Here is a 72089-nt window from a genome sequence, read left to right as displayed (position 1 = left end):
AATCTGTCAAGACATTTATCAACGTCCCTAAGTTTAGAGCCAGTATACATTTTCAAAAAAGTGCAACAACCTGCCATATATATCTTGCGTACAGTGATATCATCCCCAGTTCAAGTCTAATCCACGCGACCGGCATGGACAGGGGCAGGCTCAATGCTTGCTTCCAAAACCTGCCTTCCAGCCGGGTCCATATATTTCTACAGATAACCGGGTTGGTTTTGGAACCATAAAGTAGGACAGGTGTAACTTTTTGAGAGAAATATATTAACGCTGGTTTAATGGAGAACTTCCCAAATTTGGCTTGAATTATCATAACTTGAGACATCATTGCATTTAGTTTATTGTTCAAGGCCATTATGTGATTAGAATTATTGGCCCCTGCTATCACCACACCAAGGTAAGTATATAGGGGAACAACTTCCAACACCACTGAATGCATATGCCATTTCCATGAGTGTTTGGTCTGTCCATTCTTGTTTCGTTTTAGTGGGTTACACACCATCACCTTTGTTTTATTCAAATTAATTGTTAAGAGATTTCTTTCAACATATGAGGAGAGGGCATCTATAAGGTTCTGTAACCCTCTCAGTGTTTTTGAAATCAGCACAAGGTGGTCTGCATATAGCAGAGCTGGGACAACCTTCCCTGCTAGTTTCGGGGCATCTGTAACAACACCCGTCAACTCTTCACCAGTATCTGAAATGAAAAAAATAAACAGTGAGGCTGCTAGTATGCACCCTTGCCTCAATCCGCGAAAGGTTTTAATGACTGAGGACAGTGTTCCTTTGGTATCAAGTCACACTTGCAAATTATTATTCGTGTGCAAGATCTCAATGAGGTTGATTAAGTAAGGGGGACAACCTTCTTTCAGAGGTTTTGAAATCAACAAGGCTTGTGAAACTAAATAAAGAGCTGCCTTGAAGTCAATAAAAGCAAAAAATAAAATCTGCTTCAAGACCCGATGATGATGTATTAAAGATGTTAATGTGAATAAATTGACAGCAGTCCCCATCCCAGGGATAAACCCGGTTTCATATGGATCTTGCTTCTGGGCAACTTCAGTCCATCTACTAAAATCCCTCAAGATGAACCTGGCAAATAACTTTGCCGGAATATCCAAGAGGGCGAACGGTCTGTAGTTAGACGGACAGGCACAATTACCCTTCTTGAATATTGGGACAATTATTGATGATTGCCATGATAGAGGGACATTATTAGATTTCACGACCTGCAAAAAAATGTTATACAATATCCAAGCCCAGGATTCAGGGTATTGCTTCATCATTACATTTGTAAGGCCATCCGGTCCAGGAGCCCTCAATTTTGATGACTTCATTATATAATGCAGTACATTTTTTAGTAAAGTAGTTAGACTCAATAGGACTCTCCAACATTTCCATTAGCATTTTGTCTTTGCTAATGGAAATAATGGATAATTGTATACTAGAGATATAAAAAATGAACAGAAACACTATTCTGTCCCAAATACTTTTCTTTAGAATACAATAAGAGGACTATAATTTCCTAAAACCTTTTTTGTCATGGACAGTATAAAAGTTTGCAGACCTCTGGAAAATTCCAGAGGGCTGGGGGTGGTTTAAAATCAGTTAACTTGTTTTGTTTTTGCTTAGAATATGGAGGCTCTTAAAACAACCTTTTTTAAAAAAAAATGTTTGGTGTTTTTATGTACTGAACAAAAATATGTTCTTTCACAAAAATGCTTCTAATTTAGTTCTGTTTTTTTATTTTTATTTACTACACCTACTAACAAATACTTCAATATAAAAATGATGTGGTCACATAAACTGTTTCAATGCAATGAGCTCTTTCCTGTGAAAAAACATGTACAGCTTTATTTACATCCCATCTGGCTTTTTCAATTTGTGGACAAAACAAGATAGAAAGTTTCCACATTTCCCTTGAGCTAATTGAGAAAAAATAATCTTCAAATCTAGAAGAACTATAATGATGTCTGGATGCTTCAAAGTAAAAATATTCTCGCAAAAGAGTAGCAATTCCTCCCATTTCAATTTTTAAAGTCCATACCAAGAAACTTCATGTCCTTCTAATCCAAGATTCACAGATAATCCACACGGCTCAGAATATGGGCCTCATTACAACTCAGGCGGTAAGGGGTTTACGGCAGCGTTAACAGCGCCGACCCTTACCGCCTGAGCGAGGTCCCCTAGCGCCATGGTGCTTTTAACACCTGCTTTTAGCAGGTGTTAAAATCCATGGCGCTAAGGGACCATGGAGTTAATTACGCCACCGTAATTTACGGTGGCGTAATTAACGCCTTCCCCACTCCCATTATGCCCTATGGGGCAAAAATGGGAATGGGGAAGGGTAAATGGGGATTGGGGACTTACCGCCCCGCCTAGGTCGGAATGGGGCGGTAAATCCGCCAACCACCATGGCGTAAACGTAGTTTACGCCATGGTGGTAAAGTCACGGCCCAGGCGGTAACTTACCGCCTGGATCGTAATGAGGCCCTATATCTTTAACCAATGGATCTAAGAATCTCCCACTATCCAGACACTCTGCTTCTTCATAGCCGTAGCCATAGCCATAGCCATCTTCACTGCACTCAGCAAAGAAAACACTTGCTACCATGCCTTCCTGTACACCACAACCAGGGAATCTGATCGGTTAATCCCCCAATGCCTGCGATGTTTGTATTCCTATTTCCATGGCAGACATCCTGAAAAGATCCGGATGGCGTGTGCGGGTCCGCAGACACCACATCACACGGCAGCCCTTCTACCCTTTTAATGTTATGTTTCTAGCACTCCCTTGTTGGCTGCTTTCAAACACTCACACATACATCCACCAATAACATCCAAGAACACTACATGTAATTCTGTCATCATCACTTCAACACTTCAGATGTACATTTCAACTCTGAGAGTACATGTCTTCTGTTAGCCACAGCCTCCTGCATCAGAAACTACTGTGAAACTCTCCAAGATGTCTATTGGCAGATACAACAATATCTGCATCTAACAAAACATAGCACAGGTATGCTTATATTTTCTCAATATCTCAATAAACATATTCTCTTTTTAACCACTGCTATCAAATACTATGTATTGCATCATGTGACATTTACTGACATGTACTGCCAGCATATGAAATGTCTACACACCATCTGACACTTACAGTGTTCTACAAATCGTTTGCAACTGCATTATCCTTACTTGTAGAAAAAATGTTTTAAACAGTGCTGCTGTATATGCACATATGCATGTTTTTTATCTGTCAACCAAATTCTCCTACAAAGAAACAATTTTAAACAAACAAACTTTTGCATTTTTCCTTACATATAAATGTCATACTTTCCAAACCTTCTCATCACATCCCTTATAGTGTGACCATTCTCCACTTGCTCACAAATATGTATACACTGCTAGAGTATATATATGCAACAGTTCTGCTTAAATACAATGTACTGACCTTTTCCAACCACTACTATTAGACAAAATACATTGCTCCAACTACAAACTGCCACTGCATTACCACTATGCCAAATTGTCCCTATTATTTCAAAACACTGTAACATATTACAAATACATTGCACCACAAACACAACACTTATATTATTGCAAGCACCACCAGACAAATTGCCCCACTGCAGAAATATACATTTGAACTTTGCAGTACAGCAAACGTTCCTGTGCTGTAAAACATGCACTAAGTATGCATCCTTTTTACACTATGACAATGTTTACCCTGTTGCTTACAATGTGTCAAACTGCATTTGTCATAAGGAAATCATTGAACTGACTCATTTAACATACTTTAGCACTCCACACATAACATAACTTTATTCACTCGTTCTTAAATCACCTCCTCCTACAATAATAAATAACACTCTTTTGTATTGAAACTACTTCACCACTACCACATATACCAAATAACTTTCTTTAATAAGTTTGAAATGATATGATATTTTATTTGCATCAGGTTCATACATAAGTGTTTAAGAGTGCGCCGAGGCAAGGGAGGGGAAAAATGGAGGACAAAACAACGATCTTACTAGGCCCAGTGACATTGAGAACGTGCAAGTGCAGGGGAGACGGAAGGGGGAAGTGCATGGGAGAGGGCAGGAGTGGAAAGTGCTGAGCAAGGGATAAAACAATAACAACTGGTAGTGCAGCCAGCAAGGTGGCAAGTGCAAGGTTAACGCACAGACAAAGGGTGTCTGATAAGTGCAGGTATGGTGACTGTAGGGTTACAGATACAGACCCAAGTGCAAGGGTTTCCAGGAGGCAGAGCGGGTGTGTGGCTGGGTGGACAGGGACCCGGGCCTGGAAATCAGAGGGTAACAAGGTGCCCGGTGCCGAAGCAGACAGATAAGCAGGGGAGAGGGGGAGTGAAGGCAGAAGCAAAGAGGAAGGTCTTGATGTGCTTCCAGAAACAGAGATGGTTCTCCTCAAGTTTCAGAGAGGCAGGGAGGCTGTTCCAGATGGAATCCCTAGCCGGTGAAAGAGACCTACCCCCAACTCGTTGCTTGGAGAATCGACTGACACTGAGGGAGTTGGAGTTGGAGGAGCGAGGAGCTCGATTAGCAAGGTATTTAAAGAGGCAGAGTTGAAGGTATTTTAGACCCAGGCAACAGAAAGCCTTGTGGACAATGCAAAGGGTCTTGAATTAAATCCTTGCAGCCACTGCGAGCCAATGAAGAGATTACAGGGCTGGAGAGATATGATTCCAGGGCTTGATGCCAAGGGCAAGTCTCGCTGTCCTGTTCTGGATGAGTTGCAGAGGTCGGAGAGTAGAAGAAGGCAGATTTAGAAAGAAGCTGTTGCAGTAATAATAATGATAATAATAATTTTGCATTTATATAGCGCAACAAACCCTCGGGTATCTGAGCACTGCTTATTATTACCCACAGTGTGTGGTGCTCATTTATTGACCTAGGAAGGATGAAAGGCTGAGTTTGGCCCTGCCAGGATTTGAACCTGCGTCATCAGGCTCTGCACCGATACCAAAGCGAGCGTTCCTACTCGCTATGCTATTTTACGTGCATGTGTGTAGTGCAGCCTAGAGAGAACTAGCCAGGGAGTGACAGGAGAGGAGGGTGCAGGTGTGCTGATGAGGAGAATCTCAGTCTTACTGGCATTAAGGCAGAGATCATTGTGGCAACACACTCATGGATAGCAGAGAGACAGTCAGTAATGAGAGAAGGAGAAGAGGTGGCAGATGGAAGCCTGAAAACAAGCTGAGTGTCATCCGCATAGCACTGAAAGTTGGAGCAGAGAGCGGCAATGCGGTGGTAAAGGGGTGCTAGGTATTGGTTGAAAAGCCAGTGAGAGAGGTTAGACCCCTGGGGAACACCACAGGTAGAGAGTGAGAGAGAGGAAAAGAAGGACCCAAGTTGGACCTGAGAGGGTCAATCAGAGAGGAAAGAGGACAGCCAGGCCAGGGCCTGATGGGTGATACCCTGGTTATCACACAGACGGTTAAGCAGGATGGCATGGTTGACCGTGTCAAAAGCAGAATAGATATTGAGTAGGATGAGGACAGCAGGGATTTTAGAGTCAAGTTTGGAGAGCAGGTCTTCACAGATGTTCAGAAGAGCATTTTCCGTGCTTCTACAGCTCTGAATCCAGACTGATGGTCATGGAAACAACCAACATAATCAGTGTGAAGATTATGCTGGGAGATAGCCAGCTTTTCAAGGAGTTTTCACAGGAAAGGAGTGATGGAGATTGTGCGATAGTTAGCTGGGAAGGAGGGGCCGGCTGTGGGTTTCTTGAGAAGAGGGCGCACAAGAGAGTGCTTCAGAGGGGAGGTAAATGGTCCAGAGGCAAAGGAGAGGTTGCAGAAGTCAGCCAGAGCAGGCTCAAGCGTGTCAATGTGCTCCTTGATGGTTTTGGATGAACAGGGAAGAATCTGTTTTGACGAGACTTTCATAGATCAGACTTGTCTGGAAATCTCATCAGGGGAGAACAGAGGAAAGGAAGAAAAAGAGGGAGGGGGCAGCTGCAGGAGGGCCAGAAGTAGAGGAGGGAGAAGGAAGAAGAGGAGGAGAGGACGAGAGGGTGGACAGGATGTCCTCGATTTTTTAGATGAAATGAGAGGCAAGGGCTCTGCAAAGGGCCTGGGAGGCCACAGGTGAGATAGAGACTGCACCAGGGCTGGCCATCTCCTTGCAGAAAAAAAGTACAGGAAAAAAGAAGATTGACAAAGACAGCTACTCAAGAAAAAACACTCTTCAGATTCTAAAAAGTAGGTGGATTAGTATAGAATGTATGTCAATCTTGTTGTAACAATGTACTTCCACTATATATTAGACAACCATATTCTTTTCTACTCACAAAAATTATATTTCACTCTTAGTCATTCTAATACAGCACTCACACGCTTTCTAAATTATTCAATACACCACCAATCCATTACTGCCTAACAACACATCCATCTCCCATCAACTTCTATACCACAATGCATTCCTTACTCTTCCATAGTTCTATCCAGATGAGGTCCTCACTTCCAACCCAACAACACTCATTGGATTCCAAATCACTAACAAACGTTAGCACACATACAGACGCTTGCTCATCCCTTTTCAATTACACCCACACAATCCTCATACCTTTGCATTAAATCAGACCATTACAGCAACCACTGTTTCCCCAACAAATCATACAATTGCTAGTTATTCAATCTCACCACTACTTCCTTACTCACTAACACCAGTAGTGCTCAACACATTTAGTTATTACTCATTCCCCATTACATGCATGCACATATTGTATACAACACCACCCAATTTCAATCTCAAATTTATCCAAGCCCATCACACCTATACCGCCTCTTACTCTTACAACCTTCCCAACCACACCTATCTTCCTGCTACCAAATGGAACACCACTCTAGTCATCATTACAATAACACCCACACACCCATGCATAAAACATGCATACACATTCCACACATTTCAAACACAAACTTTCTTTTTTCCCAGAAGAAAGTACAGAATGCCTTCTAAAAAACCATAATGTAGACAACAAAGAAAATAAAGAGCAGATATAAATAAAAACAAGCCATATAGACATCCGCCTCCAAAACAATATATAGAAAACATTAAAACAGAACAGCTAGTAAGCCCACTCAACAAGACTAAACCAGTCAAAAAAAAGAAAACAAAGTATGGCCCCTCTTGCAAACATTAAAAGTAAAAAAGAATATACATACAAAATCACACCTACAAAGTCAGTAACTTTAGAAAACACTAGTGAAAACCTCACAAACACCAACATCCTTAAAAACGCATACAAAACCGAAATAGCAACATTTCCAAACACATCTGCTGAAATACGAGACAAGACTTTTTATAAAAAGAGCGCAAAAATAGTAGATATGGCATACAAAATAGAGGACAATGAGGAATCACAATGGTTCCAATTAGCGTTATATCTAACAGCAGAACATAAGTACAAAATAACTGACCCCTCCATCCTTTGCAGGTACAGCAATACAAAGCTTGACAATAACCGAATGGCATCATTTGCTACCACTAACTTCCCACTTCCAAAGCACTCCAACAACTTAACTTGCATGAGAACATTATAATCCAAACAGTACACCCATATCAAGCTATGGTATGGCTTCAACCCAAAACAAAACAAAAAACAAAAAAAATGGCCTCCATCCGAATTAATGAAAGGCATTCATGGCAAAGTAGTATATTTGGCATTAGATGTTAAAGAAAATGTTGATTCTCTTGGAGTATGACAGCCAACAGATCAATCTTTTATTGTACTTGTTAATGGTACCAACAAAAGACAAAGGAATTTGGCAACAACTGGTCGACTTAAAGTTAGACAAGCCCTACAATATCTCAAAGAAAATAATGAATACTACAAAGATACAACATAGAGGAAAACTTAAGTAAAACCAACCAACAAATTCAAGATTCACCACAATCTGGACAATTTCAACATGTAGATCCAGTTACTGCAGTCAACGTTTGAATAAATGTTCCGCCTCCTCTTCGAAAGCAAAGTGTGAAACTCCCTGTTATGGAGTTGCGCACACATTTAAATCAGGCTCTAATTTCCAAAACATGTCTGCTACAAAACTGTTTCAAAAGATAAAAACACAAAGATGAAGATTTCAGTCAAGTATAACAAATCTCTTGGCAAACATAGGAGGTACAAAAGAATACTGGTTATGACATCACACTGATGTACGTTGTATGCTAAGTACCTTAGGCCCACCCACATGGTTTGTTACATTAAATTGTGCAGATTTTGCATGGGATGACTTGCATGACTTCTTACGTACTGCTAACCAAAATAAAGAAGGAATAGATATTAAAACAACAGGAGAACTCTGTTCTATGGACCTTGTTAATGTATCAAGGAACTTTCACCATTGCTTCATTGCCATGCTGCACCTAATCTGCAATAAAATGACTCCTTCCCTCGGAGAGGTGGAACACTTATTTTGGAGAAAAGAATATCAATCCAGAGGAGCACCTCACATCCACAAGGTTTTGTGGATAATATATGATGCCAAATTTGGCAAATGGCAGTGATGCCACTGTTTCATAATGTATTGAAAAATACATTACCTGTGACATCCCTTCAGTCACCACACATAGCAGCCTACGTACACAAATGTTACGTTTCCAAAACAAATACTGCAGGCATTGGTATGAAAAAAGTTAAATACTATGCCAAATCTTGCTTTAGCTTCCCTACACCAGTTTGCATAAAAGAACAAGTAAATAGCTTGATGTTTTCTGTTAGACACAGTGTAAAAGGGAAATCCCCTAAAAAAAAATACAACATTAAAAAGGACAAAGCATCCAAGTATATCAATGATTATAATAAAATCATTGCCCTCTTGTAGAATGCAGATGTAGATATACAATGCATTGCTGACAAGTCCACTGCAGTTGTAAGATATGTCACAGCAGATCTCACCAATGCTAAGAAGACAGAGCTAAAAGACCTCTGGGATGACATTATCTGACAAAACACTGTCACAAAAATTGAAGAGCTTTAGAATAAAATGCTCTCCCATAGAGAATGCAGGTGCTAGGAAGCTGCAGACTGTTCACCGGCTACACCCTTATATGGGAAACATAAAAACATTGTCTGGCTAAGCCTTGGTCCAGCTTCATCATGAAAAACGGTATTAAAATCCTACCAAGAGATAGAAACAATAGCCACACATGATCCCAACAGTCAATTAAGAACTATGTAATTGACCCATACTATCCAAAAAGATGCATTGCTTTGGTAAACATGTGCCTGGATGGCATAGCCCAAAACTACTCCTACAAATACAATGTCACACCAGATGAGACAACCGTCAAATATTCAGTCTGCTCCCTCCTTTGTCCCCTCACTCTGGTCTTCCTGCCTGGGCTCCCCCCTGCTCCATCTTCTGAAGCCAGAAACCTTAGCGTCACCTTTGACTCCTCTCTCTCCTTCCTCCCTCACTCTTGGGATATTGCCAAGAAGTCCCCTTTCAGCTCTTCCTTCTCATAGGAATTCTCCCTTTTCTCACTTTCCTACATAGACACAATGTTATCCAAGCCCTATTTCTCTCTAGGCTGGACTATTGTAATAGCCTCCTCCTGAATCTATCTTTTTGCATTCTGCATCCCCTCCAGCTAAACCAGACTGGGACAGCAAGACTTATCCTTGGCATTAAGCCAAGGGACCAAATCTCTCCTGCCCTAAAAAGTCTTCACTGGCTCCTGGTTGCTGCACGTATTAAATTTGAATCCCTCTGCCACAAGGCTGTCTGGGCCCAGGGACCACACTATCTTCCACTTTACCTTACTAAATACTCTCCCTCTAGACTATTTATTTCCCATGGCACCAACTATTTGTGTGTATAGCATTTCGCTAAACAGAGGGTGGATGGTTGACTGCTTTTCTCAGCTAGCTCTCTCCTATGGAACAGCCTCCCCATTCCTATGCATCTTGAGCAGGAATTTCTTAAATACCAGAAGCTCCTGAAAACCTTCCTCTTCACCTCCTCCTTACCATCTTCTCTCTTCTGCTAACACCTTAGTTGGTGTGATTGGTATCCGGGGCCCTTATGCATCCTCAGGGCATCTGTACTCCCACACCCAATTAGCCTAGCTCCTGTTGTCCCTCAGCATTTGCCTTGGCAGACTCTCTACCCTGGAGGTTTACACTTACACTTAAAGTGGCTCCAGGCTGTGTGGCACTCATCAACCCAAGCACTTCATCTGGAGCTCACTCTAAAACTCAGACTACCCAGCACTTATCCCCTCTGCCCTCTTCCTTGCTGCACATGCACACTCTGAATATTCACAAGGCATAGTAGGTTTGTCCTTTCTTCCCATTCCCTCCACTCTTCTTATTACATTTTGTGTTTCTAATGTATTTCACTCCCTTGTTCTCTCCCCTTGCCCTTTGGGCACTTTGAAACAGTATTTTACAGTATAAGTGACTAATAAGCAAACAATAAATACATAAATAAACTTGTGAAGGAAGCCTAGTAAAACCCTCAAAGCCCAGCCAAATTAATCATATAAAGTTATCATTCAAATCTCCACAATATAGAGAACTTTACTACATGCCCCTACTACAACTTTTCAAAAATTGGAGAAAAGAAAAATTATTAGGTGACCATGTCTCATTTGAAGCTGCACTTAATGCAAATGAAAGCAGTATACCAAACATAATTTTCAAACAATACAAACAAATGTTGCACAATGAACACCAACAAGAGTACGGAATTGAACTTCTACTAGATAAAGACTCTCCTATAGGCAGTCAACCTTCTTACAGCAAGCCAAGAACCACTGGGAGAACCACTCATTGTAAATAAAGCAGAAATAGTAATGTCTGAGGTAGATAATACCATGTATCAATCTAAACAATCTGAAGAAGACTTGTCAGTGCTGAAATCACAACTAAATGATGAACAACTCACCACTTATATAGAGGTCACTGAAGAAATTGAACATGGTTTTAAAAATGAAACTAAAATGTGAAGCTGAAAACATTATAAATCTCTACTCCTGTATGTAAGTGGTGAAGCTGGTTCTGGCAAAACATTTCTAAAAGACTTAACAAACAACAACCTTTCAGTTGTTGTTACAGACCCCACAGGTCTAACTGCCTAAAACATAGGAGGTGTAACTTTACACTGTATACTTATCCACCCAGTAGAACGCCAAAGCAAATTAGAATACCACAAATTATCCTCAGAAGCTGCTACTGGCATGCACAGAATTCTAAAACAATGAAAGTCTTCCTGATTGAGGAAGTAAGCATGGTTTCCAACCTCATGCTGTCTTGAATTCATCTCAGAATGCAATAAGTCCTAAACACCGACTATTAAGAACTGCTTGGAGGAAAACACGTTATTGTTTTCAAATCCTCCTACAGTTAACATGAGTAAAAGATCAACCTATTTCCAAAACTTTAGGATACCAAGAATGCTGTAAGACACTCAGCAGCATTGGAAATGTAAATCTTTGGCCACATTATCACTACAGAGAACTAACTCAAAACAGTATGCATTTCTCACCTATTCTAACATTTTGAAATACATTTGAACTGGTCTGCTTACTAAAGATGCAATATCCATCCTAAAAACTAGACTAATCCATGAGCTATATGGGCAAATGTATCAGCCCCGATGTTATGGAACAATTAACTCAACAAAATATAATATGTATTTCCTTAATGCCAACCCTTGCAAGCTGTAGTCAATTCAATGATACAATGTTGAAAAAAGAAATGCAACCCAAAGTGCATATCAGCTCCACAGACAAACTAGAAGTATGGCAAGACACACCCTGTGCATCAACAGCAACAGCTTAGATAGCTAAACAGCTTAGAAAAGTGTATCACCAACACAGCTGGATTAGAACAACTATTAACGATGTGTCTCAACTGCAGAGTAATTCTAAAAAGGAACCTTGATGTAGAACACAAAGTTTAGTCAATGGAGCAATCGGTACAGTTGTTGGACTCCAAATATTTCCACATGTCAATAACATTCAGTTTGTCAACATCCATTTTGACAAACTAGAAGTTAAAAGAATAAGCCATACAATGGCATGTGTCCTTCTTTTCAAAGACATATATGTACACAGAGAACAATTTGCTCTATCTCTTGTCTATGCTGTCACTATTCACACATCGCAAGGTCTAACTCTAGATCACGCATTGATTGACATTGGCAGCACAGTCTTGAAATAAGGAAAGAGTTACGTAGCTTTTTTTAGTCTGCACACACTCAATGGTCTATTCCTAGTTAACTTTGCTGCAAAAAAAGTCAATGCAGACATTACCTGCATCCGGGAATACAACAGGCTAAGTGCACTGTACACTCCCCATCTAGATATGTAACCTGTACCTCAAAAAAGAAAACCTTTAAAATGAAAACGAATACAAACAGAAACTATACCAGATCTTCCTGCAATACCACTAAATAAACAAACAACAACTGCTGTTACATCAAATAATACCGCCACAAACCCTCTGGTCAAAAAACAACTGCACAACCATCAGAAGACAAAGATGCAAATGTTTCCTCTCAAAATACAACAGCCCTCTGGTACATTTAAATTCAGCAACACAACTGGAGTACATTGCTATGCAAATGTAGCAATGAATCTTCTCTTTCAATTGCCAGCAATTGTTCACAACATTTACTTAAACGGCTTGGACCAATTGTGTTTGCAAATGTGTGTCCTTCATAGAAATGCCACAAGTAATCCTGACAGCACTTACAGTGTCTCAGGTATAAGGCAAGAATTGGTCTACTGTACAATAATAGTACAATTCACCACAAACACACAGGAAGATACACAAGAATTCAGAATGTACTTAGCACAGGTACTAAAAACCAAAAACAGATGTCCATATTTCATATACGTGGCAACATACATGCAGTCTCTGCAACCATGTTTCACAAGATCACATCCGTAATGAACAATGTGTCTATGGATCCATACTAAATTATGAATCCATTCCATTTCACCAGCTTCTGCACAATGCAAATAATGGCATATTATACCCTTTTTTCAGTTCAGACAATCGTTCCGGCATACAAATATACTCGCATGGCCAATATGTCATACTAATACCTCTAAGGTACAATGCATATGTTACCAACATTAACTGTAAGATCACTATCTTTACACACAGGCAAGTATCTCCTGGCAAGAAACATTTACAACAGTAGGCATAATCTACCACACTGGTGCCACAGCCACTTCAGGCCACTATACTGCATATGTCAACACATGTTTTGGCTTTGAATGTAACAACACCTCCATTCTCCAAATCATAACAGTAAATCATAGCAGTAGATCTAACAAATGCCTACCTCCTTCAACCCAAATGTACTCACTAAAGTATACTACCATACACAGTTAGAATACACCAATAGGTATCTAACTACTAAACATGCCATCGCAGTTATACTTGCATATTACATCCATTCTACTACAATAGTACTTATAAAATCCAATACAGTTAGAATATGACAAGAGGTATTTAAATACATCAATAATACTACAGCACTACTTTTAGTATCCAAGACCGTTAGAATATGCCAACGGGTATGTAACTACTTTAAACATACCCTTAATTACAACACACTTCAAACAAACATCCTGGCACGCACATGTATTTTGTAACATGTATATTGTTTAAAACCATGTAAATGCCAAAAACTGTATGTAAATACAGTAGGATGTACTAGTTAATACAACATATTATTTATCAGGGTCAAACAAGTAATTGTATGATATTAACGGTTTTAAACTTATTTTGAAAAAAAAATGATTCTGTTTTTTTCACAGAAAAAGATTCAGAGATTCCAGCCTTATTACCATATGCAGCAAAGTATCCATGCCCAGTATGATACTTTTTTTTCTCTTCACAAATAAACAACTGAAGATTCCATAAGAACTATCCACAATTGTGCAACAATAATAAATATCATATACACTTCAATCATATCAATCCACCATATTACAAATACTGTTTTCTTCCTACAGTACATCTAATTATTGTATACATATAACTATGGACGTGGCCAGTTTTCATATACTTGGGGGCATGACCATAATCATAACAAAATAATTAAACCATATAATAAGTACGTACATTAAACCTTCAAATAACATGACGGACCGAGAAACCCACAATTCCAATGACATCCACAGACATATGTTTGTGTCCGCGAACAGGAACATTGACCACAGACTCGGCGGTACATGCACAGCTTTATTTTGCCTATAAAAACAGCTCCATCTTTTTCCACTCCCTCACCCTTTCCAGTCACTCTTTTGAGCACAAAAACACCCCAAATGTATTTTCAAGAGTTTCCCCTCACTGTGCTGTCCACTGAGAAAGGCTGTGGTCCATGGATCCAGCATGGCAGACGTTTAAAACATTATGTCACACCTCATGATTTTCAAAATCCAATCAGCATGCATTTGGAGTACATGGACACCAAGCCACCCCCTGATTGGTCCAGAATAGTCCGCGGACACTGAACCAGGTAATAAGTCAGCGGAACAGACACAGGTATAACTTATGATTTTGATCTACTTTTTGTCCATTTTTATAAAAAGTACTGGACAGATTTTCACCAAATTTGCAAAAGCATGCTTTTGGGACCAAGCCGCCATACCTTACGCAAGTTTGGTGGAAATCCGTCCAGCGGTTTGGGCTATAGGCATTAGCACATTTTTTCCCATTATGTTTTCCCATTATGATTTCAAAAGTTTAGAGACCCCCTATAACTTTGCCCCCCTGCACAAAACTACACCAAAATTGGGACAATCATTCCTAGGTACCTATATACTCGTTTTGCAAAGTTTGGTGAGGATATGTCAAACGGTGCCACTGTTATACCCTGACCAAAATCTGCTCTTTCTATGAGTTGAGCAACTTAACCAAACCATAACTACTGTGTAATATGTAAATAATTGTAAATGGCAAATAAATAAGAAAATACATGTCAAACATGGATGAGAAGCTTTTTGTAATAGACTGCTTTCTTAGCAGAGCTGGTTGTATCCAACTATATATTGCAGATGGCTGATTTGGACATGCCCTTTAATTTAGTGGTGATACTATTGAGGCAGTGGATAGACATAGAAGGGTCAATTAGCATGTGCTTTATTATAAAATGAAGTCTTTTCAAGTATCAATAACAGGAGTGGTCTTTAAGAATGGAGTAACTCCTTCAAAAATTATTATTTGGAACTATGACAAGAAAAAAACCACGGAAAATTGGCCTGATCTCAAGTTGGACATAGCCCTTAAATGTGATGGTAATGGTATTACCGCCGCATTTAAGGGCTGTCCCTATCACAAGACTGGCGTATTAACCCCCTGCTCTGAGCTCAGTATACATTTGCCGAAAAGAATGCCAATTTTCAGAGAAATTACCACCGGCAGCAATACTTTTCGGTAATTGCACCAAAAATTCCTCATTGGGTCAATTGGATCCAATGGGGAATGCGGATTAACAGTTAGAGCCAAACCCGTGATCTAGCGGTAATACTGCCGGACCGGTGGGCACTACTGCTAATATAGTTGGGCGGTATCCCAGCCGGGATACCGCCCAACTCGGGATGAGGCCAAAACAATGAAAGTAATTTGAATATCTTTAATAGTATAAGATTTGAAATATGGTTGCTTTAAATCAATTGTAGTAAATAAGAGTGTTATGTGATACATTTGGTCTTGTAGCATTCTCTTGAATAGTTGGAGAATGCGGACAAAGAAATCACATCTTCCAGTACAAATACTGAAGAAACTAGGAACAGCAAAGTTTGTAAAATAAAGAATTGTAGTTTCTGTTTGGATAGCAAAACTGGATTTTCCACCTGATTAATAAAGTACAAATGCTGGTGAAATATTTGTGAGCCATACAGAGAGAGCTCAATTTGATGCACTTCCTACCTGGAAGCAAACCTGGTTTGGAATAGCCTGCCACTGGCTTTGAGGGAGGAATCCTCAATCGCTTTGTTCAGGAAAAGACTCAAGACCTTCCTTTTTAATTAGTTGCTTTGTTCAAGCCTTGGTTCTCTTAAGCTCTCGGGCTCTCTCTCCCAGCTGGTTCTCCCCTCTGCCTATCTGATTGTATTGTTTGACCGTTACCGCCCTTAACCCTACGGGTCAGTGACAGCGCTATACAAATGTATTAAAGTAAAGTAAAGTAAAGTAAAGTAAATAGGGAAGGCGCTAGCTGATGTGACATGCTCATGTTTCTTGGTTGAAGAAAAGAGAAGGCGTGCAGTGTTTGGGCCTTCTTGGACTAGGGTGCAGTGGAGAGCTTATGTGGGTAAAAACTGTTACCAAAATCAAGTGTTGAGGAGGTTATAGAATTCACTTCAATCACTTTCCATGGGAAGATGATATAGTGGAGCATTGTGGCAAGTGGGCAAAGCTGAAAATAAAATACCTTAATCAATTTGATTAACTTGTATTTTCACAGCTGGCTTGGGAGTAAGGGTGGAGCCAATAGAGAGCGGAAGATCTCTGCTTTGCTGAAGTTGCAGTATATACAATTAACAGTGATCCAATCAAAGTTGCCCAATATGCGGAGGCAGATACAAGGTTGTTGCCCAATCTAATTAGTAACTTGTTGTCCTCATGGGGATATTAAGTGATGCCAGGGGGTGCAGTTAGTTACTGAAGAGAAGAGGATAACATGGACTTCGATAATTACTCCTTACTCCCCTTACTCCTCAACACTAGTTCTTCCCTTTGCTTCAAAGACTCTGTCCTCAATTGACTCTCCTCTTACCTCTCCAATCGTTCCTTTGCTGTCTCCTGGGGTGCCAGCACCTCCTCCAGCTTTCCCTTGGTCTACGGGGTCCCCCAAGGCTCTGTACTCAGCCCTTTTCTTTTCTCACTCTACACTTCCCTTCTTGCTCCCGTTATCGCCTCTTTCAGCATCTCTCATCATTTCTATGATGATGACGCCCAGCTTTTCCTCTCCTTCTCTTTTTTCACTCCTGATCTCCATCTCAATTTATCCTCCTGTCTTACTGCAATCAAAAACTGGATGTCTTCCCACTTTCTCGTCCTTAACAGCGACAAAACAGAAGTCCTTTTCTTTCCTTCCAACACACTTCCCCCTCATTCCCCCCTCATTCACTTCCCCCCTTCCAATCTCCAAGCTCTGCCACGCTCACAATCTAGGTCTCCACTTTGACTCTTCCCTCTCCTTTCCCACCATATTTCTCTCACCTCTCGTTCCGGTCGCTACCATATTTTCAACATACGCAAGATCCAAGATCTAAACTCTTAATCTCCTCTTAATCTCCTTCCTCACTTTCTCTCATCTGGTCTACTGCTCTTCCCTTCTCTTTGGTCTCCCTACCTCTCATCTTGTCCCCCTCAAATCCATCTACCACTCCTTCATCCGTACACTTTGTCTTCTTGCCCCCCATGACTTCATCTCCTCTTAGCTCTCTTTCCTTGGCTGGCTTCCCTTCCTCTCCCAACTCAAATTCCAATTCCTCTGTCTTTTATTCAAATCTCTCCACGACCTTGCCCCCCCCCCATCTGACTCTCTCCTCTCATTCTATACTCCCTCCCGTCCTCTCCGCTCTGCTGATCTCTTCTTACTCACTGTTTCCCCCATCTCCGTGTGCCTCCTCACGATTCCGTTCCTTTCAGCTCTTGACCCCCCTACACTGGAACTCTTTACCTCTCTCTATCCGCTCCATTTCCACATACCTCTCCTTCCGCACCTCCCTGAAATCTCTTCTTTTCCACTCCACCCCCGATCTCCCTCCTATCAGCGTGCACACACATATATGTGCACACGTACTAACAACAAACTGGTCCCTGGGGAGATGGGGCGCAGGCAGACGGCCGCTTATTTCCAGGGGAGATGGATCATTTCCTACATAATAGCAAATGTGCTATGCGTGCCTACCTGCCCATCTGTGGCGGCTCCAGATAGTCTGGGCCGGGGCACATTAAACTTTGTAAAACGAAAAGGTACGATTTTCAGCACCCAAGGTGAACGGCGCTGGAGCAGTATTCTGTCAGCCCCTGGAATTATGTTTCAAGTAGTAAAGCATCCAGTTGCACAGGATTAATTTGGCAGTGACTATCTCTATTTTGGATTTGTGGGGTGCTGATATGCTCTGACTAAATACAAAATGTGTGTGACAGCCCTACTTGCCGCCCCATAAACCATACAAATATACTGGACTCAACAACTGGCCTCTCCTCTTGCATCTTTTCACAGACACAGGTTCTTTCCTGTATGATTATTTACATTATTGTGCACTGCAGGGTGACTGGGCCAACCATTCAACATTATGAAGCAGAATCTGATTATTTTACATGTCCACACGCACCACGATTAAGTTATATTCCATTCCTCGTTTTTTATTTAGAGCTCCCCAGTTACAAAAACACCTGGTTATCCAAATATGTCTAGGCTAAGCTGCAGCCGCTCTTAGCAGTTTGCACGCAATAACTTGCAGGCACCATTAATGTTCACGGTTGAGGGGAGCAAGGGCTGGCCGTGCCCGGAAAAGGGTCTCTCGGCACAAGGGGGGCCCCGGAGGGAACGCAAAGCGTTTCCCCTGGGGTATTTTGACAGTGCACAGGCCATCGAGGTGGCCTGCACGTAGAGCGCCACTCCTGGGGGTATTTAAGGGTCAGGGAAGGTTCGGGAAGCAGGCGACTTGAGATTGAGAAGTCCTGTCGCCTGCTCCCGAGCCTTCCCTGTAGCTGGGCCTAGTGTGCTGAGGTTAGTTCAGGTGAATTATGGTTGTTAGTCAGCTAGAGTGGGTACATGAGGAATAGTTAGGAATTCAAAAAAAAATAAAAAATAAAAATAATATTAATATTTTGAATTATTTATAGTCGGGGGTACTGTTTATAAGGTACCCCCCTTCTTACCATAGTTTCCGGTGGCTTCGCCTTGAAGCTGTTGGCCTGTGGTCAGGGTTTTTTCAGCCCATTGCTGTTTGTTGTGTTTTGGGCGGGGAAGTAGCTTCTGCCTGGCGGATCTATTTGTCACAGTGGAGGGTGGGGGCCTTTTCATTCAGGCAGCGTGTTTTCTCTGAGGCAGGAAGCTTTTGACCCATGCCCTTCGGGCAGCTGTCAGCTCCGAGATAACTGCCGGGGTTCATCCATTCCCTCTTTCCATGTACGGCTGTTTTGTTTAATTAGCCTGTTTACTTTGCTACGCAGCGTGTGTGCGCGGTAGCTTTCCCTGTGAGAAAGGGGTCACTGCAGTTCCTTTAAAGGGAACGTATCGTGTTGCAGGTTAGGTTTGTAATATCTGTGCGCATTCTTCCACGCTCGTTAGGGGGCAGTGTTTTTTGCTTTACTTTTTACGGCCCCTATTTCTTTTCAGTGCACTGTAGGAGCTGCCTTCGGGTTGGAGGGTGGTCTCAAGGGGCACTAATAAGTTTTGCCCTTTTAGTGGGCATAAATAAAAAATAAATTAAAAAAAAACATTTTCTCAGTTTAGTCACTGTTAATGAGGTACAGTTAGCAATCACAGTTATATTCAGTGGGATAATATTTACTATATTCTCCTGGGTCTGCTTTCGGTCTGGGCAGGCTTTTACAGTGGTAAACAATTTATAATTTTAAAGATACAATACATTATTTTAGCAGGCCTGTTATTTTTGGCTATCTGCCAATTTTCCGCTGCTAAATTTTCTCGGCTTTACTTGTGGGGGCCGCTGTTCAGCATATTCTGCATATTCTGTCGTAGCCCCCTCCCCTTTTTTCTCAGGGAAAGGCTCGGAGCTGGGTAGGTTTCCAGCGGGTGTTGCGCAAAGTGCACCGGTAGTGCTCAAGGATGGTGGGGCAAGGAGCCAGTAAGAAGGGTTTGGTGGATTCCAGGGTGCTGAGGGAGGCCCTATAGTTCATTAGCAGGGCATCTCAGGCCCAACTGGAAGGGGCGGTGGTTGAGATCACGGGAGAAGGGGAGTTAGATGGTGGTAGGCTGCAGCGTAGAGCTGCGGCACATGGGGCTCTCACATCAGTGGTGGCTTGCACCGCCGCAGCAGGGAGAAGGGAGGTTTGGGAATCCAGGGACAGGAAGATGAGAAGGGAGACTGACAGGAGAGCGTCCAGGGGAGAAATAATTTCGGGTGGGGAGCCAGAGAGGGATGGAGTTAATAATGTCCACGAGGAGTTAGGAATGTCCATGAAGGGGTAGGTCAAGGGAGCCACGACGGGGGGGGTTGATGGGGAGAAGATGGGGGCGGCAGGACAGAGGGGCAAGGGGGGAAAACACCTGCGGAAGAGTGCAGGTGGGAGAAGGAGAGAGAGGTCTCCATCAATTAGTGGGGTTAGGGAGGGGTACGGAACGGGCCCCTGGTTAGGAGGAGCTTGGGCGGAGGGCACTGCGCAGCCCCCGCTGTTCAAGATGATGGAGAGGGATTAGGAATGGCCCCTCCTCGGTCGGCGCGAGGAGAGTCTAGAGGGTGCAGCAAGGCCCCTAGCGATGAGGATCACAGGGTGGAGGAGTGCGCACCTCGCCCGAGAGAAGAGGACCAGGAAGGGGTTTCTGCGGCCGTGCTGAGAAGACGTCAAAGGAGTGACGGGGCGGACACCCCGGGCTCGCAAGAAGAGGATCGACTCAACCCGAGCATGAGCTTGCATCAACATTGGTATTTAAGGGGTGATGGAACTGGGATGGAGGATTATGTGGGGCAGTGGGAGGAAGAAGGTTATAGGGCTGTAAGAAGGAGGGTAGAGGAGAGAAGGAGTTTGAGGTGGGATTGGGGAAGACAGGAGCAGGGCGATCAGACGGTAAGAGACCGGGGGAACAATTGGCTGGGTGAGACTGCTGACATGTTTTGTCCCCGCAGTAGGAGCCCGGTAAGAAAAGAGATGAGGAGCATCGGAGTGGAGGCCAGACCACAGACGGGCAGTGTGGAAATAGGTGAGCGGGAAAGGGAATGGTCAACTGCATGGCAGAGGGGGGATACAAGAATGGGGGCAGGGAATGAAGGCTCTGGTTTGCAATGGGTAAGGAGAGAGGTTGGTGTACAGGCTATTGGAGCCTTGGTGGATGAAAATGGCAATTGCTCGGTGGAGATTCAAACGGACAAGGTGGTTGAGCCATTGGCGCTCGAGGTACAGGTTTCAAAAGACAAAGTAGCTGAAGTGAAGGGCAAAGAGAAAAAGCTACCTTACATGGGCATCACAAAACCTTTGGGGGCGCACTTGATGACAGCGACTAAGGATAAGATTAAGGCAGGGGAATTTGTGGATGTTTTTAAGCTGCTGCATAGGGAAGTGAGATCAAAGGAGGGTTCTAAGGAAGAAGAGAGAGAACTGGCCTCGCGCCCAAGGTCCCAGTGACAAGTGAAAATTGGATGTCAGCATTTATTAATTACGCCAGTGTCTATTGCGAGAAATTTCCTGAGCGATGCGTGGCCCTACTAAAATACATGGATGTGATTAGGAAGGCATTTACAAGTTTTGGGGGCTTCGCTTGGGTGCGGTATGATGAAGAGTTTAGGGGGGAGATAGATATGGATCTCTGGTTGCAATGGATGGTGCCGACGAGGCCAGCTCCAACGGTAAACACGGCAAGCGGCTTACCCGTGCCTTACCGGCTCTTTCTTGGTTGCCCCGCTCCGGAAGGGGTGGGGGTAGGAGGCAGGGGTCTGCCCTGAGCAGCATGTTGGGCTTTCAATAAAGAAGGCTGCACAAGGTTGATGTGCAAATTTAAACACGAGTGCAGCAGGTGTGCGGGTCGACATCCGGTTACATATTGTTTTCAAGCAGGGGACAGTGGGACAGGGCGAGGAGTAGGGCAAGGCAGTGGGGGGAAAGGACCGCATGCCAGTTAAATTGGGGTGTTCTGGTAGGTCGGGCTCAGTTTATCGGAAAAGGAGGGGGGACACAAGGTTTGATGAGAGGTTTTGGGGGCGATCCAAAGGGGGTAGGAGATGTGTGAGGAGGAAGTCGCTTAGGTAGGGCAGGGGAGGGCCGCAGGGGGATGTAACTGTGGAAAATGTTAAGGGGTGGTGGCTGTCGTTTGGATGGCATGGATGACAGTGGCAAAGCCCTCATGCTTGCCGCACGACAAGGTGGGTACGCTTTAGGCTGCATGGACAGGGGTGCAGGAGCGCCTTTGGTGCAGCAGGGGGAAGTGATGAGATGGGTCTGCATTGACGGGGGTGCACTACGGCCCCTGGTGCAGTTGGAGAAAAAAATGGAGTAACGAAGTAAGGTGCTGAAGAGTAATTTATGTGGATTGGACTGCATGGATGGAGGCACAGGTTTGGCCCCTGGTGCAACGGTGGAGAGGAGTAAGGAAGAAAAGGGGCCTGCATGGACGGGGGTGCACTAGGGCCCTTGGTGCAGGTGGGAAACATGGGGTAATGGACGCAAGGAGCTGGAAGATTAAGTTTTATGGAATGGACTGCATGGACGGGGGCGCAGGTTTGGCCCCTGGTGCAGTGGCAGAGAGGAGTAATAAAGAAAAGGGCATGCATGGACCGGGGTGTACGTGGCCCCCCGGTGCAGGGTGGGCAACACAGGGCCATAGTAGGAAGGCGAGGGATGGTGGGGGGCAAATGTGAGCAGGAGGGTAATAGGATAGAGGAGAAAGGGGGTCCACGTGGGATTAGGGCATTGTTTAAAGGATAGGTGTGAAAGGTGCAAAATATAGGGGGACAGGTAGGAGAGGACCGGGGGTGTTTCCGTAGAGGGATAAGGAGATGGCCAGGTGAGGATGGGTTCCTGAGGAAGGTGTTACTAGTGGTGTGGGAAAGGTTAGGAGTGGGGAATTCATTGATTTAGGATGAGTAAGGGTCCTGAAAATAGCTGGTTGGGGCTTATCGGTTCATAAGGTGAAGACTTTAGGTCGGTGTAGGACTGGGAAGTACAGGGTATATTAGGGCTTGGGTAAAAGGGGGCTGTTTGAAATACGGTCAGGGGTCTGGGGGAGGGCAGAATGTCGGGGGTGGTTGTGAATGGAAAGTGACATTGTAATTTCTGTTTCAGATGCTGCGCGGAGTTCGGGGGAGATACCGCAGCCTTGGTTTGTGGGCCACACTTTTGTTAAGTGGGCAGGGAAGGAGGAAGAGAAAAGGGTCTTTTGGCAGGCAACTGGGTTGCAGCTACAAAGTGACATTGGTAAGATAGTTCGGTTTACGGGGTTCCGCTGGGATCAGCTGCTGCCTACGTTGGAGGGGTTGAGGGAATGCTAGAGGTCTCCAGAGGGGGTGTTCATTCTTGCAGGGGGAAAATGTCTTGGTAAAGAGATACAGGTGGGGCTCTCCTTAGAAAAATGAAAAGGTATTTGCTAGGGGTCTGAGAAATGTGGCCTCAAACATGTGTAGTTTGGAATAAGTTGTTGCCACGGTGAGTTTGGAAGGGAACGAGAAGTTTGGGAGTGTTAGATCGGGCAAGGAAGGGGATAATAATGATATGATATGATATGATATGGTATTTGTAACGCGCCTATACACAAGTGTTTCAAGGCGCGACGAGGCAGGGAGGGAGGGAAACAAGGGGAAGACGGACAAACGATCCTACTAGGCCAGGTGTCATTCAGATCGTGCAAGTGCAGAGGTAAGGGGAAAAGGAGAAAGTGCAGGGGGAGGAGGTGGGGGGAAAAGTGCAGTACAAGGTAAGTGGCGTAATAAAATAATAAATGATAATAAATAAAAGGGCCAGCTGGTGGCAAGTGCGAGGTAAGTGCAGAGCAAGTGCTGGGTAGGGGGCTGTAGGGATACAGTGACAGTCCCACAGTGCAGGGGGAGCCAGGGGGGCAGTGCAAGTGGAGAGTGGCTGGGCCCTGGACCGAGGTCGCTGAGAGTGGCCCAGATGCAGGTTAAGTGTAGAATTTAGTGGGGAGTTAAGCAGGTTTAGCAGGGGAGAGGGAGAGAGAAGGCAGAAGCGAAGAGGAAGGTTTTGAGGTGCTTCCGGAACCGGAGATGGTTCTCCTCAAGTTTCAGGGAGGCAGGCAGGCTGTTCCAGAGGGAGGCCCCTGCTGCGGAGAGAGATCTAACCCCAGCACGTTGCTTCGAGAAGCGGCTGACCATGAGGGAGTTAGAGATGGATGAGCGAAGGGCTCGTGAAGGAAGATATTTAGGAAGAGAGAGTTGAAGGTATTTAGGCCCCAGGCCCCAGAAGGCCTTGTGGACAATGCAGAGGGTTTTGAACAGAGAGTTGGTAAAGTTTTGTGAATTGGTGGCGGTACAGGTTGGGGCCACAAAGAAATAGTTTATGAAGGCTTTGTGATATTTAGAGAGGATGGTGTCCATTTGTCCGTTTTTGGAAATACTCATTATTTGTTGGAATTGACCTGGTTGGGAGAGATATGGTAAAGAGTTGGAAGTAGAAAGGAAGGGTGGGAGTGTGGGGCAGAAAGAACACCTCGGGGGATGCCGGGGGCATGGCCCCTTTATGTGGGGGGAGGGAAGCACAATGGGGGAATGGCACGGGAAAGGATGGGGGTGGTGCTGTTTGCACAAACGGGCTACCCCGGGGGAACAGGTATTGAACCTGAAGGGGCATGGCCACGGGGAGAAAATGGGACGCCTTGAGAACTGGTAAGGAGACAGTAGGGACCAAGGGGTGGTTAGGGAGGAAGTGGATCTATTTATTTATTTAAATATTTAATTGTTGGGGAAATGAAAGTCTTAATTATTAATTGGTTGTCTAAAAGAGTTTGTTAGTCTGTAAGGCCAGGGAGCCAGGTAAGCGGTTATTTGTAAGTTTGGACCTGTCACATTAAAGCAATAAAGCAACCTTATCCACTCTAAACGAGTCTGGGTTTTTGTGCAGTAACTCAAAACGTATTTTTTCTTTTTTTTGTTTTCCATTTACAGCAGCCTTACGGCAGACGCTCAGAGGCTCAGTGGAGCACCGCCACCCCCGCGGGTGCCTGGGCGGGGGTGCACCAGGTTGGAGCTGTAGGGGTGCAAGCACCCCCTTTTTCTCCCCCTGGCTCCGCCACTGATGTAACAAAGAGACGAAACGCGCTTAATAATGTTCACATCTATGTTGTTTTAACTAGTGATATTGTTGCACTCTTCGTTAAGAAGAACCCAATTTAACTCTTTCTCGAATCATGTGTTTTAACATACAATATTCGTAAACACAATGGACTAACATGTTAATGAAACATTGAACAAGTTCCCACATATTTAGCGTTCATATCTTCACACAGTGGAATGGCATTATGATAATTACATATTATTTGTACTAAGACTACAAACATCTTCCCAGGTGGATGTAAAGAAGTCAAATAGAAAGCTAACTGAACACACCAAAGCGCGGAAATACCACTCTTAGTGCACGAGTAGCACAAGCGGCTGGCGCACAGAGGGAGCGTGCGCTAGTCTGCGCCAGCCGCATTTGCCAAAACCCATTTTGACGCACAGCGTATTCAAGGATACTAACATCCATAATCAGCCGCAGCGCAGAGTGGCGCAGCGACCCTGCAGCAGTGCCAGTTATGCCCCCAACCCCGCCTTGTGCGCCAAAAACATCACACAAATCCAGTACCTGGCGCAAAGGCCAGTGGACCAGCATACAGCCCCCCAACCACAAAAATTCATGAAAAACTCCCTGCGCACCCCTCGGAATAAGCGTACCCCTCTCGCACCAGCGAACATGCATGGAAAACTCCCTGCTCACCCCTCGCAATACGCGTACACCGCTCGTGCCAGTGAAATCACGTGTAAAACACCCCACGCACCCCTCGGAATACGCATACCCCGCTCGTGCCAGCGAAAACACGTGGAAAACTCCCCGATCACTCCTCGGAATATGCGTACCCCACTCGCGCCAGCGAAATCACCTATAAAAAACTGCATGCACCCCTCGGAATATGCATACCCCGCTCCCACTCTGAGCCTGCTGCTGCCTCCAATGCAAATGCCTCTGGCCCCACAACAGCCTCCAGGCTGATGGAATCCTCTGGGGCCGCCGTGCACATGCCTTGCTTGATGATGCCTGTACGTCCTCTATCTGCTGAGGTCCAGTTGGTGGGGTGGCCACCCCGCTGGACCTCCGACTCCCGAATGTGGCAGGGATGTGTCCTCCACCAGCCTGGCCTCTGGCTCAGGGGCAGCTCCACAGGGGGCCCAGGTGATACTTGGGCAGGAAGAGGGCACGGAGGACGTCTGGCGCATAGGGGGTTCAGTTGAGGAGGGGGTCGCAAGGAGTTCCAGCACACGGATTAACCCAGTACCTCCTTCCCCCACCACCCGCCTGATATTTTACCTGTAACCTGTATAATACCCTGTATATAATTTACTGTATTACTTCTACTATCTGTATATTTTATTAGCATTATGTGTAATTATGTGTAATCATGTAACTATATAACCTAAGCTTCACATATCCTGTACTGCTGCACCCTCTTACCCTCAGGTCTGATGCGCATTATAAGTGAATAAAACAAACAAACAAACAAGCAAACAAAGAAACGCGGAGGGGATGGAAACCCGCGACATACCACACGTCCGTAAGTGCTGGGAGGACTTCAGGTCCAGGACCCACAGGAAGGCCCGGCGCCTCTTGGAGGCAGCGGATGCAGAGGGGTGCTGGGTCCGCCTTACCGACGACCAGATGAGGGTCCTGGAATGCATACCCCCAGCGCTTCACCTCCAGGTTCTTGAGAGGCAGACCCGTCTGGAGTCCAGCGGTAAGTGTCCATGTGTACTGATTGGACGCAGTGCATGTTGAGGTGTGCAGCATGGACATATGTCTGGAAAGGCCCATGTATGGATATGTATGTGCAGGGACATGAGCCTGCCGCATGTGAGTCCAGTCATGTGTGATGCACAACAATGGTGTATGTGTTCCAAAACATGATGCACAAATGCACATGGAGATGCATACATGTGAGCATTTCTGTGTATGTGCTATGCCATGGTTGGGGTGTGACACATGGATGCTGGTTCCACCTTCATGCATGTGCACGGTGTACATGTGTGTGTGTGTGTGTGTGTGTTTGACATGTGTGCGACTGTGATACACCATGGATGCATGTGACACAGACATGTAGTGAGCCGATTGGCAGATGCAACATAGTTGACGGTGATTGCACTGTGACAGGTGGTGGAGATGTACAGATGCATGTCTGTCTGGTGGCGTCCATGATGGCAACCAGGATGTCTGTCCAGATCCTTCTCCGTCCATCCTTCGCGGCGCGTGTCCTTTCGAAGAGGGCATCATGATGCACCAGGACTTGCTCCACCAGGATGCCAACCTCTCCTGCTAAGAAGTTGGCAGCCCTCTGCTTCTCTAGTTTGGGGTTGCCAGTGGTCTCAGATGTTGTTTCCCCCGACATGGCAACCCCCGACGCAGGTGTGGGTGGGCAACTGGGTCCTGGTGCTGGGCTGTGGAGCGATGGAACTGCAGTCGGGAGTCTTCTGTTCCAGCAGGGGTGGTCACAGCAACTAGACCGCTGCAGATGGCTGACGTGCAAGCACCAAATAGCAGGGCACGTGGCCAGCAGGCAGGCAGACAGCAGAATATGGCTGTTGGGAGTCGGCTTGGGGCTCTGTGGGGCAGGAAAATGGCCTTCTCGGCAGGAGCGTGGTCTTCCGTGTGTTGTCGCGTGGCCAGATTGATACAGAGTGATTTGACACGTGTAAAAACAGCACGTCAGCATGTAATTCGAGGAAAGGCCCTTAGCGCGTAAGCGTGTATGTGACATAACACGCACAGGCGTCTCCATCCCACGGGTGCATAGTGATTCAGCACATGAAGAAACTGCACGTCCGCGTGTTAATGCGTGTAATTCGAGGAAAGGGCCTAAGTGCGTAAGTGACGTGACGCGCACGGGCGTTTCCCTCAGCACGGATTAAAGGTGAGCGGGCCAGCAGATCACTGTACATGCTTTTCGTGGAGACCGATGCGTGTGTTGCTACTTCTGGTTGTTTCACGCGCCATCACTACTTCACAGCGGATCAAGGACGTAGCTCTTCTTTTGTCGGGGGTATTGGCTACGCGTGTTTTTCATTACCATGCTAGTCAGACAGTGAGTCGTGCACGCTATGTTTCCCACTGCAGGTCCCCCTGTGTATCCCGTACCCGTTTTCGAGGTCATAGTAGCCTGCGAGTCCCATGCTTAAGTGTTTTTCGTTTCCTGGGTGCCACCGCGTATTGTGGGAGGTTAATTCCACACATGTGGGCTACCGAGGGTTGCATGCACAGTTTTACTACAGTTGTGGTGTGCCTGAGCGTTGTGTGACCCATCACTTCATCACCGGGGTCACATACTGCCTTGCAGGCACACAGGGGTGCTGTTAACATCTAGTACCCCACCTCATTCACCCCAATTGCCCAGGACAATTGTTGTGTACACCTCCCATTGGCACTACTACTACATCTGTGCCGGCACTACTACATCTGTGCCATGGTTGGGAGGTCATGAAAGGTGAGGGGTGCCTCAGCTGGGCATCCTCCACGTGGCGGGCATGGTCAGGGATGTGGCCGGGATGACCAGGGAGTAGGGGGACTCCAGGGTGTCCAGGGTGGCTGCAGAGGGGGAAGAGGCAGGGGTGCGCCACTTCAGCAGGATGTTCTGCCATGTGTTGGAGCAGTCATCACATGGCAGGTGCATCTGTGTCCACCACAACCCAGGCTCAGGGTGAGCGCATGTTGCGCTGGCATCTGATGAGTCCCAGGATGATTTCCAGGAGGTCAGGAGGCACGTGGTAAGTGCACAGAGGGCTGCCCTGACCAAGGCACATGTCCCTGGGGCAGTATTTTCATCTGCTGCCCCGAGCAGCCGGGTGTTGGCAAGTGCATGGGCAGATGCAGCCGACACCACCCCGGCTGTGAGTCTACCATCCAGGACAGTCCCGGTCAATGACCTTGGCACAGCGGATGTTGCTGCGCAGGGTCCATTCAAGGTCATCCAGCAGCCACTGACACAAGTCATGGCTTCTGTCCTAGTTCCACCTGCCACTCCCTCGTTTCAATCCACCAGCACCACTGCCCCTATTGATCAGGGCGGCATTTGTCAGTCAGGGTCCAGATCACTGCCCAAGAGGAGGAAGGTTGCATCTGCACAAGAGGCTGGGACCCCACACACGGCTCCGGCCTCCGGCACATCGAGGAATAAGCCTTTCAGCAAGCACGAACTGGTCTTCCTTGTGGGCTACATGTCAGAACACGAACATGATATGCTAGTGGGCCCAAATTGTCACACTACGGCTGCCCAGCGTTGGCACCACTGGAAGCGTGTTGCAGAGAGTGTTAGTGCATTCGGACATGAGGTGCGCACAGCTCAGGAGTGCAAAAAGTGTTGGGATGACTGCCGATGATGTGCTAAACTAAAGCATGCCTCCAATTATGCCATGACTGTGGTGACTGGCGATGGGCTACCACCTCAGAAGGAAGTACTCACTACGCACCAGTTGATCGCTGCAGAGTTCATACCAGCAGAATTGGTCGAAGGAGTGGGAGAGATGCTAGATTTTGACGCCCCGTCCAGTGAGTGATTTTGCCTGTTTGTCCAGGCCATGTGTGGTTTGCTTGTGCGATGTGTTGTGTTTGACTGCCAATACCTGCTATGTGTACATGGTTCTCATATGCGAGTCATGCAATGCTTCACTAATGCGTGCCTGCTGTGCAGCATGCTGGACATGTAGTGCAGACAGGGACTGTCCTCATCACCACACCTGCACCCTACTCACATGCTAGTCACCCAGCTGCACCTCCGGTCCATGTTCCAGCTTACTGGCCCTTATGCATGTAGCCTGGGGTGTCTTTCCATAAAGCACTCGGATTATGACATCACATGACTGACATGCATGTGTCTTCTGCCTGCATGCTGGTACTCCACGTAGGCATGCTCCCTTGCCCCTCCACCCCCTTGCGCCACTATTAGACCATTGCACCGGTGGTTGTTAAGACTGATTTCCTATACTCTGGCCTGGTGGACAGATGTATAGAAGGCCAACCTATATTGTGACTGGGGCAAATCTGGGAAGCTGTAGCCAAACCAGTTTAAGGTAGCAGTGACAGGCAGCCTAGGGTAAGATCTTCAGAGGTGTGAGATTGTAAAGGGTCCACAATGAGGTCACACAATGGGAGTCACAAATTACCCTTAGACAGGATGTATAAAAATACAGTTATTTAATTAATAACTATAAGAAAAATTAACACAAGCATGTAGACTTATCAACCAATACCATCAAACGAAAATACATATATACAATCACAAGTTCAAGTGCATAATACAAATCAGAATACTCCTGCAAGGGAATGAATAGGCAAGTATTACACACGAAAAGGTCCACAGAGAATTAACCCCTAACTAATATTGTCCAACCCTAGGTTGCCTGGGGCCTTGTGCCCTATTGTTCAGGATATAAATATGCAACAGGAGGCAGGAGAAAATGTAGGTAGGGTTTCTGGGGTCCAGTGATGGATTCTTAGAGCCAGGGTTCAAGATAGACAGTGTCCAAAATTCCCCCAAGAGTTAGAAGTCTTGCCAAGGCAAGTATTGGCAAAGCCAATAGGTTTAAGATAAAGCATATTATAAGTCCAGTGACTTACAATGGGAGGGTAGGGGTATGTTAAAAGCTCAATAACTTACCCCTCTCACTCCGAATCTTCCCAATACTTTCCAGAACAAAGGAAGGGTGTCCTGACTTGCTTTTCCCGCCGAATTCCATGGTCCACGATTTTCACGGGTTTGCAGGTTCGAGTCATTCTCCTGTTAGGCTCTTTTGCTGCTGCAAAGACTCTTGATGAAGAATTGCAGAAACAAACAATGCAGCGCCCTTCTCGGGACTGGAGGCGGGTCAGAAAAGCAGGTTTCAGACCGTGCATGCCACGCACAGCGATGCAGCAGGACTCAGTTCCCGCGGTCGGACCTTCCTCCATTTCTTGGGTCCCCTTGGTGCTAGGACGCCGAAATTTCACAGAGGGTGTCGATGCAGTGGCGGACGGAAACTCAGAACGGCCACGAAGATAACCCAGTAGCCCAAAAACGAAGCTGGTCAGCCACAGGACAATTCCGAAGACGGTTTTTCCATTGGGCACCGAGTAGGCTTCAGGAATGGATGGTCCCTCCAATCCAGGGGTCGTAGCACCTTTACAGGCCTACTGGAGATCAAGAGACAGACAGGGCTCCAGAAAGGACCGCTGCAGAAGTTGGTTGCCAGGCCTCCTTCAGACAGGTTAAACGTTTCTTTGCGGGTCTTCTCAGCTGGACGGATTCTTGACTCCTTCAGGTTCTTCCAGGATCTCTGAGAATTGCATGCAGGGGACCTCTTCGTATCCTAAAAGCCAGGTAGGAGTCAAAACTCCCACTAGCCAATGGCAGAACTAGCCCACACACACACCCCACAGTGGTCCAATCAGGATCACTGGCGGGAATACTCATACATACCACTCAGACACACAGAAACCAGGATGTGTATTGGGGTCAGACTGACCAAGCCCACATCCTGCCTGCAAACACATAAAGTCCTCCAGTAGCCCACCAAAAGCTCCTGCTTTCCCGGGCACTGGAAGTCCGTATAAGGATCTTTCTGACCTCTGAGGCCAGGAAGAATGCTAAGCAACAAGATGCAAAAAGAATGGAAGAAAAACCTTGTGGAACGCCCATGTTTGGCCAGTAGTAGTAACCAAATGCGGTAAACGCGGTTAAGCTAACACGAAATTCCCCAAAAAAGTGGGGAAAAGTCACTGCTGCCACCAGCCCATCTTTTAAGCACCTCAGAATAACCAAACAATCCTTTGAGTGTTAGTCTAGGGCAAAACAAAAATGAACCCCATTGCACTGTAGTTTAAGCTGCTGTGTGCAATGATAAAAAGTTACCACATGTGATACCAAAGCAATCACAAGTAGCAACAGAGTCGCAAGACTAAGGGAAACACTATTTCCCATTACTGATAGCCTTAAGGACATATCAGTTTCCTCATAACATGTGAGTGAAGGCCAGTATAGTGAAGCTTAAGGCTTCACTGTACTGCAAAAAATACAGGTCAGATTGAAAAATAAAAGCAAAAAGTTTGGGGGTTCCATAAAGATGGAAGGAAAGGTGCAGTAAAGAGAATCTTTCCTAACAGTGGGTAACATGTTGGCCTACTGCAATGGCCTGTTCAAGGCTCCTGTGTACATGCACACTTCCCCCTGCCAACCTGCCAGACACATACTGTGGGGTATATCCTATGCCCTTGATGCAATGTGTCTTTTCTTTGTCTAATGGCATTTCATCATCCATTACTTGCTCACTGTGGCTCAGTGTGGCATCATGCACATATTTAGGGTGTCATAGTTTGTGTGGGGCACAGGCCTCTGCCTGTCTCAGGCCCCCTGACTCTGTCAAACTGGTGTAGTGACTTCTGCACAAATGGGTGTACTACAGAGGGCTCATCATGTGTCCTGCTCACTGTCCCATTCTCATCGGCTGTGTTGTCAGTTGACTCAGATGATGCAATTGACGTACTCAACACTGTCTGCCAATACACAGTTATCTGGTCAACCTTTTACTGCCATGCAATGCCTCCCTGCATTTTCACTAAGGGGCGGAGGGGGGGTGCCTGTATCCATGCAACCCATTGCATGCACATTGCATGGGATGCCTGACCATGCACTTACACTGCCTTCTTGTTTATTGTTAGACATTATAATGTACTTGTTGATGTAGATAGTCGGTAACGTGTATATGCTCTGCACTGCACCAACCCACTTCTGAGCTATGTTACACCATTCTACATGCCTACTCACTGATGCAATGCCAAAGTGACCTGACATGTATGGTCAGATTGTCATCCCTTCACTGTCATGAAAGGCACAGGCACAGGTGCATCCTGTGACACATGTACTCAGTATTGTAACACTCTAGTAGGTGTTTAGCAAACTTGATATGTCAATCTGTGGCCTATACTAACCGGTATAGGCCGCAGATTGATTGTAGCCTGACAATCGGGTTTAAATGACTATGGAGCTGCCTGCACGTGTGTATGTGTACACTTTCACATATATCAAAGCAAGCAGCGTTGTAGCTGCTTGCTTTGCTGTATTGGTTGCTGTTCATGTTCACAATACGGGTGTATAGGGAAACGGGTGTTTTTGAACACTTTCACATGCACATATGCAAGCAGCTTCAACGTTGTGTAGTGCAACATTGTGGCTACTCACTTATGTGTGTGTGAAAGTGTTCATTTACACATGTGTCTTCTGCAGCTTTTTTGTTGACTGACTAATATGTAGTTGATTGACGTTAATGCTGGTGAGATTTCAGCTTTGCACCCGTTATGTTCAACTGGCACAATCCTGAAGATGCACTGTTGTGCAGTATGTGTATGCCCGGGCCCACTTGGCGAATCTGGTGGGGCCTGGCCGTGATGATTTGACACACTGAATAATGGTTTTGGGCACATTCATAGCACAAGGTGCTCAATCTGGCCCTGAGGGGTGTTCTGGAGGCTTCATGGCCGGTAGCTCGGATCGTACTGGGCGTTATGGTCCCTCATGCCTGTTTGCAGGCCATCACTTTGCTCGGGACATTCACTATGTCTACATGGCCCATGACACCCGGTACGGGCCGAGCTGCACTGCAGATGGATGAAGCAATATTGGTGATGATGATTTAGTGATGCACGTGTACATGCATATTACATGAGTCATGGTGTGTTTGGATTCACTTGCATCTGTGGCCATTTGGCAGTTCAGACATGCTTATGGTATGTGCCATCTCTTTGTTGCCATCTGTCATTTCTGCCTGTGACATGTGCCTGACAGAGGTGGTGTGTGATGGAGGTGATATACTACATTCAGTACATGTGTAGGCTTTGCTATTTACACACAACCATTTCTGCTTTTGGGATGTGTTTGCATATTGATGCCACTGGGTGCATGCCGGAATTTCATTTGTGTGTGACATGTCTGCTTCATGTGTTGGCTGTCGATGTGATGTCTATGTGTGTGTGCGTTATGTGCATCTGACATGTGTGCTCATGTTTGGTTTTTCAACATTACAGATGATGAGGCAATGGAGCCAGAAGATGGTGATGTCAATCCTGACACAGGGTTGCTATTGCATCGGCAACCTGGCACAAGTGGGGGTCGTGGGGCGGTAGGTCATGAGAACTCACTTGTGCTGCAGACCGTCGTGTCCAGGGCTGGCAATGGGACTAGCTCGGATAATCACTCTGACAACAATGTTGAGTTGGATGCACGTCATGTCCATTCATCAACGGTGAATGATTCTGATGTGGACGATCCTATGTCCGCGACACCTGCACAGAGGGGCCAGACGGCGTTGGAACTCTGCCTGTGGTGGATCGGGACACACGGTCACACTCCACCCCAGTTGCTGATGTGCCTGGGGCATCACATCAGCAGAGGGATGTAGTCCTGCAGCCGCGGGCTGTGCGAACCCAACGAGGACCGCGGCTCCTTGGTATACTGAGTGGGAGCAAGCCATGGTTGTCAATTCCGAAAAACAGGGGGCGACAATTGATAAGATCGCTCAGAGTATGGAACGTGTTGCCCAATCCGTGCTCCCCCCTGTTAGGCAGGTGGATATCCAGCAGCGGGCAGCACAGTCCACGGCCCGCTCACTCAGGCTGGGCATGGCGGCCTCAGACAGGGCACGCTGGGCTGAAATGTTTTCTCTGCATCAAGCACTTGCTGCTCATGCAGAGACAGACAGGGAGGTCCTGAGGGATGACCATCAATCCCTCAGATCTACTCTGGGTGTGCTCAACATGTCCCAGAGGCAGCGGACAGAGGAGAGGTTGGAGCAGCTTGAGAATACCATCTCATCTGAGCTATGTGTTTGCCGGGCGGTGCTCCAGATGTCGTGCCTGGCCATGCAGGAAGAACTCTGTGTTACACATGCTATCTTGCAAGAAGAAGCATGCGTATCACGTGAGGTGCTGCATGCTGACCTACTTGTCATCGCCGCATAGGACCAGGCTTACCAGTCCTGCAGACTTGCTGCTGATGAGGGGAAAGCTGCGCATAGGCGTGGTCAGGGTACTTTGCCACGTCCACCTTCTGCTTTCCATTCAGAGGGTGACTCGGACAACCACTTATCTCCCACACAGGTCGGGCGTGCAGGCGTTGAGCCCATGGAGTTTTATTTGTTGTTGATCTCAACATCATCGCATTTGGGTGTTAAGGTACACCCTGTACCTCTCCCCTCCTGGGTGCCCGCCCCCCCGGTTGTATGTGGCCATTTTTTTTTAGTTCGTTTCATTAGTTAACTTAGTTTAAAATTGTTTGTCTATTGTGCATTCATGTGACGGTTTGGTGCTTTGTGGCTTTCGAAAGCATCCACTGTCTATTCCAGCTGGGCCCATTCAAGCTTGTCTCGTGTATGTGTTTGCAGCTTGGGGTCCTGACTCACATATGCCACTCCTGCTTTCCCTATCCATGGGCTGGCAAGGATGGTTCGGTGTGACGACCATTTACACAAGGACATTGGACTTCCGTCATATCTGTGGCCTGTATGCTGCTGTACTACTTGTGTTAACACCCATAGTGGGGATTATGGATGTTTTCTACACGGCATGTCTGCAATCAATTGTGGTGAGTACATTATTGAACTGTCCATTTATTGATGTTGATTGGGATGTATGTTCATTTCTTGCCTGTATACGTGCTTGATGCACTTCATGCTGTAGACGGTAGCCTGAACCCTTTAGCTGTCAAAGTCACACTGATGGTGGGAGGGGGCCGGGTGGTGACAATGTGAAGTTGGTACATGTTGAGTACAGCCCCAGGGGATTGTGGCAAATGAGGATGCATTAGGAATGTGACCCAAGAGGCACAACTCACAGTCCAGTCCTCACCTGAGATGTCCGCCTATACTACTACTACACTCCATTTTGTTTGGACCGCACGTTGTCTGTCTTCCCTCTACAACTTTGATGCTGCCTGACGGCACAGTTTTCCTACTGGACTGCGGCTCTTTTACTTGTTTTCGACACTCTGGTGCCTTTAGTCCCTGTTCTTCTTCATGCTACTCTCCTTGTTGCAGATCTGTCCGCCCGTCTCTCGGGGCAGTTATTTCCACATACTCTTACACTGCCTCGGTTTGCCTCAGTACACTTCTGTTCATCTGCATCTCTCTGTCGCTCCTCCTGTCTTTCATTGTTTACAACCATGCTTTTATGTTGACTGTTGGCTTTTACCAATGCTATTCAACTGTTGTGGCTCTTAACTTGCTGTCAGCTGTTTTCAGCTATCTCACATTATGTGTGCCTTTCCAGACTTGTGCTCTCTCTGCCTTTCTTTCTTCACACTTCACACTATCAAGGATTGATTGTGTTTCAGCTCAACCTGTCATGAACTACAGAACACGTCCCTTTCGGACTTCCTGGTCCTTGTCACAACGGGGCTTGCACTCCATAATACTCCCAACATGGTCGCCCAGCGTGAAACCCCTTTCTCGCTCCTCACGCTGGACGTAACGTATTCTATTAATAGACTACGCCTTCCGCGTCTCCGCGCGTCTCAATGCTGTTTCCTTGAACCTGTCTATCTACCCGTTCCTTGCCCCTTCCTTTCCTCCTAATTCCTGGACTTGTGTGCTAGTTGCACCCTTCCTAGTTCCCCGGAATCAAGGACCCGCGTCCCGGAAACTGAACGCACTCTGGAGTCGGAAGAGACTCGGGCAGCCTTGTTCAAGACCAGGTCCTTCCGCAAGAAGGCAGCGACCAAAGACTCCAGCAAATAACGGACCCAGGTGAGAAGGGGGGATCTCCTTGACAGTTTGAGATGCCACCCGACCGAACTCGATAGCGACATGGAAGCCGCTGTTCAGGACCTGTTGCGTGGCATGCAAGAACTATCAACCGAGGTCCCAAATCTAAAGTCGGAAAACGCTGCACTCAAACAATTGGTCCTATCCTGGGATTCGGCCACAAAAGAAAGTGTCTTGTTGGGCGGCATTGTTGACAAATATGATAGGTCGGCAAAAACCCTTTGTGGATTCCTGGATTCATGTTTGGTCCACTTTACATTTAAGCCTTATTACTTTTCGACATAATTTCCCACCTTTCCAGGAATGCCTTAACCTGGGCTACACCCCTCGTTAACTCCGGCGATGCCCTCCTAGATGACTATGATGGGTTCATACAGGCCCTTCCCTGAGCAGGTCTATAGTGCCCAGGGGTGGTCTGTTAGACTTTCAGCAGGGTTCCCAGGATATGCTTACTTATGTGACCCGATTCAAACTATTGGCCAAGGAAGCTGATTGGTCCTCTGAGGCGAGTTTCACCCTGTTCAGGAGGGGACTGAATGATGAGATTAAGGATGAGTTGGCCAGAGTGGCTCGACCAAACTCATTCCAGGCACTAATGGACCTTACCATGCAAATAGACTTCCGTATCCAGGAGAGAAAGGCTGAAAAGAAGAAATCCAGGGGAAATCCTTCCAAGGTGTCCTTTGAGAGCACCGTCAGAATAGACACAAACCCAGGCTCAGTCACAGAACCCGAACCCATGCAGGTAGGAGCCTTCCGTGGACCCATATCCCCGCAAGAAAGGATGAGAAGGATTTATACGGGGTTGTTTATGTATTGTGCTTCGGACAAAAATTTGGTTAGGGAATGTCCTCTAGCCCCCCCTCGGCGTTCGGAAAACGCCAGCTCCCGATCCTAGATGGAGCAGAGCTTTGGGAGAGAGATGTTTGCTCCACATCAATTCCATCCTTGAACTCTCCTGGACAAAAAAAATTGGTCATACTACAGGCATTTCTCTCACCCTCCAAGAGCAAGACCTATCCCATTTTGGCTTTGGTAGACTGCGGAGCAATGGGGATCTTCATTGATCATAATTGGGTTGCTAATCACCAGATTCCGTACGAGACACGAAGAACCTTGCAGCCTGTGGAAGCCATCGATGGAAGACCCCTCACTTCAGGGCCCATAAACCTGCAGACCAAGGAGATCAGCTCTAAATAAATCACCATCAAGAGCTGATTAGGTTTGACATCATTAAGTCAGCCCACTACTCCATGGCATTGGGTATGCCCTGGTTACAAAAACATAATCTGTGTATCAACTGGACAGCAGGATCACTATTCCTAGGCTCAGAGTTTTGTATGTCTCACTGCCTATTCCTGGAACCTTCATCAACACCCCCTAAGGAACCGCATAAAGACCAAGAAACAGCACTCGTGGTTTCCAATATCATACAAGTCCCTGAGGTCTACCAAGGTTACGCTGATGTGTTTTCAACTGCCATAGTCCAAGCCTTACCCCCACACAGGCCTGAAGACTGCGCAATAGAAATGAAACCATCAGCAGCGATTCCCTTCGGCAGGATGTTCATCCTTTCTGAACCCGAGAAAAAGGCCCTCAAAGAATACCTGGATACCAACCTTGAAAATTGCACCATAAGACCTTCAAAATCTCCAGCAGGTGCTTCGTTATTCTTTGTTCCCAAAAAGGAGACCCAGGAACTCAGACCCTGCCTCGATTATCATGGCCTAAATCAATGCACCCTCAAAGACCATCAAAGGCCTATCATTTGATCTGTATCCGGGAAGGAGATGAGTGGAAAGCCGCCTTTAGAACACCCTTTGGCCATTACGAATACCTGGTCATGCCCTTTGGACTAGCTAATGCCCCAGCCACCATCCAACGTTTTATGGATAGGGTGTTCTCTGACATGTTGTTCCTCTTCGTCATTGTATATCTGGATGACATATTGATCTTTTCCAAAGACCCTCAAAAGCATGAAGAACACGTAAAGGCAGTACTACAAAGACTGTGTGAACACCAACTCTTGGCCAAACCCGAAAAATGCTTGTTTCACGTTACCTCTATTCACTAACTAGGATTTATCCTTAGCCCAGAGGGAATTGGTATGGCCCCTTTAAAGGTAAAGGCCATTCTGGCATGGCCTGCTCCCACATCCGTGAAACAAGTTCAATCCTTCCTGGGACTTGCCAATTTCTACCGAAAGTTCATATCCACCTTTTCCGAGATTGTTCAACCGATCGTTGCTCTCTTAAAGAAGGACACCCCTTTTATCTGGTCCACACAGCAAGACACAGTGTTCCAGCGTTTGAAGACCGAGTTTACACAAGCTCCTATCGTAGCCCAACCCGACATAAGCCGACCATTTCTAGTGGAACCAGATGCCTCTAATTACGCCATAGGAGCAGTGTTGAAACATAAATTAGAAGATAAGTTGGAACACCCCATTGCTTATCTTTCACGAACCCTGATTCTGAGTGAAACACAAAAAAAAGGAATTGTTAGCCATCTGCCAAGCCTTCACTGAATGGCGGCATCTACTTCTGGGAGCTAGACATCCAGTCCAAGTCCGTACGGACCATCGGAATCTTCAGATTCTACAGTCATTGGAATGTAGAAATCGTCGTCAGGTGCGTTGGGCCTACTTTTTTGCCCAGTACCAGTTCCACATCACTCGTGCCCCAGGATCACAAAATCTGATTTCAGACGCCTTGTCTTGACGCCCTGAACCACTGAAGATAAGGCATATCCTAAGATGTTTTCCCCCACGATCTTCGTAGCTCAAGCAGTCAACCTCCTGGAAGAAATCCGAGCGCAAACCCAATCCTCTGAGTTATGGAAGGATATCTCAAGGAAAAATCAATGGAATCTAAGAGCCAAGGAAGGATATTTATTCAAGGACAATGCTCTGCTTATTCCTACACACAAATTACAACAGAAAATAATAAAACTCTGTCATGACACACTTCACTCCGGGCATCGTGGCATCACCAATACCCTCCGTCTTATACAGAGACAGTTCTGGTGGCCTAAGATGAAGACTGACGTACAGCACAATGTCCAAACTTGCGTTGTCTGTGCTCAAAATAAGCATGATAACAAGAGACCGGCGGGTCTTCTACTGCAACCAACACTGCCAACTAGGCCATGGGAATTAATTGCTACAGACTTCATTGTGGAACTACCACCATCTCGAGTATACACTACTATCCTGGTTACCATAGACTTGTTCACTCATATGGCTCATTTTTCTCCCATCCTCCTCCGAACTAGCTGGAGTCTTTCTGGAACACATCTTCCGCCTACACGGACTTCCTTCCAAGATCATATCTGATAGAGGACCTCAATACGTCTCACAATTCTGGAAACATCTCTGCCGAATTCTGGGAATTCAACGTGCCCTCTCTTCAGGGTATCACCCCCAAACCAACGGAGCCACAGAACGTCCGAATCAGACCCTGGAACAGTATCTTTGATGTTTTGCCACCAAGGTCCAGGATGACTGGTCACTCCTGATACCCGTTGCTGAATTCGCCTACAACAACTCTGAACATTCAGCGCTCAAAACCAGTCCTTTTTATTGTAGTCAATGGTTCCATCCATCGGTTCTACCCTCTTTTCTTCCTCATTCTACACCGGTACCTACTGTTGACTCCTGGATCGAAACCCTCGTCAACATACATCAGGAGGCCAAGGAATACTTATAGAAGGCCAGATCGCAGACCAAGAGATATGCGGATTCCAAAAGAAGACCAGGCCCCTCTTATGCAGTCGGTGACCAAGTATGGTTGTCATCAAAATTACTACCCCGACATCTAAGACCAAACAAATTGGCCCCCTGGTACTATGGTCCATTTCCTATCAAGGAAATTATTAACCCTGTCTCATACCGGATCAAACTACCAGACTCCTGGAAGAAAATTCATCCAGTTTTTCATACCTCTTTATTGAAACCCTACATTCCATGGTCCTGGAAATCCTGTAGACCTCCTCCTCTGCTGGTCAACAACCAACTGGAATATGAGGTATCCCAGATTTGCGATTCCAGGTATAAACGGGGCCAGCTTCAATACCTGGTTGAATGGAAAGGATACCCTCCTAGTGAAAGAACCTGGGAACCTATTTCTAATATCAAGGCCCCTCGGTTGCTCAGAAGATTTCACCTCAAACACCTGGGCAAACCTGGAGGAAAGGGTCTTCGGAGGAGGCATGCTGTCATGAACTACAGAACACGTCCCTTTTGGACTTCCTGGTCCTTGTCACAATGGGGCTTGCACTCCATAATACTCCCAACATGGTCAACCAGCGTGAAACCCCTTTCTCGCTCCACGAGCTGCACATAACGTATTCTATTAATAGACCATGCCTTCCGCGGCTCCGTGCGTCTCAATGCTATTGCAAAGTAGCGATCCGATGTGTGTCCCGTAGCTCGCGGTATTGTTTCCTTGTACCTGTCTATCTATCCGTTCCTTTCCTCCTAATTCCTGGACTTGTGTGCTAGTTGCACCTTTTCCTAGTTCCCCGGATTCCTGGACCCGCGTCCCGGAAACTGAACTCACTCTGGAGTCGGAAGAGACTCGGTCAGCCTTGTTCAAGACCAGGTCTGTCCGCAAAACGGCATCGACCAAGGACTCCAGCAAAGAACGGACCCAGGTGAGAAGGGGGGAACTCCTTGACACAACCATCCAGTTGTGCCAGCCTCCTTGGTTATTTTCTGCTCAAGTTCCAGCTCTACCTGTCAGGGTACAGAACCTGGGGTTGTGTGGGAGGAGGACAGATGTAGGTCTCCGACATGGCCCAGTAACAAGCAGCATGAAGACACACACACAGAAAACTTTCCTGCCTTTTTAAAGGCTTTTATGCCCTTTCTGCAGGAAAAGGAACCTCCAGACTACCTTTCCCAGCAGACACCAGGCCAAGAACTACAAAACCCTTGCCACGTGAGCTGAAGCATGGGGCTTGTGCTCAGACGTCCGACAGAAGCAGATATGTTTCCAGGAGCTCCGAGCAAGGTCAGCAGTATGAGGGGCCACGCCCAAGCCGACTTTCCTCCAGGCCCCACACACATGCAAGCTAAGTAGCGCCAGTGCTGGGGAGCTTAGCCAGGCGTTGGGAAAGATGCGCACAGTACAGCTAAGCCATGCTGAGAAGCAAATGCCAAGAAGCTTTCCAAGTTGTCAGGGGCACACGCAGGGGGCGTCACCCATATCCTGGAGTCCATCCTGCTCCATAGAGCTAAGTTATTAGTGCAGTAGCATTCCTAGCCACAAACTGATACAGCACAAGGGGGGGCACCCAACGACGCACAAACTCGAGTGCAGTGCATATCATTAGCATATGCAAATTGCCATGTGTGCTACCTATAGAAATCCGTGGCTGGCAGAACACGACTTGTACTGAAATTGCACCTCGCCACACGCATCTAGCAGCTCACCCAAGGCCCATTCTATAATGCATGTTTCTTAACACATGGTCATCCATTTACCACGGGGCCACGTGCGGCTGCCTTACTGCATTAACAGTGTATGAACCATCACAGGGACAATCAAAAGTATTTGAACAAAGCAGCAGACAAGAGTGCTTGTCTGGGGAGGAGTCACAAAGTTCGAGGCATGAATGGTGTTATGTATGTGTGGGGAAAACACACACAGAATAGTAACTCACGCTCTCTTTGCAGCATTGAACTGCTCCTGTTACCGTACCTGAGAGTGCGCAGGCAGGAGGCCAGCACTCACCCCAAAGATAAGTCTCTCCTTGGCTCGCCTTTGAGCCATTTTGTACAATGTGCATGAAGTACATGGTTTCCCTGATTGAGTATGTGTGATTGTCAATAGTTGTATTTTGTATTTTCACTACTTTCCCTTGCCCATCCACCTCCTCTCTCCTGACCCTCTTTCCGTTTATCCTAAATACCGATGCCTATCCAACCAACGGATCCCTAACCCTCTTTCCCCGCTGGGGTCTCAGAGGCCTGTGTAAGTTTTACCTTTCAGGCACCCAGACCGGGAGGGGGTGGGTGGTTGGTTCATGCCACTCCTGCACCTGGAGACAGGAGCTGTGACACTACTGTCTAGGAGGATAGCTCAGTGGCAACGTGCTCACCTTGGAAGTAAGACAACACAGAGCAACACAGGTTCGATCCCCCGGTCCGGCTTAGAAACCTCCGGGTATTAAGCGTGTTATAAATAACCTATCATCAGTTGTTGCATCCTCATTGATTGTTGTACACTGAAATAGCTCCCCATCCTGTTGAACCATTGTTTAACTGTGCTACCTTGGTAGTTATTCTATCATTCTACTTGGACATGTTCTTGGCCATATTCAGCGACTTCAAGTCATCTACTGGAGATTCTTCCAGGGTTTTTTGTGGCTACAAGCTTTTTCCCAGGTTTGGGGGTTTGGCTCCTTGGAGTTCTCTGCAATTTGGTATTTTTACCAGTCAAGGTGGCCTCTGAGGGTGCTGGACCCTATTTACACGAAAGGTGGAACAAGGAAACCAAAGGGTAGGGGAATCCTGAAGCCAGGTAGACTAAAAGAAGGAAGCCAACGGATCCCAGACACAGTTCTTCTGAAGGTCATGGTGATGAGTAAATGAGGGAGGGACTTTTGTTGTCAGACAGTACCCTTGGACTACAGTGTTTGGCCAGTCTCTGACATTGTAATTATGGGGTACTATGTACATGATGTGTTCTGCTTGTCAATGGCTGTTCCTGTGTTGTGTTTACTTTTCAGGTGTCAAGGGATTGTTGTGGTTTGACATACTGGGGTGTACACATGGCCAATGTTCACATGTGATGTGTACAGGACACTGAGGGTCACTTGATTTCACATGCATGTATTGAGTGCATGTCCCTACTGACACACACACTTACACAATGCTCCACCACACATACAACCACCCTTCCATGACCACACATGCACACAGATTGCCTTCTCTGGCATGCTGTGTCCCTGCAGCGCATGATCACTTACCATTTGGGGATCGTGTACATGCGTCAATAGGTTATTTTTGTTGCTTGTCCTTTTTATATGATGCTCAAGGTGTATCCCCAACACAATGGCTACTCACTGTGCTGTGTGTTGAGCAGTTTGTTGCAGGAGACTCACACAGCACACGGGTTAGGGATTTGCGGATTTGGCTTGGCCAGTGTGCATGCCAACAGGCATTCTGTCTTTTGTTGATGGTACCACTGGTGGCAGCATTTGTGTATGACTTTATATGTGTGTGAGGTTGTTGGTCAGTCATTTCATCTGATTCCATGTCAGGTGTGATTGTGTCAGGCCTCTTTCCATTTATCACGTGTCACTTCGGATCTAATTGGTCATGTGTTGTGCTTTTGGTTTGCTCTTTTGGTGTTGCATGCCATGTCATGGTGTGGCGGACAAGGGTGATGTGGGTTCGGAGGGTTTGGGTGACATACCAGTGATTGTCATGGCCTGTTTTGCAGGGGGGTGGTGTGATATACACCTTGCATGTGTTCCTTTTGTTCACATAGGATTGGTTATGTTTAAGTAGCTAGGGATGCACACAATGTAGCACTTCTGTGGCAACATTCTCAGGGTTGTAAGCTTGTGACAGTTGACGGTCTCTTTTTCATCATCGATTGTCACCTGGTATGTGCCAGGCCTGTGTGCTCTCCGCAGGGGTGGGAGTTTAGGTGATAAATGTAGCCACAAGATGGGTCCGGGCTGCCTCGCTACGTGCCCTTCCCCCCCCATGGGCAGCACCTGTGCCTGTGGTTGAGGGCATCACCATGTCCACTGGTACACACCACCGTGTTACAACATTGTGCAGGACACATGCTGCCACAATGATCCTGCACAATACTGGGGGTGCATATAGTAGCTGCCTGCCAGAGCGGTCAAGGGAGCGGAAGCATGACTTGAGTACTCCAAATGTGCGCTCCACTATGCCCCTGGTTGCAATATGGGCAGCGTTTATCTTACCTGGGGTGGTGTAATGGGGTTCCGTATTGGTGTCATCATGTGGTTGCTCAGAGGCTAGGTACTGCCCCCTGGGGAGGTGAGGATGGTTGTCAGTAGTTGGGTTTGTGTATTTGTCTGTGTGTGACATGCATGCATGTGCATAGACATTTGTACTCACCAATGAGCCATGTGTCGCCATGCTTCCCAGCTTCCAGGTCCTGGCTCAGTGCGGACATTCTGTATATGAAACTGTCATGGGTAGACCCAAGTTAGTTTGCATAGACAGAGGTGATGATTCCATGGGCATCACATACAACCTGTAGATTTTGGAATGCCAGTGCTTGCGGTTTTGATAGATGTGCTTGGTGGACCTAAGTGGACGTAGGGCCACATGGGTGCAATCTATGGCACCGAGCACTTGGGGAAGTGTGCCACCCTGTACAAGTCCTGGACCACGGCCTGCGTTTCTGCGGGTGTTCTGGGCATGTATATGTGCTTGCGGACCTAGGGGCGCGCAGTCATGATTGCCAACACCTGGTGTAGGTAGCGTGACTGCGTGGCCTGTGAGCCACCCCCAACTATGGCAGTTGTCCGCTGAAATGACCCAGTGGCCAAAAAATGCAGGACATTGAGCACCTTTTCCTGCCATAGACCTGGTCATCAGGCATCCCAAAAAGGCTGGTCCTTGGCAAAATAATGCGGGGCCTGAATATTCTCCTCCTGCGGTGTCCCATGATCAGTGCTGCGAGAAATGGGACATTTATCGTAGCTGTATATACGTGTTTGTTGTTTACACGCACTTTTATACTGTCCGGGTACGCTTCCGTGTGCATTCTTGTGGCGGACTAGTTTACGCCTGTGCATGTATTTTGGCGTGTGCAGGGTTTCCCGTATTCAAATCCATGAATAAGTGTTGTTCGGGCACGTGTGGGCGTTCCGTCTATTGCCCAGCAGTACTTCCACAGTTACGCCTTCATTTTCCACGCGTTGCTCCCCATTCCGCGTGTTCCTCCCCCTTTTTGGTGAATTGCGCACAGCGTTCGGGATGTTGAAGGGACGTGTGCGCCCGTGTGCTCCACCCACGGATTTCGTGCACATCCCAGGGAAAACACGTGCAGTGCCTTCCATGAATCGCACGCGTGCACGTGCGCTTACTTTTTCACACTTGCGCCACAAATTTCGGCACACATTTGTTCCAAGAATCGGCCCCAGTGTGTCATATTACAAAAGTAGAACAAAACAGTGGAATTATTTCTGAAGGATGTAGTGTTTGTTGCATGCAAGAAATAGTTATACATTGCTGCAGTCCTTAGCAGATCACAAGTACATCCTCCACGCCGAGGGTACTGATCCACTGTTCATTGTCTATGGAAGCCTTGCACTCTTTTACAGCAGCAACATCTGACGCTCAGAAAAAGTAAGAAGAAAAATATGCAACATCGGCCGAGTATGGCACCTTTTCTTCATCATCCTGTAAACTGATGATTGTGTTATTGGTCACCTTTTTATTGTTACCTTCTCTGCAGTGCTCTAACTTACATTGCGATCAGAAGATTAATGGGGCCCTGAATGTATGGTGCAGCAAGTGAACTGCTTGTCGTTAAGTCCTATTTTTACTTCCATGTGATATATTCTGCGGGTTATTTTGCATGACACTGTGTTCCAGCAGCATATGTTGCCGTCCACCTATATTGGACCATTGTCCAAAACAGGATACGCAGAATGGCAGGGCACAGTTTACTGGAATAGACCACACAAACTCAACCATGATGGACTCCATGGTCACATCCAAGTAGGCTGCACAGCTAAAGGCATGCAGACAAGTACCTAGCACAGTGCATCCTCTAGACTCGAGCAACATCAATTTCTCCAAAATGTCTAAAACTCTGCTTCGCAATTCAATGTACTGCTTTGTTCTGGTTATTGGATCTCACCCTCCCTTATTTCTGGGAAATCATAGGCTCCATCAGGAATATATGTTCACATGAAATTTGATCGAAGTACAAATATCAACCTGGTTGCTCACCAATAACTGATTAATTTGCTGATTTCCTTGCCTGGCATCAATCTCCTGCACTACAGCTGTGCATTTGTGTCACACAATTCAGCAGGCCTAGACTTTTAAAGTACTTTATCTCCCTGAACAGCAGCAAAAGGTAACTTCTGGCCTCAACTGCTTATGTCTTCTCTGCAAAAAAGATCACACGGTTGGTGTCAGGTTTTAATCTATATCTTAATTTCATGGGGACATACAATTCTTTGAAGATTGGGGGTTTTCATTTTGTAGGCTGGAGCGTGAATCATCCAAACAATCACTGGGGCAGCTGTGATACACCAGAAAATTATCCGGCAGAGATAACCTCAATAAATATTCCCAATAACTGTCAATAAAAGCTATTTCCATTCCTGCCCCAAGCATGATTTGTTCTTGAAAATATATTAACATACTAGTGTCACGTTTGCAAAATGTTTGAAAGCCTTAGGAATTCACAAGGAGTCCAAGATCGAAATACAGCACTGAAAGACACGACTGAGAATAAATAAGAAAACTCTTGAATTATAAATGTTGACCTTGATATGAGTTTGATGTATTATCCTCTGTCTCCCTTGGGGAAAAACAGTATACATAATCCAATACCAACCAGCTATGTCTAATGTTGCATCAGGAAATCTCTCAACGGCACATGCAAGCTCACACATTTTCTGTGGTTTCTCACAATAGTTTATGCAATGTTTGAGGTTATTTTAATGTCAATGTTCGTCTCAAATAGCACCAATACTTTTTTGTTAACAATTGTACATTTCTACCAGCGAGACATCTGCTATTAAAGGGATCGCAGCAAGAAGGATTGTGAACGTAAATCAACTATTTTCAGTTCAAACTGTAATGCCATTTTGTAGTTGCAATGTGAGTGGTACAATCACAAAATATTATTATGAATTAGACTGAGCTTAGCTATTGCTAACAGGCACCCCGCAATTTGTGAATGTTCATATACTTATAGAAAATATTGACTGCATCTGCACATTCCAACGCCACTGTGAGTTGTATGCCACATAAAGCAAACAGTCACCAAACAACTATCATTGCACAGACTACTCTTTGTTGGATGTGCATTCATCTACATATATACGCATTAATTAATTAATTAATTAATTAATATGTTATAACTGCTAAATACCGGAAGCCCGTTTCTAAGCTGAGAACTGGAATTCGAACCTCTGTGGCTCTGCCTTTTCTTGCTTCCTAGACAAATGTGTTGCCCCTGAGTTATCTCTTGGCCCAATACCAGACATTACAAATAATATCATTTAAAGCAGTAAATGTGTGTGTTAAGTTCAGCAAAATATTACATTATTTAGGTAAGATATGATTTGATGCTGGACATGGACCTATGAGTGAGTAATATAAGTTGTATATTGCCCATTTGACTGTGTGCACATTGCCCCTTTAAGAAAATGAGTCATTACCTCGTCATGACTCGTCTCAATAAAAGGGGCTCTGCTGGCAGGTGAGCGACACTGCAGCAGAGTCCCAGAAAGTAGCAATTTTGACTATGTGTGGTCTTTGTATGTTTCCCCATGTGACCACGGCCTGTTGTTGCAGCCCCGGCCAGGGTGCCCCCAGAGGCGAAGCTGCTGTCAGCTGGGTGCCCCCAGCCATGGTGTCCTAGTACGGTGATAGGGACCATGCAGGGTGCCCCCTACGTTTCATCCACTGCGTGATCGCAGCTCTACGTTTCATCCACTGCGTGATCGCAGCTCCACTGTTATCACCGGGTGATCCTGGTATCCTGTGCGACCCGCCCTGGTGCCTGTGGGCAGGTCACAACATTGGCAACGAGGTGGTACGGGCCCTGTACACATTGTTGTGCGGGCTGCTGGAAGCATGTTTCTTTTTTCTTTCTTCACCCAGCGAAGCGGCATCAGCCGCGTGGAGGGAGGAGGAGACACCTGGTGAAGAGGAGGAGAGGGGTGTGGCCTGGAGAATCCCAGGCCTGCAGCAGTGAGGTGCGGGCACTGAGGCCAGCTGGCGACTCCCTGCGGTCCTCGGAGGGCAGAGAGGAGCAGCGGGACCTTGCGCGCCTGTTCCGAGAGCAAATAAAGATCCGGAAGAAGGAGTGGATGGGGCTTGTGTATAACTGGGTCTGTGGCGGTGAAACAAAGGAGCGCTGTGGCCTGGCTCGCAGCTGAGGGTGCCTCAGTGAGAGGAGGCATGGAAGAGCCATGTGGGCTCCCACTGGAATCCCTGGAAGCATGAAAAGAAAAAGGGAAGGACACAAGAGGGTTTGCATCCCTCATTTGCCCACAGAGCAGGAAGTTCTGCCAATATCCTGTCCTGTCTGCATCCTGCATGAGAGGGCCTGCATCCCTCATTTTCCCACGGGGCAGGCAGCACTGACTATAATGGCATATATCCCTCAGTACCTGCACAAGGAGCTGGTACCACGTGAGGGTCTGCACCCGCCAGTGAGGGGAGCGCGGTGAAGGGGCACAAGAATGGCCCCTGAAGGCCCAGCAACTGCCCCATAGAGGAGCCCGCCTCGCTGTCCTCAGAAGAAGGGGGCAGCAGATGAACCAAAATAGAAGGAGGACCTCTGATCCACCCACTGAGCAAGCAAGGCTGCCCGGGGAGGGGTGCGGCCAGCAGAGCACCCACAGCTGTGGAGGTGCTGCACCCCGCATCAGCTACACCCCACATCAAGTAATTAAAGTCACACGAGGTGAAACCACAGGGTACCAGGCTCCAAGGGAGTGTGTGTGCACCCTGGTGGTAAGGAACTGGGTGACACTGGGCACCCATCATTGGGGATGTGGAAACCGAAGGGGCGTATCGACAGAATGGACAGCTTGCGCCCCTGTATCCCTTCGATGTGGTAGGAGCACCTGCCAGTCTAGGACCTCAGTGGACGGCATGGGTGGAGAACAATGAGCAGTACTTCGAGGCCGTCGAGATCAAGGACAGGGCGAAAAACCAAACCCTCCTGTATTCAGCCGGCCAGGCTGTCTAGAGACTGTTCAAGCCCTTGTGGCCCAGAGACCAATCATATGATGCAGCCATTGCAGCGCTGAATGAGTAGTTTATGCCGATGCTCAATTGGGACTATGAACGTTTCAGGATGAGATGCGTGCGATAAGAGGAAGTGTAGAGCCTCGATGCATTTCTTGGCAAGCTTTGTGGCATGCGTTGTCCTGCGCTCTGGGCAACTTCGAGCATGACAAGATCAGGGCTCAAATTATTTATGTGTGTAGCTCTGCTGAACTGTGGAAACAGGTCCTCAGGGAGCCATGACTGGGCCTCGACCCGGATCCCAGAACTGGGCTGTGCCCAGGCGCTGGCGCATTCCTAGGCTTTGGACCTCTCCAGGCAGCAGCTCAAGGTGGAAGCCCCAATGCAACGGGTGAAGTTGGAGGAGGTGTCGGCCATAGGCAAATGGCAAGGAGGTGGGCCAACAAGGAAAGGGGAGTGGCCACGGAGAGAGTCAGGTGTCACGCTATGCCCTCAGTGAGGACGGGGCCATCCCGCAGGTACATCAGTGCCTGGCCAGAGGACATGCGAACGGGAGGTGCAGAAAATAAGATCATTTTGCACAGGTGTGCCCAGCCCCAACACCTGCCAGCATGGTTGGGCCAGCAGCAGGGAGTGCATCGAAGGAGGCCACTGGGAGGAAGCCCCCCCAAAACAGCTGTGGTCCATGTGGCAGAAGAGCACGGGAGGCCATACGACTATGCAGAGGATGCAGAAGATGAGAATGTGTTCTTTCTGTCGTGCAGCAGCACAAGCGGCCATGAGTACCTTCAGCAGAAGCTGGGGGACCGGAGTGCAACACCCAAGAGAGGACAGTTTGATCCAGGCATACTCTGATCCCACAATCGGTTACTGGACCTCAAGTGGGTGCCCCACTGGAATGCACCACAGTTGCTGTGATTCCGTAGGTGATAGGAGTGGTGTGTGAACTGGAATGCACCACATTTTGCTGTGATTTCGTAGTTGCCATAAGTGATGTGCAGACTTTAATGCACCATAGTTGTGAGCCCGATGAGGGGGTCAATTTTGTATTTGTTTGGTTTTGTTATAATAAAGGAGGAGTGTTGTGTATTGCCCATTTGACTGTGGGCACATTGCCCCTTTAAGAAAACAAGTCATGACCTTGTCATGACTCTTCTCAATAAAAGGGGCTTTTCTGGCATGTGAACGACACTGCAGCAGAGCCCCAGGAAGTGTCAATTCTCACTCTGTGAGGTCTTTGTGTGTTTTGACATGTGACCATGGCCTGTTGTTGCAGCCCTGGCCTGGGTGCCACCAAAGCTGAGGCCGCTGTCAGCTTAGTGCCCCCAGCCATGGTGTCCTAATCCAGTGATCCTGACTCTGCAGGGGGCCCCCTGCGTTCCGTCCACTGCGTGATAGCAGCTCCACTGTTATCACCGGGTGATCCCGGTATCCTTAGCGACCTGCCCCCGTGCTTTTGTGCGGGTCGCAAAAATATATGTGCCTGCCTGCTTTTTCTCAAACTTAAGAAAGGGTCTTTGATGGCAACAATTGGCAACAATTGTATTTGTGGAGCGGCTCTACCTGACAGAGGGATGAGCAAACTGATTCAGACAAAACTTAGGCCAACTGAATGTTCAAGTTCACTAGCGTTGAGAACTTTCTCAAGGATTTATATGGAAAAGGTTTGCATTCAACAAAGCCCTTAGGTAGAAAAAGAAGTAGAAGAAATGATTAGGGCACATCAGTTAAGAAAGAATACAAAACATTGCAAGCCAACACAAAAAACAATAAACACTTAATAGCAATTCCCCAAAAGAACTGTGTGCATCTTTTAAAAGCAGCTTTCACAGGTTGCAAACATTGTCAATTATTGTGGTATCATTACAATTCATAATAAATCCATGCATACAGTTCCTAACCTTAGCTTTTGAAAAATGCTGCCTGAGTCATAGGCCCTCATTACGAGTCCGGCGGTAGCCATGCTGGTAAAATTGGCACGCTGCTGCCAGACTGTAGGGATTTACTGCCTCAGGATTTGCCAGAATTACCGGGGCATTACAGCCCCGGTGATCCTGTAATTCCTGAGGCGGTATTCTGTAAATCCCCATTCCCAGAGAACTCCACGGGAATGGGGAAGTGGAAACACTGGCCCCATGTGGTAATGGTGCTGGTGTCTCCGCGTCTGTCTGCGGCCGGTGGTGTAAAGCCCACCAGGTCAGGCCCCATCACGTGCACCACTGCCCTATTTTGACCTAGAAGGTAAAGGGGTGTGTTATCTGTTTTTCTCTTTTTAGCATTCATGGCCTGAAAAGAGAAACCAGATATAGCCAGGTGTAAATATTTCTACACAATTCATTGGGTCGGTGAAATTGTATGAGCCACTTTTGGGGAACTTCACACAGACAGAGAGGTTTTATAGCGAAGTTGTGAAGTTTGGAGGGGCGGGGTTGTACACAACTTCCATTGTTTTTCCGGCAGTGGTTTTATGAGGAGATATCAGCGAGATTTGTGATGTTTTTAAATGTTTTTGGGGAGAAAGAAAATGTTCACTGGTGGATAGTGAGAGTCTGAATTCTGATTTCTGTTTGCAGTTCTTGCATTTGACAATTGGATAGATTTGTGAATTACTGAATCCTCTTCTTTATCTCTTGGTCTTTGTCTTTATGGTATTGAAAAGGTAGAGGTGTCTGGGCTTAAATCATTATTCAGAAGATTGTGCATGTTCTGTGTCATGCTCTTTATTGTTATCTTTTTCCAAGGAAATAAATGGTTGGGACATTTCAGGAATTACCTCTTCTCCTTCATCCATGGATTTCTCTTTTTTCTGAGATGATTTCATTGCTTTTCCTTCATGTGCTTTGGTTGGTGGTTGCTCCACGTCCTCCTTAAGAGATTAAGAGGCAACACTGATAGCTCTGTTTGCACCTGTGCACACTAAGACACATGGGTTCTCATTACGACCCAGGTGGTAAGTTACCGCCTGGGTCGTACCCTTACCACCATGGCGTAAACTATGTTTACGCCATGGTGGTTGGCGGATTTACCGCCCCATTCCAAGGTGAGTGGGGCGGTAAATCCCCATTTCCCATTTTACCTTTCCCCATTCCCATTTTTGCCCCATAGGGGAAAGGCGCTAATTACGCCACCGTAAATTACGGTGGCGTAATTAGCACCAAGGTCCCTTTGCGGCATGGGTTTTAACGCCTGCAAAAAGCAGGCGTTAAAATCACCATCCTGCAAAGGGACCTTGGAATCAGGCGTTAAGGGACGGCGCAGTTTACGGCGCCGTAAACCCCTTAACGCCTGGGTCCTAATGAGGGCCATGGCCTGACTCATTAGTCTGGGTTGGTACATCTTGTTGTCATTCCTTATGTTACGCTGTGTTAGTGGCAGTCCGTGTTTCCTATTTTTATTCATGTAACTTATATATTGCTTCTTTGATATTTTTATTTTATGTACACTTTCCTTTTCTCCTACACTTGGGCTATTGATACACATTTGCAACATTAATATGTCCCTTGTTTACATATAATCTCCATTGTTTTTTTTTTCTCTATTTCCTGAACTTTTGTTTTATATAGTATGTTTACAGTGATTGATTCTATACTCTGTCCCGCTACTTGTAACCACTGCTGTTCCTTAGGACTTTCCCACAACCTTGCTAACCTTTCCTGTTCGTCTACCACTAATAGTTCAGAGACGCTTTAGAATGCAGATTCCTTGTGTAGAAAAACACACTTTGTTTTTGATCGTTTTCTTCAGTTAATTCTCCAGTTACTGAAACTTGAAACTCTTCTATAAATACTGATATTCCATCGCCAATTTCATCTAATTGTTTTGCCTTTTCTCATTCTCCTAGATCCTATAGCAAAGCTGATGGCACTGGTATTATTTTTCCTTAAATGGCTGCTACTCTCACAAATGTCCTTTCTTTTTTTGCTTCTTTTGAACTTCACTATATAGTTAAATTCGTTATTATCTAATGCCACTTGATGATGTTCTTTCTATTTTAATTGCAACAATGTCACCTTTTTTTCTCCTTGGTGAATGTAATCTCCATTCTAATCACAGTTCTTCTATCTTACTTCCTATACATTGTTCTTTCAAAATCATTTCCCTTCACATTCGTATGTATTGTGTCTTTATCTTATCGTAACAACCTTAGACAACCTATTTCTTTTTGCAGACTGTCCTATTCCTTCTCTGATCATGTTCCCCTGTCATTCTCATATTTTGCTTCTTCTGAAAATACTTTATATAGGTCTCTAGCATACCCTGCCTTCCTATATCATGATTTCCATGTTTTTAATTATCAAAACTGTATTTTCTCTCTCTCTGCTTTCCTTCCCTCTACTTGTATCTTCCCTTTCCTTGATGTTGATCCAGCTGCTTCTACTTCCTCTTCTTCTATACATAGCGTGCTCCTAAATTAGTATACTTTTAGGCCTTGTGTTCTTTCTTGTTAACCTCTTCACGCTTGGATTATTCCATCCCTTCAGGTTATTTCTTCTTCTCCTTGTCATACAGAACATGCATGCAAAGAATTATAATTTTCATCCGATCTTGGTGCTATCTCTTCTATTCATTCTTCTCACGATTCTCTATTCCAGTCCATGAAACAGTATGATATGATAATATGATACTATAGAAATATCATCCTAATATTTTCTTGTCATCTTCCTTAGTTGTTTCATATTGATAATCAATGGTTGTCTCCTCCTTCTCCTGATCCGTCCTCCTCCTCCTCCTCTAGTCTTTCTGCTACTGATTGTCTTCTTACATGTATTTAATAAATGCTAGCAGAAGTACCCATTTTTTTCGAAAGGGTTCTGTAGACAGACATGATAACACTCTCTTCAAATGTTAAACATGAATGGTCCTGTAGGTTGCTGTTCTGCCTCACCCTGGCTTGGTGTAGTTAGTTTTGGTGCTTGCCATGCACATATATCAGAAACCACGCAACCTAGGGCCTTGAAACCGGGTTTTTGAGATCCTTATGAGTTTTGTTCTCGCATCAGGACTGGTTGAGAAATTTGTGTCTCCCTTCCTGATGAATGTGGTTTACGGCTTTGTCGGCAGGCACCATCTTGCAAAAATCCTCAGAAAAATTATTTTGAACTGATGCAACAAAAAATGTTGTTTCCCTTCTCGTTGAACACGGTTAACGGCTTCATCGGCAGGTGCCATCTTGCAAAAAGGTAATTCCACCTGGTGCTGCAAACATTTGGAAACTTCTGGAATGCTACCTGCCTTCACCTTTGCCTCTCAGGTCCATTCGCCTCTCATACTTTTTTTGTTTCCCTTCCCGGTGATCATGGTTTACTGCTTCATTGGCAGGCCACGAACACACAAAACTTTTTAACTTTTTAACTTTTGCTGAAATCTGTAGAAAGAGGTGGGGTGTCCAAATATCATGTATCAAGTAATGTCCAAAGGATCTTAACAGGTAAATATATAAAACTTGGAGCAGATAGATGAAGCGGTGTGGAATTGTATGAGGAACAACGCTTTGCCAAGCCACAAACACACATATATTTTAACTTTTGTTGAAATACGGGGTAAGCGGTGGGGTGTCCAAAGGTCATGTATTAAGTAATGTCCAAAGGGTCCTAAAAGGTAAATATGCATGCATTGTTGCAGATTGGTGAAGTGGTGTAGAATATTATAAGGAGCAACACTTTGCCAAGCCACAAACACACAGACATTTTAACTTGTGTTGAAATATGGGGAAAGTAGTGGGGTGTCCAAAAGTCATGTATCAAGTAATTTCCAAACGGTCCTAACTGGTGAGTATGTAAAATGTGTTGCAGGTTGGTCAAACATAAGGAACAATGCTTCACCAAGCCACAAACCCACCAACAAATGTCAACTTGTGCTGAAATCCAGGCAACAGGTGGGGTGTCTAAATGTCTTGTAGCCAGTATTGTCCGGAGGTTCCTAACAGATAACTATGCACAATTTGGTGCAGATTGGTGAAATCGTGTGGAATTGTAAAAGGAACCATTCTTCAACAAGCCAAAAACCCACAAACTCACAAATCCCACCACAAACCCACAGACACATTTTTACTTTTATATATATAGATTGAAACACTCTTCCCTTTCTTCTTATTTATGTAATTGCATTGATAATATTTCTGAGTCACTCTCTATATTGCCTCAATATTTCCTCTAGCTTTCTTTACTATCAGACACAGATACTACTGTGTTCTTAAAGCATGCCCACTGATTGCTAATCCTTCTAATTCCCTTCAATCTGTCCTTATTACAACTGTCTTTTAATTTCCAGTTCCATGTCTAACTATTTTTTGCAATCTTTTTATCTGTTCATGAACTCTTGACTATATATATATATGTCATCCCCGCCGTGGCTGGCGGCTACTTCCGCGTTGGAGCCTGCAGTGCCACGCACAGCCCCGAGTGCTCCATTACGCATCCCGTGGTTCTCAGGAGTACTGGTCTAGTGGTTGCCGCGCGGCGTCCGTCGGAAGGTACTTCCTTCCTCTCCTTCTTGCGGCCCCCCGTGTTGCAACCCTTTGGATTTCGTATCCGCTCCTTGGGTTCGACACTAGTGTGCCTCTCTTCCTTCGTGTACCTTGTTTTCTTCCTGTCTGCTGTTACCTGTTATTCCCCCTGCCATGCTTCCTCCTCACCAGTGGAGTCCGGTGGCGATCCCTTTGGGCTTCCCTCTCCCTCGTGGACGCAGTTCCCTCCAGCATTCGCACTTCCGTCCTCTTTCTCTCTTCTTTCTTCCCCTCTTCTTACCTTCTTGCTGCCCGGCATTTCTCTTTCCTGGCTCTCCCTTCTTACCTGTCTGGCTAAGCATTCTTTCTGACTGCCCTCAGTCGCAGGACTGCAGCCACGCCGTTTACCCGGAGAAAACTGAAGCTCTCGCTCAACATTTCGCTTGGGAAGTTTTCCACGTTGCTGCCATTCCATCAGGTTGGAGGAACCGGTGATATCTTGGAATAGGGTTTTTTATGCCTTGCGGCTTTTTCCCTATTTTAGCCTGGTCACGGGAACGGAGCCACAGGTCTGTTGTCTAATAAGCATTCACGGTGGCTTCCTTCCGTGGCAGTCAGAATCCACCATGAAAAGAGAGAGACTACCTGACCTGGCGGCATCTTCACTCCAAGGACCTGGAATCCGACAGATCGGGTGAGGAAAGTCTGTAAGAGAGGGAAGGGGAGGTGGCCACAGGATATGAGGTAAGACAATATATTTATGAAAGTGTGTTTTTATGTTCTGCTTTGGCTCAAGCCCCATAACGGTTGATGGGGACATTTTTACCCAAGGTCAGCGTACCAGTCTAGGCTGTACTAGCCATAGTGAAATTTGACCAACCCATCCATTAGTCATGCACAGGGCGGGGTCAGACCCTGTACTATCAGATTTGTGAACATTTCTTTGTATATTCGTGGTAGGCTCCAACCCTATAACAGTTTGTGGGCTGAAATTGTGGCCCATTGTTGGCATACCAGTCTGGGGTGTACTGGTAATAGTGAAATTTGACCAACCCCACCCATTCAACCTGTGCTATCAGTATGGACCATCTCGGGAGATTGATTATTTTGCAAATGTTGGATCTAGCCCCTCTACAATTGGTGGGCTGAAGTTTTGTCCTGAGGTCAACATACAAGTCTGGGGTGTACTTTTGGTAGTGAAATCTGACCAACCCCACCCATCTGCCATGCACAGGGCTGGGTCTTGCCCTGTGCTATCAGTATATGTGATTTTGGGAGAATGCTGATTTTGCGATTTTTTCAAAAATAGGTAGTTAGGACACAATATAACATACACAAGGTTATAGAAGACCCCCATGTGCATGTTAGCTATGCTGGGTGGGTAATGCTAGTTATTCCAATATTAAGTAAACTTGTATTGATTATTCGATTGGTTCTGATTTTCTGGTTTTTACCTAGTACCTTTGAGAGCATTTCTCTCTAAAATTCTAGAATGTGTAGCAAGATCAATTTCATCTTTCCTCAATTCTAACTTCTGCCTAAAATTCAATCAGCATATTGACCCTTTCTTTCTACTGAAACTCTTTTTCTTCATGTCACTAGCTCTCATTTGTCAGCTCACCAGGCTAAACACTCATTATTACTTGTTCCACAAGATTTTTCAGCTGCACTCAAAATGATGGCCCACACTATACTTCTTTCTACTAATGCCACTCTAGAACTCTGTTGCGATTGTCCTTCATTGGTTTTCGTGTAACCCTTTACCAGTGGGAGCCATTCTGTATCTTGGTCTGGCCAACCTGTATTTTTCTCTGTCCAGTTTAGGTTTTTCCAAAAGGCTAGGTCCTTGGTCCCTTATTTTCTTTTTCTTTCTATACCTAACCTCCTCTTATTTTCTCCTTTCTCTGAATTAGTGTATTCTACTTGTTCATTATGTGTGCCTGAAATGCAAACCTGAATGAATACTCATTTACTACCTCTTAATCCATCTAATAGAGACATTATTACCTTCCTGCAGTAGTTATATCGTTTTCACATCTTCACATTTTGATTTCGGCCATCTATCCTTCCATTGTTTTCTTCTGCTCACAACCTTGGTGTAATTTTAGATCCTTTGCTTGTTTTTGTTTCAAAATTTCGAAAATGAGGACTTTACTCACATATCAGGCAACTATATTTTCAAGTACTCCTATTATTTTCCCATAATCTTCATTACTGGTCTGCTCGTCTTGTTGTTATTTCTGCTTATTCCCTTGACCCGCTTTGTCCAATCTGTAATACTTGATTCTTAAATGGAGACCATTTGAGCAGCAGCTGTGAGTTTGGCACACTTTCCAGGACCGTTTTCATATCTCTGCTATTATTTCTTTCATTCTGCTTTTAGGATCTTGTTGCAAACGGTTAATTTGTTCTGCACACAATTTCCATTCTGCCCGCTCCAACACTCCTTGCATGACACGTGACCCAGACCACTATCAATACCAGAGTATGCCTTCTACAAAGTCACTAGTTGCAAAATACCATTGGGGCAAACTCTGTGAATTTAGGGCACTTTCCAGGCCCATTTTGACATGTTTTCATTCTATTTTTTGTACTGATAATATTTTGCTGCAAACCTTCCTTATGGCTGTGCACAGTTTCCGCTATTGCAGCACCCTCTTCTCCCCCTCTGCCTGTCTCAACCCACTCCGCATGTCCCGGTGCCCCTCAAGAGTGTGACCCAGTGACCCAGAAACCCTGCACTTTTCTACATCCAACCTTCCAGGGAAGCTACTGCATGGGCATTCCTGTGAAAATGGTTGGCTAGAACTGCCTCCTGTTTGCTTGGTGCCTTTCCCTGTAAATCCAATTTATATGGGACCCCAAAATTGTTAATCGTGTGCTATGCAAATCAGTACTCACAGCAACCTTCCTCCAGCTCAGGTACTTTTTGCAAATGGCCAGAACTTCTCCTGTAGGCAGCCGATTCATGGAATAAATGTGCGCCGAAAATCCCGGCGCAGAGGGGCCAATGCGTGCGCTGCGCCGAAAATCAGCGCAAAGCGCAGGGAAACCAGCGCACGTCGATTCATGGAAGTCCCTGCGCAAGAAAAGCAGAGGACGTGCGCGGAAAAAACGCGCGGCGCAGGCCGGCGCACAGGTCAACCAACGTCGTGCGCCACGGCCACTGCGCCATCACTCCGAGCGCAGCGCACAGCTCTAAAGTAGGCGGAACACAGGGCGGGACACTCGGAATGGGGAATAAAATGGGGCACAACACTCGGAATGGGGAAGAATGTGGGCGGCACGGGGAAAGTTCAGGAGGCAAGTGCGCGGAACGCCCACACGCTCGCATACAACACGTATTCATGGAATAGAATAGGGCAAAAAAGCGCACGCTCAAAGCAGCGCACAGGCACAAACAGGCACAAACACGACCGCCACAAGAAAGCAGGCGGTAGCGTGTCTGCGCCTGCAAGAAATGTGCGCTAAAAGGCGCGCCAACAAATAGCACCTATATACAGACATGACCAATGTACAATACTGTTGCCCTCCTGGACAAATGACGTACAAAGGGGTACCCACAAACACAGACACGCGCAGAGAGAAAAAATAAACGTGTGCGTGCATACCGGGGTGCGCGGTAAGTTCCACACGCGATATGGGCGGGTACGTGGATTGCAGGGGTGCGCGGGAAGTTCCACACGCGATATGGCAGGGAACGTGGATTCGAGGGGTGCGCGGGAAGTTGCACACGCGAAATGGCCGGGTACGTGGATTTCAGGGGCGCGCGGGAAGTCCCACACGCGATATGGCAGGGAACGTGGATTCGAGGGGTGCGCGGGAAGTTGCACACGCGAAATCGCCGGGTACGTGGATTTCAGGGGCGCGCGGGAAGTCCCACACGCGATATGGCAGGGAACGTGGATTCGAGGGGTGCGCGGGAAGTTGCACACGCGAAATGGCCGGGTACGTGGATTTCAGGGGCGCGCGGGAAGTCCCACACGCGATATGGCAGGGAACGTGGATTCGAGGGGTGCGCGGGAAGTTGCACACGCGAAATGGCCGGGTACGTGGATTGCAGGAGTGCGCGGGAAGTTGCACACGCGAAATGGCCGGGTACGTGGATTGCAGGAGTGCGCGGGAAGTTGCACACGCGAAATGGCTGGGTACGTGGATTGCAGGAGTGCGCGGGAAGTTGCACACGCGAAATGGCCGGGTACGTGGATTGCAGGAGTGCGCTGGAAGTTGCACACGCGAAATGGCCGGGTACGTGGATTGCAGCAGTGCGCGGGAAGTTGCACACGCGAAATGGCCGGGTACGTGGATTGCAGGAGTGCGCGGGAAGTTGCACACGCGAAATGGCCGGGTACGTGGATTGCAGGAGTGCGCTGGAAGTTGCACACGCGAAATGGCCGGGTACGTGGATTGCAGGAGTGCGCTGGAAGTTGCACACGCGAAATGGCCGGGTACGTGGATTGCAGGAGTGCGCGGGAAGTTGCACACGCGAAATGGCCGGGTACGTGGTTTTCAGGGGCGCGCGGGAAGTTCCACACGCGATATGGCCGGGTACGTGGATTTCTGGGGCGCGCGGGAAGTTCCACACGCGATATGGCAGGGAACGTGGATTCGAGGGGTGCGCGGGAAGTTGCACACGCGAAATCGCCGGGTACGTGGATTTCAGGGGCGCGCGGGAAGTCCCACACGCGATATGGCAGGGAACGTGGATTCGAGGGGTGCGCGGGAAGTTGCACACGCGATATGGCCGGGTACGTGGATTTCTGGGGCGCGCGGGAAGTCCCACACGCGATATGGCAGGGAACGTGGATTCGAGGGGTGCGCGGGAAGTTGCACACGCGAAATGGCCGGGTACGTGGATTGCAGGAGTGCGCGGGAAGTTGCACACGCGATATGGCCGGGTACGTGGATTTCTGGGGCGCGCGGGAAGTTCCACACGCGATATGGCAGGGAACGTGGATTTGAGGGGTGAGCGGGAAGTTGCACACGCGATTTGGCTGTGTGCTCCCAGGCATTACCTGTACACCCTCCACGGCCCCTGCAGGCAGCACACACCACAGGGAACTACCCTGCACACCTGCTCATGTCTCCCACCACCCCCACCCCCAGCACTGTGGGCAACCTGCCAGCAGGCCCCCACCCATGGCCAACCCATGTCTCCCACCACCCCCACCCCCAGCACTGTGGGGAACCTGCCAGCAGGCCCCCACCCATGGCCAACCCATGTCTCCCACCACCCCCACCCCCAGCACTGTGGGGAACCTGCCAGCAGGCCCCCACCCATGGCCAACCCATGTCTCCCACCACCCCCACCCCCAGCACTGTGGGGAACCTGCCAGCAGGCCCCCACCCATGGCCAACCCATGTCTACCACCACCCCCACCCCCAGCACTGTGGGCAACCTGCCAGCAGGCCCCCACCCATGGCCAACCCATGTCTCCCACCACCCCCACCCCCAGCACTGTGGGGAACCTGCCAGCAGGCCCCCACCCATGGCCAACCCATGTCTCCCACCACCCCCACCCCCAGCACTGTGGGGAACCTGCCAGCAGGCCCCCACCCATGGCCAACCCATGTCTACCACCACCCCCACCCCCAGCACTGTGGGCAACCTGCCAGCAGGCCCCCACCCATGGCCAACCCATGTCTCCCACCACCCCCACCCCCAGCACTGTGGGCAACCTGCCAGCAGGCCCCCACCCATGGCCAACCCATGTCTCCCACCACCCCCAACCCCCCATCCACCTGGGGCACCCTCCACCAGGCCCCCACCCATGTCCCCCTGGCCCCTGGTCCTGACGATACACAATAATGGCAGTAATGACCAGCATACCCAGCACAAACACCCAGGCAAGGATTGCATGCACCCACATAGTGAATGCAATCACATGACACAACCCCAAAGGCAAGTAAGCAAAAGAACACATGTCCGCCACACACACATACACAATGGGTGCAAGTCAATGTCAAAACCCATATCATGGCATGTAAGAAACCAAAGAAAAAATGACACAAGTGTAAGATAATATTAAAATGTATTAAAAAATAAAAATAAAGTAAACTCTGACAACTATCTGGTAAAGCAAATAAAAGGTCCATGTCCGGGAACAAAAATGAGAAACCAAAAAACAAAGGATAGAAAAATGAATAGATTTTGTCCAAAGTAAACACATGTAGAATGAAATGAAAGATAAACCATTACGACATGGTGTGACCAATATGAAAGTAAAAAAATTTATCTCACAAAAAATAACTATATTTACAGGATTGTTCAAGGGTCCATGAGCCCAACACCACAAATTAAACCTAATACTAACTATTTAAAAAAATATGTACAAATAAGTGGCCATTGTCCAAGCAGTCCAAAAAAAAAAAATTAAATAAAGGAAACCTAGCACTAACTAACTAAAAAACTATATACAAAGGCAGCGGGCTAGTCCTGCGGCTCACTTGGTGATGCTGGCCAGGGCATCCTCGAACTCCATGTCAATGTCCTGGAGGCGGGACTCAGTCCTGGCCCCGAGGTCTCGCAGGGACAACCCCATGTGCTCTCCAAATTCCCTGCGAGCCTCCTCGAGGCACTCAGCGCCCCTCAATGCCTGATGCATGGAGATCTCCGCCCTGGCCATGGCGAGCCGCTCCTCTTCCGCCCGCTGCCGCTCCGCACCTATCCGCTGGCCAAACTCCTCCCACACGGAACACACCGCCATGCCAGGGTTGCCCTGCCCTCCGGCCGATGCCTGCCCCTCCGATCTTGATGGCCCTGAGCCATGATGCCTCCCACGTCGAGCCCGCTGCTGCCTGCGACGCCACTGCCTCTGCCAGCACGACGGCATCCAGGCTGATGGTAACCACCGACGCCGTCGTGCACGTGCCCTGCCCGATGATGCCGGCACATCTTCCATCTGCTGGGGTCCACTTGCTGTGTCGTCCACCCCTGCTGGACCTCCGACTCCCAACTGCGGCAGGGATGGGATCCCCACCGAGCTGGCTGCATTGGTCGGGGCAGGTCCACAGGGGGCCATGGTGGCATCTGGGCCGGAAGACGGCAAGGAGAACGACTGGTGGATAGCCTGCACAGAGGAGGAGAGGGCCGTCAGATTGGCCAACACATGCAGGAACCCCCCGAACATGGCCGATCCCAATTGGGCCACGTCGGCACGGTGCACTTCGTGATGACGTGCGTGCTCCTCCCGGGAAGCACGCATGGCATCACGAATCACAGCCGTGCGCATCGCGACCCCAATCAGGACCTGCTCCACGCGGCCAGGGGTTCCCACGGCCGCAGGTGGAGGGGAGTCAGTTGACATGGACATCCCCTCTACCTGCGGACGGGCCTGGGACGGGGCATCCCTGCTGGTGCATGGTGGTGCACTCACAGGGTCAGGGACAGCGACATGCACAGGCCCCTCCACGGTGACCTGTGCTGCCTCCTGCCCCTGGCCCTGGACTGCACCACTTGCACCAGCAGGGATGCTCCCACCAGGGCCCATGTGTGCACCAGTGTCGGCCTCCTCCTCCTCTGTGCAAACCACCAACCTGGATGGCTCCTCACCGTCTCCCGCCGTAGCAGGCCCCTGTGGGGGCTCACCCACCCCTTCCGCTGCAGCCGTGGGGGCATCCCCGCCGCCTTGCTCCACAGCGCCGTCTCCGCCCTCTTCTTCACTAGCCGCTGCGTAGAGGGAGACAAAGAACACAAGCATCAGGCTACTGTACAATGGTCCCCTAGACAGGAAGCAATAGCAGATGAGCACCCCTGTCAAAGTACACTTCCATCATGTCCCTCCACAACACATGGGTCAGTCCAGGCAAAACACACACAGTAACAGGCATGGTGCATGCCATGCACATTTCCATGCATGTCCAATTGACTCTTGAAACATTCAATGAAATGTAACTCACATGCATCATGGCTCATGCATATCACATGCACACAATACACCTCAGTCACATCCATCTGGCCACAATCACACCAAACACAGGCAAAACAAGGGTAAGGTGGGTGCGTCACTGAATCTGTGCATTGTCACACACATGAGTCATGCATCCATGGCATGCACAAGTCACAGACATGCAGGTCAGGCACACAGACATGGCTACCATATATGTACCTGGCATCAGCACCCATCCTCACCCCCATCCATGTCCAGGTACAGAGACTGGCATGCTCTCATGTCCCAAATCTGCATAGTGCTCCCCATGCCGCATTTCTACACATGCAACAACCATGTGGGTCACACATCACTGGTCGCACATGCATTACCATGATGTCCCAGCACACATACATGCATACATGGCACATGGCACACATACAGGCAAGTATCATAGAACCAGCACACCGCAACATGCCCTGTCTCACACAGTGATGCTTGGACACTTACCGCTCAACTCCAGACGGGTCTCCCTCTCAAGGATCTGGGCGTGGAGCGCTGGGCGTACGCGTTCCAGGACCCTCTTCTGGATGGAACTCATGTGGCCCCGGCCCCCCTCCACGAGGCGCCGGGCCTTCACAAGGGTCCTGGACCTCAAGTCCTCCCAGCGCTTCTTGATCTTCAAGACGTTGCGGGTTGCCACCCCCTCCGCGTTGATGGCAACCACACAGTCGGCCCAGATCCTCTCCCGTCCTTCCTTGCTGGCGCGGGACGATCCAAAGAGGGCATCATACTGCCCCAGGACATGCTCCACCAGGACACCAACTTCGGTGGCAGTGAAGCTGGTGCCCCTCTGCCCCTCTGGCCTGGGGTTGCCACTGGTGCCAGATGTAGAAGTGCCCGACATGGCAACCCCAGAGGCAGGTGTGGGTGGGCAACTGGGTCCTGGGGCTGGGCTGTGGAGCGATGTAATCCCAGTTGGGAGTCTTCAGTTCCAGCAGGGGTGGACACAGCAACTGGACCCCTGCAGATGGCTGATGTGCAGGCACCAAATGGCAGGGCACGGTGGCAGCAGGCAGGCAGGCAGGCAGGCAGCAGCAGATAGCACGTGGGAGGCTGCTCAGGGCACTTGGGGGGCAGTAACTCGGCCTTCGGGGCAGGAGCGTGGTGTTCCGTGTGTTTTCGGGTGGCCAGCTTGATACGGAGTGATTTGGCACGTGAAATTCCTGCACGTCAGCGTGAAATCCGAGGAAAGGCCCTTAGCGCGTAAGTGCGTCAGCACGCATACGCGATTCTATTGGACCAGAGTCCCTCATCGCGTAAGCGCGTCTGACGTGATCCGCACGGGCGTTCCCCACTCAGCACGTGAAGACGGAGCACACGTGGAAATCCTGCACGTCAGAGTGTCATCGCGTGTAATTGGCCAAAAGTGCGCGTACACGCCATTGGCCTATGTACGTGTATTTCAGGGGCGCGCGGCCACTTACACAGGCAAGTACGTCAGCGCACCTGTATGCCTGCAGCGTGGGAATTTCCACACGCGATTGGAGTGGGAACTCGATTCCAGGGGTGCGAGGCTCACACGCTGCCTACTACACGCGCAAGGCATTAATTTGCGCACTTTTCAATAAACAAGCCAGATGCCAGGATGAACATACCGTTCCTAGCAGCAGTGGCAGTGGGCTACCAAAGGAGGATGAGGAGGAGAGTCAGGGCCAGAATATTCACACCCAGAACCAGCCTATTCGGGATGCCTGATGACCAGGTGTATGGGAGGTACAGGTTTCCAGCACACATCATACTGGACCTGGTCAGTGAGTGGGAGGATGACCTCACATCACCCACCCTGTGCTCCCAAGCACTCAGCCCCCTGCAGAAGGTCCTGAATGTACTGCACTTCTTGGCCACTGGATCCTTTCAGCGGACAAGTGCCATAGTGGGTGGTGTGTCACAGGCCACGCAGTCACGCTGCCTACACCAGGTCTTGAACATCATCACTGCACGGCCTTCAGTCCGCAGGCACATAAATCTCCCCAGGACTCATGCAGAAAGGCGGACGTGCATCCAGGAATTCTATGGTGTGGCTCAATTCCCCAAAGTGCTTGGTGCAATTGACTGCACACATGTGGCTCTACGTCCACCCAGGGCAACAGAGCACATCTATAGAAACCGCAAGCACTGGCATTCCATCAACGTCCAAGTTGTATGCAATGCCAAGGGAATCATCACATCAGTATATGCCAACTATCCAGGGTCCACCCACGACAGCTTCATCTACAGAATGTCTACCCTATGCCGGGACCTAGAGGCTGGCCAGCATGGAGATACATGGCTGCTTGGTGAGCATGAATGCCACTCCACATGCATGCATGTCAGATACTGGGTCATGACACAACACCACTAATGATACCCATCACCACCTCCGCAGGGGACAGTGCCTACCCTATCAGCCCCCACATGATGACCCCAATCCGGAACCCCACCACGCCACCCCAGGTAAGGTACAACACAGCCCACATTGCTACACGGGGCATAGTGGAGCGCACATTCGGAGTGCTCAAGTCACGCTTTCGCTCCCTTGACCGTTCTGGCGGGCAGCTGTTATATGCTCCCCGAATAGTGTGCAGGATCATAGTGGCAGCATGTGTCCTGCACAACATTGCAACACGCCGGGGCCTGCCCGTGGACATGGTGGTGCCCCCACATCCACAACCACATGCACGCCCGCTGCGCATGGGAGGGGAAAGGGCACGGGGGGAGGCAGCCCGTACGCAACTGGTGGCCAACTTCTTCACCTAGGAATCACAGTGCTGGCTAGTGCACACTGCTCTGGCACATACCATCTGACAATCAATGATGACTCTACCTGACAATGTCTGAAAATTACTTGACAATGAACTGTCAGATACACATCAGCCTGAGATTGTTAACATGGAAGTGTCAATATGTGTGCACCCCTAGCTACACATACACCAGCTATGCATCACAACGCAAAGACACAACTCCATCAATCTAAAATGCATTGCCACAGGCGATTCACTACATGACAACATTGCCATGTCACCCACTCCCTTCACAGTCCCGCCACTGAGGACACCATGTCATGGTATGTGACAGCAAACAAACTGGCCATCACAACATGACACCAGTGTCACAAATAGCAGTGCCCCAAATGGAACATAGCCGCACTTGAGCAGCTAACCGCCCTGGAGCCACTACTACACACCTGTGTAAGAGTAATTTCTATCAAATTACACACCAACCCACCCTGAAGCCCACCCAAACAAGACACATTGCATGTAATCAATGGTAGTCTCATTACCTGATTCAGCTGGTATGTCCTCACCGTCCAGATGTACAGTGATGGCGCCATGCAAAAGTGTCAGTGCACATCTACCGACATGTAGTGTGACTCCAGAGAGTATGCCCTTGTGAAGATCTGTGTGAAATACCTGCAAAACATGAGCAACATATGTAAGTAGAGGCACATATCATACCATCATGCATAGTTAGGTGCAACAACAATGAACACTATGAATGTCTACACAGTATTGACTATGGACTGTCCAACAGCTCATGGGAGTCCAATGTCACCGTGTAATTTGCTGTCACTTGGGCACACCCTTTGCAAGCCCATGGAAACGGAAGCAGGAGGGGTGTGGATGTCTGCTACCCAAGCATCGAAACCAAACTCAGGACAAGCCTGCATGTGCCCAGCCACAATACAGTGTATGCCCAGGTACCCACACAAGGCAACACTCTTGCAAAATAAAAATGAAAAAGAGAAAAAATGGCCATGAAAGGGCCGGCGGGGGGGGGGGGCCACCTATGAGGTCCGAGGACAGGATGCACGCCACAATCCACCTGTGTGGATCATGGGAAAGGAAAACACCCCATAGGCTCGTGGCCCACACGGCTACTCTGTTGTGGGAGATGAGTCGCTATGGCTCTGCCCAGACCCTGCAGCTGACTCTGGAGGTGGGGGAGCTGCCTCAGAAGATGGTGTGACAATGGGAGGCAGCCCACGCAAAGCACGAGTTTGCTCCTCCATGGCTGCAAGCAGGCGGGTCTGGTAGTTCTGGTTCTGGGTTATAATCATGCGGAGGTCCCCATGCAGTAACTCCCGGGATGACCTGACCTCCGCACGAGTTGCCTGCATCTCGGCCGAGAGCGTCCGTGTCAGACGCTCCAGCTGCTCCTCTGTCCTTCTATGGGATGAAGCCTCAAGCTCTAACAGGGTCGACCTGAGGTGACGGAGTTCTTCCCTCAGGGCTTCCCTGTGGCGCTGGGACTCCATGGAAAGTGATTCCCGCAGAGTCGCCAGTGCCGCCCGCCTGTCCATGTTGGACGCCAACATATCCTCCCTGTGTGCCTGGCAGATGGACTCTGTAGCCTGCTCCAGTCGCTCCATCAGCCTTTCTGGGGGGACAATGGAAGTGGCCACCCTATCCATGGCCTGTGCAATCATCTCGGATGATGCTGCCTGTTGGGTGGCCATACCGTAGATGGATTGCTCCCATACGGTATTGCCAGGTGGCATACGGCCACCACGTTGACGGGCACCACACCTGCCTGGGGCAAGGCGGACTGCGCCTTGCTGTGCCGGCAAGGCCTCAGGCTGCAGGACTGCATTCCCTCTCTGATCTGCAGCCCCAGGAACAGGATCAGAGATTGGGTGGTGTGGCCCTGCATCCGTAACCACCGGAGGCTGATCTGCCGACACTGACATCCCCATTGAGGCCAATGGCCTGGCTGCAGGTGGGTCGGACAGAGGAGATTCTCTCCCAAGAACACTCACCTGCGACTGCACATAGGTGTCATCCTCCGAGTCTACACCTGAATACTGCTCGGGGGAGGAACCCCCAGAGACACCCCTCGACAGCACGGCCTGCAGCACTTGTGGGTTTTCACCCACAAACACACCACGTCCCTCACTTGTGGTAGGTCGGCCCGGGTTGCCCTCCTGGGACGGCTCCACCACCACATCCCCAGCATCAACAAGTGCTTCGTCCCCTGCAAAGACATGAAAGAGAAAAATGGAAACAGGCATTAGCACCATGGCATGCAACAAGGGCTGATGAACAACATAGGCAGTAGTCCTACGACACATGTCCTACATGACTGGGAGTCCTCCTATGCATTCACCATCACTGGGTCTGTAGGGGAGGCTCAGGGCATACTATGTACTGATTGGAGAGCAACGCCTGCTCACCTTGATGCCTAGCACTGCCATCACACATTGGGCGGTGATTGCCATGTCAAAGGCACATGCCATCACACACATGGCATGTGACATAGCCACCAAGTGAAGAGGGAGAGGAGGGCTACTTTTTTGGATTTCAACCACTCTGGTCCTGACATTGCATCGTCACATCAATTAGTATACATGTTGTACATGGATCTGCTAGTCCAAATTGGCAACGATGCACAGTGCCTTGTCTACATCAACATAATGCAGTAAACATTGTGATTCCACCTCCCCAACACCTGTAACGGAATAATTTTGCATTCGTGAAGCACCGGTCAAGTAATGTTTGTAGGTGCAGCGGAGCACTGAGGGGTGGTGGGGCAGAAGGGGATGCCAGTCAACAATACTACTGGTGCTGGTGTCATTCATGTCACGCAAGTGCAGGGGTGGGTGGCACAATGAAGTGCAAGGGGGAGTGGCGGCTGGAAGTGCTGTACAAGGTAAGTAGGACTTGACGTCAAGGGCAGATGGTGTTAGGCGCAGACAAGTGCTGGGGGGGTGGCCTATAGGGGTACAGAGACAATCATGCTGTGCTGTGGGCTCGGAGGGGACAGGGGAGGTACACACTGCTTCTGGCTCGGCAAGGTCCTTTCAGATTTCTATGTGTCCTGCAGAGTTGTCACATGCCGCAGATATGTGCCCTTGGATTGGGGATCTCATCTTGGTGAGAAGGGTGAGGCGCTATTGCCTTTGGAGCATGTGGCAGGCCAGTTTGCCAGAGGATGGCCATGATGAAGGACATTCCCTCTCTGCCACCCGGCACCTGTGGTTTGGGTTCCCAAGATCCGAGTCATGCCAGGACTCTGCATTGGCATGGGGCTTCAGACAGGTGGTCATGACCGTGGCTAAGACATCCAGTGTACCTGACATGGAGTGGAGCATGGAGTGGGCCCTGTCAGGATGGGAGTGAGCCTAAGGGGGAGCTGGATGGGGGGGAGATTTTGGCAGCATGAGCCTCGACTGACACACACTTCATGGGTCGGAATACCAAGAAGGTGTGTGACAGTGGTGAGGGTGGCTTTGCCTGTGGGGTGTTGAGGGTGAGCTGGGAGGAGAGGAGAATGTGATCACTCCAGGAGAGAGGAGTGCAGAGATGGACGGAGAGGGGAAAATCAGATGAGATCAGAGCATCAAGAGTGTGCCCTGCAGAATGAGTAGGGACAGACGGGAGTCTAGAGGGTGAGAGGGAGTTGCTGAGGTCACAGAAAGGTCACGTGGGGGCGTCAACAGGCATGCAGGTGGATGCGTACCGCACCAAGGATGAGGAATTCTGTGTCTGGGGACATGAGTGAGGAGGAGAGGTGAGGACACTCAGAAAGGAAGTAGTACATTTGACCAGTTTTCCCAGACACAGTACGCACTGTTTGAGAATGTCAAGGTGTGGTGGACAGAAACCTCACACAAGCCATTCCAGAGTGGAGTAGGTCTAAGTAGGTGTGACAGTGGCAGGAATACCCTCAGGGAAGCCAAGGGCACACCCCCCCTGCACAGTAGTGGCGGGCCAAGGAGAGGGTCAAGGATGCAGACAGAGCTGGCCGTCAGACATGTTTCCATGAGACCAAGGATGTCAAGGTGCATAACCTCATGTAAGTGACAGTTATCGGAGGAATGCCTGATGCAGCCGCAGTGAAAGGAGTGTAATTGTGGAGGAGGTTGACAGCCTTGTAGGACTTACGGGGAGTGCTAGAGATCAGAGGTGCCGCATGTGTAGGAGTTGGAGTGGGAGGCGGAGAAGGTTCATGGGAGGGTGCAGGGAGGCAGTGCAGGATTGATGAGGAGAGAGGAGGGGGGACAGCAGGAGAGGTAAGGAAGTTGATGAGATGTGGGTAGCATTTCTCAAGGAGATTGAGGTTGGCCTAAGGGCCTTGGACTGAGACGCTCCCATTACCATGCACATCAATAGTGGTATCTGAGGATTGGAAGGAGGCCAGGAGTACACCCCAACGGGTCCCACCTATGATGGTGGAAGAGGAGCAAGGAGAGAGGACAGGGACCATGTGAAGGGTCTATGGGACAGGCAAAGGCATGTATGAGCAGATGTCAGTGAGAGTTAGCTTAGAGTAGGCTCAGATGCACTGGTCAGCAATAGGGTGGGTCGCATTGGAGGGCAGGCTGCCCTCATTTGACTTTTGGCAAGCAGGTGTCGTGCGTAGGGCACGATGGTCTGAACTGTAGAAGTCATGGAAGATAGACCATGAAGAGCAGCATGGAGTGTGAGGGAATGGGGCTTGAAACCAGACGGTACCAAAGGACCCAGGAAGGAGGTGGATGTCAAGGCTACATCCACAGTATGACTGCATGTTGGTAGGCATTTATATACAGAGGACGCATTAGCATGTGGTATCATTGCATGTCAGGCATGTGAAGATGAAACTTGAATGGCTGGGGGAAAGGAGAGGAATGGTATGTAAGACATCAGATGAATAGACAGGGGAGTATGAGCAACAATGTAGTGACAAAATTACTAATCAAGGGCAACTTCCATGGTGTTGGCCCATATGTGCACTGTTGCCAGTAGGGATAGTGCTGTGGCCAGATGGTGTTGCACTGAACATACTGGATGAGGCACATGGGTGCCACTATCAACTCTGCCACACACCCCCTTGACAGGCACCCAACATGAATGCTTCACACACACACCATGCACATGGATAATACACACATGCATGTGCACTCACCGGATGATGCCTCGTAATCAGGGAGGTCTCCCACACCTTGGAGTTGTCCCTCGGTGACGTAGGATCCAGCTACGGACTCGTGTGGTGTGAGTTCTATTTCCTGTGCTGGGGACCCACCTCCAGTCACCAAGGTTGCGGCATGACTTGAGGCCAGCTTATCCTTTGCCCTGCGCTTAAGGTCATTCCAGCGCTTCTGGCAATCACTAGCTGTGCGCCTCACTACTCCAAGGGCACTTATTCTGT

This window comes from Ambystoma mexicanum, chromosome 7q (genome assembly GCF_040938575.1).
Source record: "Ambystoma mexicanum isolate Mex_15411 chromosome 7q, UKY_AmexF1_1, whole genome shotgun sequence".
Classification (NCBI taxonomy): Eukaryota; Metazoa; Chordata; class Amphibia; order Caudata; family Ambystomatidae; genus Ambystoma; species Ambystoma mexicanum.
Note: the sequence above shows the minus strand (reverse complement) of the source record.